Source organism: Bidens hawaiensis, unplaced genomic scaffold (assembly GCF_021521415.1).
Source record: "Bidens hawaiensis isolate Kalapana, Puna unplaced genomic scaffold, B.hawaiensis_p1.1 tig00000237_1, whole genome shotgun sequence".
NCBI classification, from domain to species: Eukaryota; Viridiplantae; Streptophyta; class Magnoliopsida; order Asterales; family Asteraceae; genus Bidens; species Bidens hawaiensis.
Genome location: NW_027491021.1, coordinates 6,907,273 through 6,979,361, shown reverse-complemented (window position 1 = coordinate 6,979,361; position 72,089 = coordinate 6,907,273). Strand labels below are relative to the sequence as shown.

The 72,089-nt window shown below is 34.9% G+C and overlaps 3 protein-coding genes and 1 pseudogene across 5 annotated transcripts; 3 read left to right on the top strand and 1 right to left on the bottom strand.

The window, feature by feature from the left end:
- Positions 1-138: 138 nt before the first annotated feature.
- LOC143599067 (uncharacterized) lies at positions 139-615 on the top strand. The gene has a single exon (XM_077077142.1). It carries the CDS (start codon positions 139-141, stop codon positions 613-615), a length of 477 nt encoding a protein of 158 aa, XP_076933257.1.
- A 12,184-nt stretch (positions 616-12,799) lies between these two features.
- On the bottom strand, positions 12,800-21,910 carry LOC143616441 (cyclin-T1-3-like). Its single transcript, XM_077089288.1, has 7 exons — positions 21,838-21,910; positions 19,906-20,196; positions 18,791-18,872; positions 14,587-14,721; positions 14,327-14,502; positions 13,694-13,845; positions 12,800-13,611 (listed from the first exon to the last, which is right to left on the bottom strand). Exons 2-7 carry the CDS (start codon positions 20,133-20,135, stop codon positions 12,992-12,994), a joined length of 1,395 nt encoding a protein of 464 aa, XP_076945403.1. The 5' UTR covers positions 20,136-20,196; positions 21,838-21,910; the 3' UTR covers positions 12,800-12,991.
- Positions 21,911-36,719: 14,809 nt separating this feature from the next.
- On the top strand, positions 36,720-42,806 carry LOC143616358 (bZIP transcription factor 16-like; annotated as a pseudogene). Its single transcript, XR_013150653.1, has 12 exons — positions 36,720-36,794; positions 37,094-37,150; positions 37,243-37,317; positions 38,092-38,181; positions 38,271-38,330; positions 38,420-38,586; positions 38,674-38,728; positions 40,454-40,496; positions 40,574-40,782; positions 41,256-41,333; positions 41,511-41,637; positions 42,388-42,806. The product of XR_013150653.1 is annotated as a bZIP transcription factor 16-like (transcript).
- Positions 42,807-46,880: 4,074 nt separating this feature from the next.
- Positions 46,881-53,162, top strand: LOC143616198 (kinesin-like protein KIN-13A). Of its 2 annotated transcripts, XM_077089120.1 has the most exons (13): positions 46,881-46,979; positions 47,590-47,854; positions 47,950-48,171; positions 48,378-48,569; positions 50,637-50,738; positions 50,835-50,912; positions 50,992-51,073; positions 51,148-51,310; positions 51,384-51,710; positions 51,782-52,000; positions 52,104-52,653; positions 52,729-52,794; positions 52,879-53,162. In XM_077089120.1, exons 2-13 carry the CDS (start codon positions 47,651-47,653, stop codon positions 53,059-53,061), a joined length of 2,388 nt encoding a protein of 795 aa, XP_076945235.1. In that variant the 5' UTR covers positions 46,881-46,979; positions 47,590-47,650; the 3' UTR covers positions 53,062-53,162. The 2 variants fall into 2 exon arrangements, with proteins under 2 accessions (XP_076945235.1, XP_076945280.1); XM_077089165.1 differs by lacking the exon at positions 46,881-46,979 and having other exon boundaries at positions 46,986-47,854.
- Positions 53,163-72,089: the final 18,927 nt, after the last annotated feature.

Genomic DNA, 72,089 nt, shown 5'->3' with positions numbered 1-72,089 from the left:
CTAGAATTGAATTAGATTCATCTAAATTGTCCAACGCCAATATTATAGAATTAGCCGACGGTAAAACCATGGAAGCCCCCTGAAATAATCAATATTTGTACCTTGTAATTAGATGACCATCCTTTTCCCATAAACTTAATGCCCCTACAATTAGGAGGTTTTGACGCCGTTGTGGGTATGGATTGGTTAGCTCAAAATAGAGCCGAGATCGTATGTGATAAGAAGTTATTAAGGATTCCATTGCCCGATGAGAAGGTGCTTACCATCCATGGTGAAAGATCAAAAGAAACCTCGAACATCATATCATGCATGAAAGCCAACAAATTTGTGCGAAAGGGATGTACAACATACCTAGCGTATGTCTTGCACGCGGAAGTGGAAGAAAGGCGAGTTGAAGATGTACCGACCGTAGCAGATTTTCATGATGTATTTCCTGACGAACTACCTGGGCTACCACCACCTAGACAAGTCGAATTTCGAATTGACTTGGTACCGGGAGCAGCACCTGTTGCAAAGTCGCCCTATCGACTTGCACCATCAGAAATGCAAGAACTAATGACACAATTACAGGAACTTATGGACAAAGGATTCATTAGGCCAAGCTTTTCTCCATAGGGAGCACCCGTTTTGTTTGTCAAGAAAAAGGACGGCACATTAAGAATGTGCATTGACTACCGAGATCTGAACAAAGTTACGGTGAAAAACCGGTATCCTTTATCTAGGATTGACGATTTGTTCGACCAATTGCAAGGATCGAGCTATTTTTCAAAGATAGACCTAAGATCGGGATACCATCAATTGAGAATTAAAGATGAAGATGTGCCTAAAACCGCTTTTAGGACTAGGTATGGGCACTACAAGTTCCTAGTAATGCCCTTTGGTTTAACAAACGCACCAGCCATTTTCATGGATCTCATGAACAGAGTTTGTAAACCATACCTAGATAAATTTGTGATTGTTTTCATTGATGACATCTTAATCTATTCACGAAGCAAAGAAGAACATGAGCAACATTTAAGGTTAATTTTGGAGCTGCTTAGGAGTGAACAACTTTATGCTAAGTTTTCAAAATGCAAGTTTTGGATGCGTGAAGTACAATTCCTTGGACACGTCGTGAGTGAAAAAGGAATTCAGGTTGACCCAACAAAGATTGAAGCAGTCAAGCAGTGGGAAGCTCCAAAAACACCCACTGAGATTAGACAGTTCGTGGGATTAGCCGGATACTATCGACGTTTCATTGAGAACTTTTCCAAGATTGCTCAATCGCTAACATCCTTAACCCAGAAAAAGGCCAAGTTTGAATGGGGGGTAAAGCAGCAAGAAGCTTTTGAAACCTTGAAGCACAAGTTGTGTACCGCACCTATTATGTCCTCACCCGAAGGGATGGACGATTTCCTAGTCTGTTGTGACACTTCACGACAAGGACTTGGGTGTGTTTTGATGCAGAAAAATAAAGTAATCGCCTACGCGTCACGCCAACTTAAGCTTCATGAAAAGAACTACACAACCCATGATCTGGAATTATGAGCCGTTATATTCGCACTTAAAATCTGGAGGCATTATCTATATGGAACAAAGTGTATCATTTACACCGACCATAAGAGCCTTCAACACATCTTTGACCAAAAGTGAGGCAAAGAAGATGGGTGGAATTAACGAATGACTATGATTGCGAAATAAAATATCATCCGGGTAAAGCTAATGTTGTTGCAGACGCTTTGAGTAGAAAAGAACGAGATAAGCACTTAGAGTCCGAGCCCTGAGAATGACTGTGCAAACAAACTTGGTACCTCAAATTCAAAGTGCACAAAGAGAAGCTATCAAAGAAGCCAATCTCAAGAGAGAAGAATTGAATGGTATGGGAAAGAGGTTAGTTTCCAACAAATAGGGTATATTGAGTTTTAATAACCGAGTATGGATTCCTGTACATGGCAACCTACGTATGGTAATCATGGATGAAGCCCACAAATCTAGGTACTCAATTCACCCGGGAAACGATAAGATTGTACATGAGTCTTAAGGAAAAATATTGGTGGCCTAAAATGAAGAAGGACATTGCCACCTATATTGGAAATTGCTTGACTTGTTCAAGAGTGAAAGCCAAGCACCAAACGCCCTCCGGTCTACTTCAACAACCCGAGATTCCCGAATGGAAATGGAAGGAATCGCCATGGATTTCATCACAAAGTTACCAAGAACGTCAAAAGGGCATGATGCCATTTGGGTAATAGTAGATCGCTTGACAAATTCTGCTCACTTCTTAGCTATTCGAGAGGATTACACCATGGAACGATTAGCTAAGCTTTATGTGGATGAAATTGTGACGAGACATGGAGTACCCATGTCAATAATATCGGATAGTGATAGTCGATTTACATCACGATTTTGGCAAACATTCCAGCAAGCTTTAGGAACCCGATTAGATCTAAGTACTGCATATCACCCTCAGACCGACGGTCAAAGTGAACGAATGATTTACACATTGGAAGATATGTTGAGAGCATGCGTATTGGACTTTGGTGGAAGCTGGGATACCCACCTTCTTTTAGCTGAGTTTTCCTATAACAATAGCTATCACACAAGTATCAAAGCCGCCCCATTTGAGGCTTTGTATGGAAGAAAATGTAGATCTCCCGTGTGTTGGGAAGAGGTTGGTGATAATCAGCTAACAGGCCCGGAATGAATCCAAGAAACAACCGATAAAATCATGAAAATAAAAGATAGGCTCTTAGCTGCTAGGGATCGTCAAAAGAGTTACGCCGACACTAGACGGAAACCATTAGAATTTGAATTTAGAGTTAAAGTAATACTAAAATTTCGCCCTGGAAAGGCATTGGAAAGAAGGGTAAATTATGCCCTAGGTTTATAGGGCCATTCAAAATCGTAGAGCGAATTGGTCCGGTGGCCTACCGACTTGAGTTACCTAAAGAACTTAGTGGTATCCATGACACTTTTCATGTATCAAACTTGAAAAAATGTTTGGTGGATGATTCCCTTATAAAACCTCATGAAGAGGTACGTGTAGATGAAAAGCTTCACTTCTTCGAAGAATCCCTGTAAATAATGGATCGTCAAGAAAAGAAGCTTCGTTGAAGTCGTATTCTGATTGTCAAGGTTAAGTGGAACTCAAGACGAGCGCCTAACTATCCTTGTACTAAATAGTTCCTTGAGTGATGATGTTTGTGTTTCCTTATTGAATACTAATTGCTAGAGCACGGAACGTTGTTGGCCAAGGAGTTCATGTAACAACCCCAATTTTAGGGCTAATTTTTTGTATAGTTAGAACAACATTCGTAAGATGGATTCATAATAGGTCTAACAAGCATAACCTTAATAAAGATCATTAAGCTGGAACAAACATGCCAAATCCCATCAAAAATAATATCCCAGTCCATACTTAAATCATAACAATTCAACTCAAAAAATAATCTATAAATCCGTAACCTTAAACGAATCCATACTTTAACATATGAAGTAATATGATGGTAGTAAATATTTTATGAAGATTATCATAGTTAGTTTTAAACTACACTAATATGTATACATATATAATACATATTAAATGAGAGAAGTCATCTAATATGAATTAACTAAATCTAATATTCCAAGATTTGAATTCCTAGTGCAAATCCTCGAGCAACCATCGACATATTTATTTTTCCTATTTTAACTAATTACATAAAAATATATTAAATAACTTAATTAAATGTATCTTCTCAAGATCTCTGGAAACAAAATAAAATCTCCTAATTCTCTAGAAAACTCAGCAAATCACGTAATATCCCTTCTCCTCACTCCTGGTCGTTGCCTCCTTCCCCACGCATAACAATCTTCATTCGACCTTCATTCTACCCAATCAATGTTTATCTGATTTCCCTATAAATGAAGGACTTCACCAGAATTGAATTCTCAGAAGCCTTCTAAATCATAAGCTTCCTCACAATTCTCTCTACAATCTGTTGGCAATTCACAGAATCAATCTCCTCACCCTCAGAACCATCGTTTCTAACTTCTCCCATTCAAGAATCAATTATCAACATTACTAGTTCCAGAAACCAAGCTATAATAATCCACGTAAGTTATGATAGTTATTGTCTATTCAATTTCTGACAACCCTCCTATTTCCCTAATTCTGTTTGTAAAGTTCCAGCCTTAATATTATCTTGCATACTCACAGTTTCATCTCCTGGTGTTGAAGATCATTCCCTAGCAACTGATTCTATTGACACACCACTCAATTAAGGTTAGTTATCCATTGTTATTTCTAAAATATTCCAGCAATATGTTCTATGGTGACATGAACAATGGTGGAAGTATATATCTACGAATTATTAAACCACCACTTTTCCTTGATCATGCTTAAAACATTGTTATTTGAACTATAATCAGGGAGGGAACTAAAACCCTAAGTTCAAAAACAAGTAAACCAGCCTTTGAGATCAAACCTAACCACTTTATTACCTAACAGAATAATAAACAGATTGATCTCTCAAAGGATGAATCAAGGGTAACCCATGGACAGTCCGAACCTAAAGGGTATGTTCATCAGGGTTATGATCATGCACCTACCATCTAAAAACCGTTATTCTCTAGGCATGAGCACATAAAATCGATCACAAAATCGCAAACCTTCATAATAATAATTTCCTGTAACTCAAAAGATTTTTATAATTTTAACTCCAGATTCTGCAAGATGTTCAATAATGAAAATATACACTTCTATTCAGTACATGAACTTGAAACCGAGTCCTACGGTTAATACCCCATCGGTAATGTTTTTACATAAATGGTTCTTTTATTAAAACTCCATAAACTAAAAAGTGTCCTGGAAAAGAGAAAAAAACAACAAAAGGGGGGTATTAGAATATGAATAACTTAAAAAAAGTAATCACTTTCCAAGAACCGAACACCCACTACTAACCTAAACAAAACATTTTTTTTTCAAACATAATAATAACTCATATTAAGATGAGTTATTAACAGGTCTCAAGATATTCTAAAAGTGTTTGTGTCTTAAAATGTATTTTGGTAATTGAAACTTACATAACGTGAAAATAAGAGTAAGATTTTAAACCAAAACTAAATACTTTTAGAAGTTATATCATATTATTTTCCAGAATAATAAAGATCAAAAATATATTATATGAATTAAAACTTTAAATTAAGAGATAACCACATGAACCTTCTGGGATATTATCAAAAGAACAATAAATATACATAAAAATTCATAAGGTGATTGTTTCCTACTTTTATAACAATTACAATATGCTATGAAGAACTTTTGAAGTATTCTTAGACTTCTAAATGAGTTATTATAAGTAAATAAACGTAGGTCGGGAGAAAACCGACATAACGTAAAAATTATTATTTTCATATGAATTCAAATTAGATGTTGTGGGATTGATATAACTAAAAACCCACAGCTCTCGAGACTCTATAAATCTGGTCATCACTACATTACACTTAGTTTAATCAGCATGCATTATGGTCTTAGACCGATCCAAGTAGAATAGAGTGTTTACCCTTTTAATGTTTACCCTAGGAGCTAGCGTTCAAAGAAATACATTCACAAGTAACCGACGTTTGGAATCAGGTGAGTTCATGTGATCCCCTTTTCAACTATATACTTAAAAACTTTTGGGACATGGAATACATACTCCTAAATATTTTCATAAATCATTTTGGTGTATTATTAATCAAGACCATTTAGCTGCCTTAAACAATCCCCGAATTTTTAGCACAATCATTAACTCCGAAAGGATCCACGGGATATATGGGTAGTACTATCTGGGAGACCCCCGCACACAGTGGGCCTACATCATGGGACGACCACCCGCTGAACGATAAAATATCTTGTGACATATATCCGCGCCATTTGTAACTTATGTTGGGCAGACATAAGTGTTAATTGACCCATAACAATAAGGCGTATGGGTAAGGGGTATTTATTTTAGATGTTCACGGGTCGTGGACACAGGTTTGATTGTGAACTTGTTTAATATGCACCATATTTAATTGGGTCATGTGTCTTAAACTCATGTTCTCACCAACATATTGTTGACGTATTTTTAGTATGTATTTTCAGTTATAACTGAGGAATGGTGCACTTAGGCACGATGCAAAATGAAGTTACAACTAGAAATGAAGCTAGAAGAATAAATAGACTAGATTTGTGAATAATTCGTTTCGTTGTAAACTTTATATTTTGTTCTGTTTGTTGTATTTGGGACCAAGACGCTTAATATTGTAATAATTTTATTATTTTCCGCTGCGTTTGGTTGATACCGGTCGTCACAACTAACCCCCTAGTCGGGTTGTGACAGTTCCGCGCATTAACCCGATACCTTCTGAGGAACTAGTTACTAACACAAGAGAGGAAGGGAGTGCGACTACACGAGGTCAAAGCAACAATAAAAGGTATCAATTGGATCTTTTTGTTCAATACACCATTGCGCAAGCTGTAGTTACTGCAGTGAAGAACCTGAAAAGTCTGCTTGAAGCCATGTGAGAACCACTGAGATGGTAAGGGATGACGGTAAGAAAGCTGATGATTGGGAAGGTGATTCGAGTGAAGTTCAATCTGTGAAAGTTGATGAGAGAAAGAGAGGCCGAGGTGGGTGTAACTACAAATCGTTCAAAGATTACGACCCACCGAAGCTGACTGGTTTAGGGGATGCAATCGCTACTCTCCAATGGAGAACGGCCATGGACAAGGTTATCCGAATTAGCGAGTATCGTCCTGATCAAGCAGTGGGTTATGTTACCCAGTCGTTCGGAGATGAAGCTATGTGCTGGTGGGAGTCTGTAGAGCAGAGGAAGACCCGTGAAGAGATCAAGGCTATGAGATGGGATGACCTGAAAGAGTTGGTGATGAAGAGATTTTGTGCTAATGCTAAGGTCGAGAGGGCTGAGATGAAGTTTCTGAACTTGAAGGCGGATAAAATGACACACCACGAGTATACTACTGAATTCAACCGCATGTATAGGTTGGTACCTGACTTGGTGAATACCGAAGCCAAGAGAATCAAGTGTTACATAAGAGGACTTCCACATAACGTCCGTATATTAGTCAGGACTAATAAACCTGCTACTTTTGACTCTGCTGTTGAACTCGTAGAGATGATTTATGATGATCTGGCGGTGGACGATGCGGTGGTGGTGGAAGAGAAGAAAGAAAATAAATGGGTCCCTCCTGCTAAGCAATATGGTACCCAGTCATGGAACCCTAGAGATAAGTGACAGAAGTTGTGGGAGTTCGTTTAAGACTTGTGGTAAGATGCACGGTGGTGAGTGCAAATGGGGTAAGGGTACGGATGTATGTAATAAGTGTGGTAAAATTCATAGAGGCGAGGGCAGGCTTGGGTCGAATGCCTGCTATAAATGTGGGAAAGTGGGGCATTACGCTCCAGATTGCACTGCAAACCCCACGTGTTACAAATGCGGTAAAACGGGTCATATGGCAAGGGAATGTACTGATGGTGAAGCTGGAGGAAATGGAAAGAAAGATGCTGATCAAGCAAGGCCAAGGACTAGGGCCTTCATGCTGACTCAAAAGCAGGCTAGGCAGATTCCTGATGTTGTGACAGGTACTTTTCTAGTAAATGGTGTTTCTAGCTTCAATATTGTTTGATTCATGTGTGAATAGAAGTTTTGTAGCTTCGGCATTTAGTAAGTTAGCAAAAATGAAATGTTGTCGTCCGCCTAAAACTTTTAAAGTAGAAACCGCGAGTGAGACTTCGGTTAGGATAGTGAGGATGGTTAAGGATTGTAAGATAGAGTTAGAGGGACGTGAGTTCCCTGTTACCCTATATGTTATGACCTTAGGAGGGTTTGATGTGGTTTTGGGAATGGATTGGCTATATGAGTTTGAGGCTCAGATAGTGTGTAAGAGTATATTAACAAGGTTAAAGTCCTTGGATGGTGGTACAGTGACGGTTTATGGTGATAAAGAAAGTTCATGGCTTAATGTCATTTCGATGATAAAAGCCGAAGGATTGTTAAGGAGAGGGTGCGGTGCCTACCTAGCGTATGTTGTTAAAGCTACGGCCGAGACGAAATAAGTGAAAGATGTTCCTGTTGTGCACGAATATCCAGAAGTGTTCCCTGTGGACCTTCCAGGGTTGCCACCGGATCTTGAGATATAATTTCAGATAGACTTAATACCATGATCACAGCCCGTCGCGAAAGCACCTTACCGCTTGGCGTCATCCGAGATCAAAGAATTGAGGTCCCAACTGCAAGAACTCCTCAACAAAGGTTTTATAAGGCCGAGTGTTTCCTCGTGGGACGCACGGTGTTGTTCGTTAAGAAGAAGCATGGAAGTATGAGAATGTGTATAGACTGTCGTCAGTTTAACAAGCTTACGGTAAAGAACAGATATCTATTGCCACAGATTGATGATTTATTTGATCAACTAAAAGGTTCGAGTTGGTTCTCACGAATAGACCTTAGATCAGGCTATCATAAGCTGAAAGTGAAAGAGGAAGACATCCCTAAGACAGTGTTTCGGACGTGGTATGGACACTACGAGTTCCTCGTGATATCGTTCGGTCTAACGAATACTCTCGCAGCATTTGTGGACATGATGAATAGGGTATTGATGACCATCGTTCAAGTCAATTAAAAACCAAATTTAAACTAAATAGTTAGAGAAAGTAGGGTATCGTATCACAAGGAGTATGTGGTCATTGTAATTCGTGTACAGATTTAATATTATGAAGTAACTAGTGTTTAGTGCAGATCATACAAGCAATTGAAATGAATTTAGAGAACTAAGCAACAAGCAAGTAAACGAGTTTTAAGCAGTTAACAAAGAAAATCACACCCGGGAATTCAGATAAGCAACCTACAGTCATCTCATGCAACCTAACAGATTAATTATTAATGATTAACTAAAGACTGATCAATCAGACAAAACCTTATACATCAACAATCACTTTACACACGGCACTGGTTATCAAACAGTCCTTGCCAGTGTGACTCAGTTAAGGGTAATTGTATGTTTTATTATATTCAATCTAACCAAACAGTCATACGATCAATTATCTAGCAACTGGTAACAGATCGTTCAGACTAACGTAAACCTAAACCGACCGAACACTCAGAAATACCAAACGTCAATAATCATATATCAATCATCAATAATAATACAATAATATTCTTAGTCACATGAGAAAAACTGTAAAGATTACATACTATACATCCCAGGTGCGATTCTAGGTGATTAGCCGAGCCTTGACATCATTGGATCTTCAATACAGATGATATGAATCATATGTAGGATCTTGGCACAAGCTATGGTGGTGAAAATCGCCTCTTGTAGCTGCTGGAATCGCCTCTTGGTCGTCAAAACGGAGTTCCTGTTCTTGTTTATGAAGAATGAGATTATAACCTAAATTTCCCGTCTGCACACCCCATCGCGATACGCGATGGGGTCTTCAATGGTCCATCGCATATCGCGATGGACAAAAAAGTCAACTCTTTTTCAAACCACATCGCGATACGCGATAGGTCCTCAAGCAAGCCCATCGCGTATCGCGATGGGCCGTGTCATCAGCATACTTAATTACGCATCCTCGTTTTGCGTGCTGGACATCCCGGGTCTTAAAACCATGTCACAACATGTCCAAATTATGCACTTTAACATCTGTGACCTGAAATCTAATAATACACGTATGAAGTATCGAAAGTTCTAGAATAAACTATTAAAACTAAATAATAAACGAACTAAAACATATACAAAATAACCGACCATCAGGTATGTCGGTCGATGTTGGATAAATAATATTATATATCCATAGTGTTTTACCCGGCACGTTGCACCGGGGCAGGTCCGTAAAACTCGAATTATGGTAAAACCCAAGCGTTGTCTATCCTAAGCATTGAGGTGGTAAGTCGACGAGAATTCGGTCGATTTAGTTACATGCGTTGTTGCACTAGAACTATAACAAAAAAATTATAAAATTAAGGTGCACCAATAGGGTGGCCTTGGTCGCTAAAATTCAAGCGTTGGTAAAACTTGGCCGATGTTGTTCCCTGACGTTGAGACGATGAGCTTGTACAAATTCGGCCGATTTCCGTCATGTTCGTTATGGTACTAGAACTAAAACAAAAATAGAAAAAATCGAAAATCGATCGTTTTTTGTTACGGTACTGTAAGTAAAACAAAAACGTGTCTAGTCTACACGAATTCGGTCGGTTTCCGTCAACTTCGTTGCAGTACTGGAACTAAACCAAAACAAAATTAGCATTTGGTTGGATTTCCTTACATTCGTTGTGGACGTAAAACCTTGACGTTGATAAAACCCAAGCGTTGTCGGTCATGGACGTTGCGGCACTGAGCTGACACTAATTCAGTCGGTTTCTGTTATGATTGTTACGGTACCGGAACTAAAACAAAAAAGTTGCTAAAATCCGATCGTTGGTAAAACCCAAGCATTGACAGTCCAAGAGTTATGAAGACAATTCGACACGAATAACCGTTTAAAAATCAAAATTAAAACAACACAAAAAAGTAGCCAATTAGGTGCCGCCAAGTGGACAAATGAGGTCACTTGCGGCACCAAATTTCTAATTTATAGTAATAATAATATGTGTTATACTGTTATATATATATATATATATATATATATATATATATTTGATTTTTTTCTAGAACCACTTTGAGTTTTAAGAACTCGAAAGAACTCAACGTAACAAAAAAAATTACATATATGTAATATGTAAGTTACATTTATGTAAACAAATTACAAATTTTTTCACACACCGAATCGATTTTTACATATGTGTAACTAATGTTTACACTAGTGTAATCATCACACATATATATTTTCTCTCATGATTAATTTTTTAATCAGATTTAATCTTAGGCACATATTCAATACTCATTTAATTGATTGTGTGGTCCATATTTAGTTCTTAAAGTTCTTAAAACTTATCAAGTTCTCAAAAGATCTTTCTCATATATATATATATAGGTATTTGATCATTTCAGAAGTTTTTTTACAGCTAGAAGTGAATGTGTAACTCCATTAATCCATAATTTCGCTCTCTTTCTTATGTGTAGGTGCGTTGTGTATGTGCATATGTATGTGTGTAGGTACGTATGTTTGTATATGTGTACGTGTGTTTGTATATGTGTATGTATGTTTGTATGTGTGTAGGTACATAGGTTTGAATGTGGCTCGGTACATTTATATGTTTGTAGGTAGGTTTAAATGTGTAATTAAGACATAAATACAACAAACCTACATATATGTATGTAACATCATATGAAAGGGAGTGAAATTAGGGATTAATGGAGTTATACCTTCACTTCTCGCACTTCTCGCAAGATCCATCCCCTATATATATATATATATATATGCGAAGGTTCATGTATATTTTAATCTTAACATGAGAACGTAGGAAATAATATTAATGTATAAAAAAATGAGAACGTAAGAAACAATACCAACATTAACAATGTTTGTAATAGCAAAGAAAAAAAACCTAAAAATTACAAAGAATTAAAATCAAGAACAAAATAATACCAGCAAATACTTATAACAGCAAAAGAAAAAAATCTAATAATAACAACAAAATATATAACAGCAAATACTTATAACGTCTCATAATCGAAAATTAACAAATACGAACAAAAAATAACAGCTAACACCTATAAAAATAAACCTAATGATAACAGCAAATTGGTTCTCATTATTTTTATGTTAAAAATAAAAGGTATTTGATCATGTTTCCCTCTCTTTTTGTGTGTGTGTGTGTGTAATGAGGCAACATTGGGCTACAAACCACTACATCCTAAAATGAAAATCGTTCCCTTGCTAACATGTCGTCATGTGTCAAAAATCGCCCCCGAATGTAGTCTCTCCCCTGCACGTATCTTTAAGTAAATATAACAATTGGCACATGATATTTTCCTTTCTTTTTTATTACTTTATAAATTTTATTATTTCACTAAGATTTATAATTAGATATATTATTTTATTCTATCAAAATTTGTAATATTAATATATTATTATATGTCAGAATTTTTTTATTTTTTTCTTTTACATATCTATTGGAAAAAAAAACTCAAATCAAATATTGAGAATTTCTCAAATTCATTAATGACATAGACAAGACGTGTTGGAAGTTTTTTTTTTCCGCGATTAACTTTATCAATACTTACGCATCAAGGTGTGTGATATCTTTCTTGCAGATTGAATGGTGTGTGGTTCAAAAAACACAGTGCTTTTAAATGAAGCAATTTTATATTAGTATCAACCCTCCAATTAAAAAAGAAAAAAAACCAATGTACACTAGCGAATTACGAATGCACCAACAACTCTATTACGATCCCATAATTAAAAATTTCTGGTTCGGCCACTGTTAAGCAGCCAACATATCAACCATTATGAGTAAACAGATCATAAATATATACAAAAAACTGGCTTGTTATGCAGATCTCTGTGGCACATTCGGAAAGGAAAGCAAAAAAAAACTAAACTCTGAAATCAGCTTGTTTGTAAAAAAGCCAAGCTTGAGCCAACGTAGGCTCATGTGTTGACTCGCCTGTTCTCGTTTAATTAAAAGTCCAAACTTTAATACATCAAAATTCTGCTTTTGTAGTTTATATTCTGCACAAAGTATATGTTAAAAGTGTTCTTTTTTCTTTTTTAGTTTTTGTATATCAATTTGTAAAATTAAAGGATTTATAAATAAACAAGCCACAAACTTTTCATTTTAGGTCGTAATCGAGCCGAGCTTGTTGGTTTAACTTCAAACCTAAGCCCAGCCTGCCTCAACTCGTTTGCAGTCCTGGAAAGAAATGATCCTAGAAAAAGAAAAAACAAATCATTTTGATAAATAAATGGTGCCATTTCATGACCAGAAAGCATACACAACCAAAATTTAGTTCCAGCATGATCAAGTACATGAACAAGTATGAACAACCCGTGCATCCATGGCTTCCAATGAACAATACCATCAAAAGACAAACGCCAACACCCTTCTAGCTCCTCCTTCGTTTTTCGGGTGGTGGGGTCCCACCACCTTTCCTTTTCCCGTCCTGTCTCACATCACCATCATCCAACACCGCCACCTCACCTTCTTCCACCACCTTGACCTCATTATTATTATTCTTCCTTTCTTTGTTTTTCTCAGACTCTGCAGCCAACTCAATACCATCCTCCAACACATGTTCAATCAACTCATCATCATTCATAAAATCCGTTTTTCGTGCCACGTCACAACCGCGTTCCTTTCTTCTTTTCTCAAGAGCCGCACGAACCTTATCTTTATCAATCTTGTTCATAGCGTCTTTTGGTGTTTGGCTTCTTTGACCACCACCCTTTTCTTGGTTCTGATCATCATTGTTCTCAACATCGGAAATAACATCCTTATTTCGATCTGTACTTCCATCATCATTACTTTGATGATCTTGAGATGTTTTTACATGATCAGAAACTGGTCTTGAAGTTGCAGCACCAACATGAGAATCACCGTCATTTGTGTCATGCTCTTGTGCTTTTTGAGCAGCCATGCCACCTGTACTTCCATCAAGAACCTCACTGGTTTGTGAAGGTGGCATTCTGTTTTGTTCATATAGTTCCAACATTTGGTTACTCACCTCTGCAATAAAACAGAAACGGGTCAAATGAGTCGACCCGGATCAAAAAGTTTGCCATAATAGCAAAAGATATTATAAACCAACCCTCCAACTGGCGTGGGGTCACATTGAACTCCTGCCACCAAACCTTTTCACCATCTGATGGCAGTTTTACTTTAAGAAACTTTGCAGCAAGAAAAATGGCACCAGCTGCTATGTGGTGGGGTTTAAATTGCAAACAAAGGGATGTCCGAAGCCTGCAAATGTTGTTTCCGCGGGCCAAAATCAGACCAAGAAATGTTGACCACAGGCGAATGTTACATATTATTTAAAAAACATTACCAAAATCGTTGAGTTGGCTATAAAAATTTCCAAAATACACTAAATAAGGGCTTAACTGGTAGCTAAGCTTTTTTTAGTGCTTAGCTGGCGACTACAAGACTTAGCTGGCACTCTTTAGGGCTTAGCCGCCGGCTAAAATATTTTTTTGTCAAATGACTACTTTGGGTTTTTGGTAGAAAGGTTAGTCAATTTGACTATTTCGATAAATTTCCCTGTTATTTATCAAGTTCCCTATTCTACCCTTAAACACTAAACTAGAACTGATTTTACACATTGTCTAAAACTGTATGGAAGTTACAGGGGTAAAATTGGCATTTAGCCATCATAAAATGCAATAGCACTTTTGGCTAGGGCACACTTATTGCGGGAGAGGGGTATTAAAGAAATTGATCTTACCCATCGTTCACAAAATTCCAAGCAACCTGAGCAAGTGCATTTTGAGCAACTTTGAACTTCTTTATAGCCTCAACAAGTGGTTTATATGGATGATGCACATTAAAATCAAAAGCAAGAGTTGCCAGAACAACACGTTCTCCAATTAAAATTAATTCTTTTTGTTGTTCGTACACTTCCTGTGACAAAGTGAAAACAGAAAGATTCAGAACTGGTTTACACTATTCACGAATAACAAAGACTTTTGAGTTTACAAAATATACCTTCTGTTTAATTCTCTGGGCTGCACTGGGGTCCTTTTTGTGATGAATTTCGTAAGAAACGAGGATAACATCTTTCAAAGGACGGGGAGTTTCTTCAACCTTGCCCGCAAGAAACATGCAGACTGTTGCAATCGTCTGCAATCCAAGAATGTTAATTAATAAATTGTCTTTATAATTTATGTCATTAATAATCATGCTGGTACCAAAAATGGCAACTTTCAGCCTAATTACTGATATGTAAACATAATCACGTAGATTATATAATACAGTTATTAAAAGCGCACTAGGCGCGCGCCTAGGCGCAAATTCAAGGCCCAGCGCAGGTAAAGCGCCTGATGGCGGTCGAGGCGCGCTTTTGGCAAGATTCCGGCTAAAATAAAAAATTCCGGCCAAAACCTGGACATTCCGGCCTGAAATGAAAGAGAATGTTGGGTTCGTAGGCCTTGTTGGCCCGGTTTATTATATGAAGTCAAAAGAGGAGACGGGTGTGGGCGGTCGGGCCCAAGCCCGGCCCGGTTTAGATTTCTTGCATAATAATTTACTAACCCTAGTTCAGTCTCTATATAAACAACATTATGTACTTGTAATATTTGTCACTCAATAAAGATATACCTAGTTGCCACCCGTGGACGTAGGTCAGTTTAGACCGAACCACGTTAAATCCTCGTGTTCGTTTACTGCTTTCGTGTGTGTGTTCGGTTTCGTGTGTGCGTTTAATCCTAACAAGTGGTATCAGAGCTTAGGTTCGGATCACACGAAGAACACGGGAACCAGCCGAGTCGCCGCCGAACCTTCCGCCGCCGCCACCCTACTGCGCTAGGGTTCCGCCGCCGTCGCCGCAGATCTGCGTTAAGGTTCCGCTTCGAAAGTCGTCACCGCATCAACCACGTTTGACTGCCACTAGTTTTTAGCCGTGTGCTTGTTTTCGGGCAGATTCTAGTCGACAAGATCAATGAAATAAAAAGACCAACCCCTAAACTCATCGCCATCGAAGGTTATTTTGATTTGTGTTTTTTCATTAAATCTGGCAGAAAGGGAGTCTAGGTGGTTACTTTCAATTTTTTGTTTGGTCGTGAAAACATAGGGCAGGAGAAGGCCATTGATAATTTAATATTAGTTGTGGATTTAAACTAATTTCTTTATTTGGGCCGTAGATTGGGCAGTAACCCAATTGTCATTGTGTATTTTCTTTTTGTGCTAGCAAACCAAAATTGAGCAGTAGCACAATTAGAGTTTTTTTAGGTTGAGGTCATTGAATAAATTAAAGAGCTTTGGTGCAAGAATGAGCCAAGAACAATAAATCAAGATCCTATTTTTTGTTGAAGAACTGTGTCAATCAGAAGAAGCGTTAAAGAAATCAAAACCAGTGCCAACCGTGTTTGTCAGGTTTTATCGTTTCAGTATTTAAAGTTTCAGTTTTCTGATTTACAGTTCGTATTCCGCTGCGGTTTAAAATAGGTTGATTATCTAACAGAGTTCAGTTGAACAGTCGTTAAGTTCAGGCTCGTGTTGCTGTGTCTGTCTCTGTTTTTATCCAGTTTTTCGTTTTAGTCATTGTTATGGCAGAAGACGGAAAGGTTTCGATACAGAAATTTGATGGACAGAAGTTCGGTTGGTGGAAGATGCAGATTGAGGCACTACTTTGTCAGAAAGACTTGGATGTAGTGTTCGAGGATGAAAAACCAGAAAAGTTATCAGAAGCAGATTGGAAGAAGTTAGACAAGAAAGCTAGGGCTTGTATTACATTGTCGTTGTCGGAAGATGTGGCGTTTAACGTCATGAAAGAAACCACAGCCCGTGGTATGATGGGCGCACTATCCAACATGTATGAGAAGCCTTCGGCAGCGAATAAGGTCTATCTTATCAGAGAGCTAGTGACAACTCGAATGAAAGAGGGTGGGTCAGTTACAACTCATATCAATAATCTTAATTCGATCTTGTCCCGCTTAGTGTCAGTTGACATTAAGTTTGATGATGAAGTTCAAGGCCTCTTGTTATTATCCTCTTTGCCCGACAGTTGGTCGCAAACAGTGACTGCAGTTTGTAGTTCGTCTACAAATATTACTTTCGATGGGATTCGAGATCTGATTCTGGGAGAAGATTCAAGACGCAGAAGTTCAGGTGAATCATCAGGCAATATGCTAGTCACAGAAGGTAGAGGTAGGGGAAAACAGCGAGGCAGTGGGAGCAGGAAGAGGAGTCAGTCTAAGACTCGTAAGGATATTGAATGTTGGGGTTGTAAAGAGAAAGGACACTTCAGGAATCAGTGTCCGAATGGTAAGAAAGAGGTGAACGTTACAGAAGACGACACAGATGACGGGGTCAGTAGTGATGAGGCTTTGGTTTGTAGTGTTGAGAGTAGCGTTGATGCTTGGGTGATGGATTCTAGTGCATCGTTTCATGCCACTCACTGTAGTGAAACGATGAAGAATCTTAAATTTGGGGATTTTGGAAAGGTTCGACTAGCGAATGATGATATTTTAGAGGTTACGGGTATGGGAGACGTTGATTTGATAACTTCAGCCGGTACTTCTTGGACTTTGAAAGACGTGAGGGTTATTCCAAGTTTGAAGAAACGTTTGATTTCAGTTGAGCAGTTGGATGACCAGGGGCACGATGTTAAGTTCGGGAATGGGCAGTGGAAAGTAGTCAAAGGGAATCTCGTGGTTGCTCGTGGCAAGAAAATGGGTTCGTTGTATATGGTCGATATGTCACCGAAAGGAGTGGATCCAGTTTTGGTGAAAGACAAAGTCCGGTTCACAGAATCTCGTGGGCATAAGAAGGTTCGTTTTGCAAGTAACAAACCCAGAGCCAAAGTGAAGATTCAGGATGAACGAGCTAGAAGGTTAAATCAGTTGGGGGACATCGTGACAGTGGGAGCACAGGTCGTGTTTCAGTTACAGTTCCAGGTCGACAGTGAATTAAGAAAACCAGTATTCCAGCTGTAAAAGTCTCTCCAATGAATTACTTGCTGAATATGGAGAGTGTTTGTTCTCAGGTTATCTCAGGATCCGGTAGTTCGTTACAGTGGGAGCCGGTAGGGACAGAGAACGGGTCAGGGGCAGTTTCAGCCATGACTGACGTGTTGGAGCTCCGGGGAGCTTCAACGGGCCTTCAGGTTAATTGATGAGAAGGCGGTGGCAACTAGAAGAAGTTTAATGTTCAGATTACAGAAGTACAATCAGGAGTGCAGATGAGAATACTCAAGGCCTCCGAGTGGGAGATTGTTGGGTTCGTAGGCCTTGTTGGCCCGGTTTATTATATGAAGTCAAAAGAGGAGACGGGTGTGGGCGGTCGGGCCCAAGCCCGGCCCGGTTTAGATTTCTTGCATAATAATTTACTAACCCTAGTTCAGTCTCTATATAAACATCATTATGTACTTGTAATATTTGTCACTCAATAAAGATATACCTAGTTGCCACCCGTGGACGTAGGTTAGTTTAGACCGAACCACGTTAAATCCTCGTGTTCGTTTACTGCTTTCGTGTGTGTGTTCGGTTTCGTGTGTGCGTTTAATCCTAACAGAGAATTACCTGGAAGGAAGCAGAGGAGACCCTTTTCTGTGTTATCGTTTCATGTGCATGGATTTAAAGTAAAAGCAACAAGTTTATTATGTTTTATATTTTAAAGTAAAGTATATTGTAGCTGGGCACTTTTTGCAGCTCTGCTGCTAGTTTGCTTGCTACAGTAACCATATGTTAAGATTTCTTTTTTATAAATGATATGTTATATAAAATAATTTTTTTATTTTAAAACCATTTGTTATTGGACTATTAAAATGATATTTGAAGTTTTAATGAACCTTTTTAGCTTTCTAATCTCTATATTTTAAAATTTTAAACTTATTGTTTAATTTTTAATTTTTACACGTATTACATAATAGCTTTTGCTTTTTATAATTGAATAATAGCATTATTTTTCTAATACATAAGATATTTTTTATTTTTTTCATTTAAGTGCGCTTTTTTTCTCAGGCCCTCGCCTTTTTTGCGCCTTGCGCCTAAGCCCTAGGAGAGACTTATGCGCCTTGAGTGCGCCTAGCGCTATTAATAACTATGGAGAACCCCTCGTCGTGATATATATACTTAAAAAACCTTACAGAATTACTTACATACTTTTTCAAGATAAAGAAGAAACATATCAATGCAAGTTCAAATCATAACTTTAATTAAAATATATGCAAGTGAAATGGGGCGTAACTCACCCTTCTGTCGTTCCTTGCAAGTGACTGGCGAACGAAGAAACGATGACAAAAGATGATAGCAGTAGCAATAGTTACCTGAGGCCTGTAAATATCAACAAGCAAAATGCATTTAAGACATCTTATTATTCAAAACAGTACTCACAATTTCCATCGAGGGTTTAATTATTATATCTATGAAGTGATGGTTATAGACTTTCAATAGACACAATAATTAAGTACGAAAATTGATTGAAATTCTAATAGTGAGACTTGGATAAGTAACAAACGTTTAGTCAATAGGGTTGTTATAATCACACTTTCAAAACAAAACTAGATTTATGAAATTATATGGCATAGTTACATTGTTGCATTAGAAGATTGTGTGTACTTAATAAAGCTCATACTTAGTCAGCTTCAAAACTGTACTAGTGACATAAACTTCTAAGATCAAAGAAAACTGTGCACCACTTATGACCAACAAAGGAAATTTGTACAGCCATAAAATGTATATAAGTCCCTTGAAAAGTCCAACCACTCAACACATGTAACTTTAGAAAAGAAAAGACCAATTAACTGTGCTTCACCCAAAAGACTGAAAAAACAAAGTTCTAGTGCAACCTCATTTCCCTCACCTTTATCTTACATGTTAGCTTTGGTAAATCCCACAACAAATTTCAGGCAAAAAAATCAAAATTTATGGTTTTTAGGTAAATAATCACTGATATAAAATGCTAGAGTAAAGTATTGTAGCAAAACTCATAAGCTTACTGAAGTCCATTTCACCCAGAATAACCTCAAAAGTTATAAACAATTTATAAGAAACAATAGTTCAAAATAAAAGAGAAACAAGAAAAATCAAGCCGTTTAGACGCATATTATGGCTGCAGACTTTAAAGCATCATAATGAAGTATAAATGGCAATGTAATAAATAAGTGATGTTTTAAAAAAGTAAATGTGTCGAGTATCCTTATGAAAGTCTCAGGCCCTCTATAGGTGCAGACAACCCTTATATTATTAATATCAAATAACAAATTTAGTAATACATATGCAATAAGAAAGTTTTTTTGTCATCTTACAAAATAACATTTATTGAGACATTCAAATAATGAAAAACCACGTGAATAACGAAACTTACACTTTAAGTCTCATACCCAAGTCCTGCAGAAATGTGCAATAAGATTTGCGCAAGTAAGTCTCCTGTTTCAAATCAATACCGTCTGCTCTAGATGGTGAGTTTTCTTCTATTTCTTTCCTAGAAAAATACCATTGTACGCTATTTTCCTCATGCTTATTATCAGACTGTTTATATGGACCGTTTCCATGCATTCCAGATAGCGTTGGATCACTGGATAACAAAGCAGTCATTTGTGGGTCCCAAACAGTCTTACAATTTATCCTGGAATGAAGCTAAAGCACCGTCACCTGCCTGTGTAATTACAATATTTAATAAAAGAGAAGTGGATTTAAATATATATATATATATACACAATTATACATATAAGTTAATAAAGAATACATTGCAAAGAAAGTAATTAAGCATAACTGCATTCTAAGCCTACATACTATCTGAGCCTTAATTAAACTGATCTAAAATTTCCAGGCGTAAAAAATATCGAACTTCACACTAGATGTGTATACACTTTCGAATCTCGATGGCCTAAAAACCTTTAGAAAATGCATATACATGTAACAAAAATCTATAGAATCTATAATGAGAACTAACGTTATTTTGATAACAGAAACCTATAGGATCTATAATGGGAACTAACGATATCTTGATACACAATACACAATTACAAACTACTTGATTTGATACACAGGCAATGCAGCTGGTAAGCACAATTTAACATTCACTAATCCAATTGTAACATTAAACACACTATGCGCCTTAAATAGTTGTCGAGCTAAACCTGACATAATTATACTGAGAAATACAATGTCCAAGAGAAGATGATCATATTTCATAAATGCTTCGCGGACCGCTTATGTAGGATGAAGGATCAATATCACACACAACACGCTACCCGTAACAATCCATCATAATATCCAAATCAGTTATTGCAGAATAGACTTTGATTAAAGTCATGAGTCAATGAAGAATTTCAAAATATTAGCCTCTCATGTTTATGAGAAGTTATAATTATATAACTAATATATTCAAAACCGACTGCCAAACATACATGATCATTGGCATAAAAGCATAAACTGATCTGAGAAGAAAAAATATCTACCAATCATACAGTTGTATCTACATTTTAACAAACCCTAACACTGTCTAGTTGACCAGGAGCACCTACGTAGAAGTTTCTCTATCTGCCTTTCTATGTAGATGTGTACCAAGTGGTAATATAAACGCATGCAGTACGTATTATATTTACCAGTGATATCTACAAATTTGTTTCAGAATACGCATATAAACCCTATCATGCACCACTTAATGCTTGACAGTCGGTTATAACACAATACAGAACTAAGGTACCATTAATGCCATTATATATACAAAACCGAGTACAAACACAAATTCAACAAACCACTATCAAATCAACAAGACGCCCTTTGTGCATACCCGTAGATCACGCTTGAGACATTAACAAGATTCGCATTAAAACTCATAAAATCATGATAAGTAAAACACTTCCATTAGTTTCATATCATCAAGAGAACCAACAACAAGGAGACTTAATCACCAACAACATTCACTTATATCACTTCCCTTATTCTATAAAACAAGATACAACACCAACATAAATATACCCAATTAGATCTATCATAACTTCTAAACGTAACTATAAACATTCAATCTACTAACCTCAAATCAATCAAAAACTAGGGCTTCAATAAAGGAAAAACCCCTAATTCTCACCAAAACCCAGAACTATAAATCAAAATCGATTAAACCCAGAACCAAAAATCAAGATTAACAAAACCCAGAACCAAAATATCAAGATTAAGCAAACCCAGAAGTTATAAATCAAGAATAAGAAAACCCAGAAAGGAATTAACATAAAGAGAAAGAAAGAAAGAAATTAGGGCAGAAATCGAATCGCAGATGAATTGAAAGACTAACCGGATACCAACGGAGTATTATCTCAGCTAGATTCCGGCGGTGATCGGCGCTTACGACGTCGTTTTGTAGTATCCTTATTATTAGTATTATTCAGAGAGAGATGACGATATTCAGAGAAAAAGAGAGAGAGGCTGGATTCAATTTCAATCGGACGGAGAGTGAGGGAGGGTTTATGGTTAACATATGTTGACTTACCTAATTAGTCCCTAGGGTTTTTATTATTCTACAGTTTTCTTTTTTTGTTGTTATTTGGAGAGATATTTATTTAAGATGTTGGGATTTTAAGTGATACAAAACAAGAGTGTAATTTAATGTAGTGAACTAGTGATTATGTATGTAATCAAATAAATTGGAGCTTGAACTACAGACCTAATATTAAAACCCACCATGTCTCATTAAAGCCCATTATAAAATGTCAAGTCGTATTATTACTAAGCATTATGTAAGCCCATGACCTAATAAGATTGATTTCAAACTAAACATTATGATTATGATAGGGAATTTCCAAGGAAGAATTCAAATTTGTTAGATTGTCCTTGTTTCATCTAGTGTTCTTTCCAAAACCCAACCTCTTACTTCTTGAACTCAACAATAAAGATTTGTTAGATTGTCTTTGTTTGATCTAGAGTGCTCGAAAACCCAACATCAAATCGTATATGAAACGCAAAACCTTTGAATTATAAAGATAGTTAGTAATTGAAGCTATGATGAAGAAGACACGATAGTTTTTCTTCAAAAACTCAACCTCTTGCTTCTTGAACTCAACAATAATGGATATATCAAATCCAAAACCTTTGAATGACAACGAAAGCAAGCAATATAAGCTATGACGTAGGAACACCATTGATCTCAATATGATAGGTATATTAAAACCAATATCTTTTAAATACAGGAAGGCAAACGATCGGAGAGAAGGTGCCACAACTAAGCGGAAGAACCAAGTTGCTAATTCAATGAGAAAGTTATAATCCAAAGGGAAAGGGAGCTAATTTCATTTCATTCTCCATGATACTTACAAAAACTTAGCTCCCTTCTATCGGAGAACTCTAGACTTCTAATACCTATAAACTTAAAAGACTCCAATCAAATGAAGTTTGAATCAACCTACTTTAAGGCCAAAAGCGCATAATGGACTTTAAACATGGTCTTTAAACTAAGATTCTCCATATTAAACTATCTTCTAACCACTTAAATGTTTATTTTATTCTAGGATATTTAAAGTGAACCTCTTGACATAACCACCATGTTATAGCATATCTTGGTCGGATTGATTATCGGACCAAGATTATCTCTAATAGGTAATAATATGAATGATTTATGAGAGTAGTATAAGGATGGGATTAAGAACACATAGTGAATGTGTAAATATGGTGATATTGATATATGTTAAGCATTGTTACAAACATATGAGACATATATATAGAGGACAAAATGGCATCTACTGTCGTATTATTGTCTCTAATGGTCGAGCACGATAGAGCTGTCCTTTTCTAGCTCATGTCTGTTGTACGACTCTCTTTGTCTTTAGTAAACGCAGATGCTTCTCTACCCATTTCGTAACAATGCTCCAATCATAATCGTAGATGCTCTTTTTGGGGTGTTAACCCTGCACACCATATAATCCAACTTCAAATATTCAGGCCAACAACATATGATGATTTTTCCTTCGGGTATGTTGTTGTGAACTTCTTTTATTTATCTCGATCTGCTCTCGAATCTTTGAATATCTTGATCAAGTGACTAACCTTTGAATAATATGAATGGATGCTTATCATAAAGATTGTCACAAAGCTTTCCATGTATTTATTAATTTTGTTCCTCATGTTCAAATCATTCCCTCCATCTTCAGAAAGATTCGTCCTTAAATCGTGAATGCAAACAGTTACGATATGGCAACATCCAAACATGCTTTTTCAAACTTTATGCTACCTTTATAATCAAACAAGGAGCCTAAAATATTTTATGGGTCAATTGTGTAACTTAATAAAACTTGAAGGCTACCATATTAAATAGTTATGGGGTATCATATGTGAAAAGGAAACTTGTAATGTTGTTTGCGTAACTTAATGAAACTTGAGGGTTATAATATTAGAATCATGTGGAGTTATTTGTAATACTTAATGAAACTGTAGTCGACTAGCTTAACCTAATAGTCCTTAGTGTTTGTGAACGTTGTGATTTGCCTTGCCTATCTTTGCAACTTTTTTTTCTAGAGATCTGGACTTGTTCTTAGGTAATAATAGTTAGCGACTCTATCAATTTCATTTCAAAAGATATTTTTAAATTAAAGTGGATGTAGGCTTTTGTATGTTGGAATTTGGATAATTAAGCATTATATTACCAATTTCGCAAAAGTCATATCTCTTGCCAAAAATATGTGTTTTTATTTTCTACAAACTATATCTTTGTTTCATATTTTCTTGTATTTCAAACTCAGAATCATTTTATATATTGATTATTTTATTTTACTTAACTTTATTAATGTGATTATATTATGAATCTCTTTAACATCACAACATTATCTAATGTTGTATTTCCATATCGTGAAGCACTTGTTATCTTTATATGAGCATTTGATGTACAATCGTCATTCTTAATTTTCATGTGAATACCATGCTTGATTATTTTCCATTTAATGTATGTTCACTTTGATGTTATGATTTAATTAAGATGATCATTAAGTGTTTAGGAACATGTACATGACATATCATATAATTATCAATAATGAATAAGTAATATTATAAGTCACTCTAATCTAAACCTTTATCAAAACAAATGATCAGTTTAAAGCTTAGTCGTTGTTCTCCCAACAACGTTTTTTGATCATTAAAACCAAATTTAAAAAGCCACATGTCATCATACTGTCACACTATAACCACACCCAAATATAGTAAGGCAGTTGCTATGTGGTGCTAAACTTTGCCAATTGCTAAACCCTCACATACTTATGAGTTGAGACATCAACATACCTTGTATTATAGCAAATTGTCTGTTGAGCTCCTTGTGTAATTTTCTAAATTAGGTGAGTAGAACTATGTATCCACGGTTTTAGAAAGCTGATTTTAAATGTGCATTTGGGTTTGGATGCATGATTTTGGTGTTTAACTTTGTTGTTTTCACCAAGGAAAAAAACATTCATCAAAAAATATTATATTATCTTCTATTTTGCTCAATGCTTATCTAGGTTACTAAATTGTCTTTACTAATTCCATTCACGTGACTTGGTGTTGATTCAAGAGAATGTCACTTTTTGATGAAAGAATCACACATTTTATCCTAGCTTTGCATATACACCATCTTTAAAGTCTTGTTTATGTATTCTCTCCCAATTTCAAAAGATGTAACATTGGTTACATTCGAGAACTATGATAGTGGTTCAAGGTGTTGTTATAATTGTTTTAATATGTTAAGATGAAAATTGATGGGGATATAGGATCACAACTCTATGTAAAGATCCACATCAGCGGTGGTTGTTGTCACAACTCTATGTAAAGATCTACATCAGCGATGGTTATCAACAAGGATCACAATGCAATGGTAGAAACATGAATCAACAAAAAGGAATAAAAAGATTGAGAGATGAAATACTTACCTCATTGCATAACCTAAAATATATACTTTAAGTAGATTAAATACAAGTTACTCTGATAAACTACCCAAAAATCACCTTGCCCATTGACCTCCTCAAATGGTTACGCCAATCAACTGTCTCTAGCTCATAGTAAATAAAGGCTAGTAAAAATGACAATATGACAACCAAACCCACAATAATTATGATCACAACAATACTTGTCCTTTTAAAGTCATCTTTGGCCACAAGGATGAAAAATCAGGTTCTTTGGTTTTTGTTCCCTTCCACTTACATAACCATGAGTTACTGTGGCTTGCATCAATGCCTAGGTACATATCTCACCATACACCAAAAGCATTCTCTTTTTGATCGTTTATCATTGTATTCCTTACTTGATAATTGCTGATGGTTAGGGTATGACTGCAAGCATAACTATTAACTTTTGTTGCAAAGAGGGGTAACTTGGTAGCATTCATGGGGATGTGTACCTCCCAAAATACTTGAATTTGGGTATCATAGGGTGTAATAGTTGTCGGAGTGTATTTTGGACCCAACAGAGTGCTCACAATAGCATCATGTAGTCAAGCTAATGCATAGGCATCCCATGGCGTTTGGGACTTGTACATATTTTCCCGTCAACTTCTTGATTTAGATCACATAGAAAGATGCTAATGGTGTAGTTCTCTATGATGGTAATTGTCACACCCTTAAAATTTGACTAATAGAGTTTTACCACGAGGCGTACAACATACCAGGATCTAACTCATTTGTTATACCAAACATCCAATTTAAAATGTTCAAAACCTTATTTAAGTCTCAATCAAACATGGAAACAAAAAAGAGTAAACCAAACAGTTTAAAGTTTTTCGGAAGCGTAAAAGTAAACGATTTAAAACAATAAACCACGTGCTCAAACATGCACAACCCATCAAATGTAAACAATGTGAAATAAAAGTTCATGCGACAAGTTTGACTCCGACATATGCAATGCAACCCGCTCCTTAGCACATCTAGCAACCTGGACAAGTATATATACTCAAGGGTCGGTTGATGAGCTCATAAGTTGTAGTAAAAAGTAGTATATACAGTATATATAGTATACGTATTATAAGTAGTATATATATAAGTAGATTGAGCACTTTTCACATATACCAGGGTAGCTAATCCATTTACAAGCTACTAGACGTTTGAACCAAAGCTGACTGTATGTCGGCCTCCTTATTAGGTCCATCACAAAACAATGGCACATGTATGCTAGGACAATTTACATCCGTCCGACCTCTAGTTAAGTTTTAGCAGATGGGGTTTGTCAAGCCTAGTAGTACTACTTATATTTCTTCACGATCCCATCCTAACGGTTCAAGGTATGTAAGAACTTTTAGTGATACAAGGGCATCTAGTATACACTTGTGATATATAAGAAACTACATAAATCCAAAACAAGTCGCTGTATTTTCCTCCAGAAAACCAACTGAATGCATTTGACTCGTTAGTTGTTACGTGTATCTATTAATGGGTGATAACTATAAACCCCCTTCCAATTGTCCAAGAACTCTAAAGGCACCCACAGTGAGTGTTTGTTTGAGAGAAAACGATTGGAGTTGGTTATGGGGGGCTCTAGGGTTATAACATTTTTTTTCTTTTTTTATATTATAATAACCAAATGTAATAAACAAATATAATAACAAATCATGTAATACATAATCATAAAAGTACAACAATTAAATCCGAATTATGTAACGTGTCCGGGTTTGACATAATCACCAACGCGTACTGGCGGACTCATGTGTGTGACTCGTGTTAAAGATACGCATGACTTGTAAAATAACAAAGTTTTGGTTAACTGGGTTAACGTGAAAATGCAGGTGTCACAGTAACCTTGTTTAGATGTCGAAAGCTTGACAATAGTCCTTGAGTGGCCTAGTTTGGAACTACAAGGCCAGCTCTTCCTTAGGATCATAACAACCTCGTACATAGAAGTTTTGGAGCACCCGATAATGGACTGCACATAACCAAACCATGTCAAGTCTTGGATTAAAATTCCAATTGTTATCATATATGGTTAATCCCAATATATGGCGTCTCCCTCGAGATGAATGACTACATACTTCAGCTTCACATTCTTCGAAGCCTCACCCACCACAAAAAAAGTGCTCACAACAATAAAACCACACCTCCAACGAAGTTAGTATGTTAAACTAACTCGATAAGAAACTTAAATCAATAAGTGTCCTAGTTCAAACTATAAAAAGAATAATTATTATTCTAAAACACTTACGAGAAATGTTTTTACTTTCTAATAAACAATCAGGCTAGTTACTCAACACCTTTCATTCCCACTTTGATGAAAAGATAAAATAGTTAAGGTGTGAAATATAAGGTTAAAGGTTTAAATCATGTGCTAACAATTTATCGTAAAAAAGTAAAAAGGAGTAAAGTGCCAAAATCATCCTTGAGTTTTAATCGTTTTTGCGACTTTCATCCAATTATTTTTTTTTGGTATCTGGTCCTTTGAGGTTTCTGAATCGTTGCTAATGTAGTCAAAATCGCTAACTCTGTTAATTTTAACCGTTAAATCAAGGACAATAGTGTCGTTTTACCTAGTTGTTATTTAAACACAATAAAAGACAAAAAAAAAACCTAAACAAAATTGTCATTATTATTATTGTTGTTATTTTAATAGCATTTCCATAAATCACACGTTCTCCGGCCGCCGCCGCCACCTTCTCCGGCCACCAACATCAACACCACCTTCTCCGGTTAACTTGGGATGCACTGTAACATCTATGGATTTTTTTTGTTAATAAACGCTAGTTTCTTTTACTCATTTAATAAAGTTCTCGTATTCATTTCATCATCTACATTTATTAATTTTGAATTACATGTTATTTATTGAATAACATTAACTTTGTATGCGTAATTATATGATCCTATACTTATTTCATCATAAACATGTTTAATCGTTAATATGACACGTTGAACCGGAATGCCTAGATTAATATTTTATAACATGTAACAAAATATTTTGTTATTATTATTATTAATAGTATTTTTATCCTAAGTATTTAAATAAAATAAAATAAATGAAACATTCTAGAAACTTCCAAGTAAAATCTTGTTTCTCAAGTTAGTTTCTTTAATCTTTTAAATTTGAAAAAAAAATAATAAGAAAATAAAAACTAAAAGTGCCGTGCACTTTATATTATGCACACACACAACTTTATTATTATTATTATTATTATTATTATTATTATTGTTTTTAATATTATTATCATTATCATTAGTTTATCTCTTAATCTTTAAACAAGTTTTATCTCTATCTCAATATTATTCAAACCTCCAACTTTTATTGTATAAATAGAGCCTCTCATTCTCATTATTTTTCACATCAAATTCCATTCTCTCTTTTCTCTCTAAGCATAAACAAGTAAGTTTTTATAATTATTTTGCTTTGCATTGTTGTTTTTATACATTTTTGCTTTCTATTATGATTTTCTTCTTGTTTGTTATTATGTTCTTGAGTTTTCCTTTGAATATTCATAGTTGCTCCATATACTCTCACCATGATCATCATAAATTGGTTAATAAAACCCTTATTTTTTGCTTTAAAGATTATGATGATCATGTTATTCCAAGAAATCACAATTATTTTCTCATGATCTTGGATCAAAAGTATAATTTTTTTATGAACAACTATGAATATTTTATGATCTTCAAAAACTCATAAAGTTATCATAATTATCCTAAACTATAATATTTACACTTTAAACCCTATACTTTCATAAATGTCAATAAACATCCTAAACTATAATATTTACACTTTGAACCCTATACTTTCCTAAATGATAATAAATACACAAAACTATATGATAGTACACTTTTAACCTCGTACTTTCTTACTTATCAAAATCATTCTAAAATATTTTGAGTTAGTATACAAATAGAGTATAAACCGGGTATGTATGTATCTGACGAGCAAACGGTTATGCCTAAGGCAAGAGTGGCGTAAATAATCCCATTGGACCCGTGACTCTTACATGGGAATCAACTTGCTGGAGGTCATGCTCTTGGTTTAGGACATTCTAGTATGTGACACTCTAACTAATTTAAAAATTGAAACTTAATCTAGGGCATCCCGTGACCGGTTCAACTAACTCTTGCTCGTGTTCGTGTTTATCCCTCAAGCAAGGTGAGTTCATAGCCCCTTTTACATGCTTTTAAATGTTTTATATTATGGGGTGGAAACATGCAACTTATTTATTCTATGTTTTATAAATGCTATTTGATTCAAGCTTTATTTATAATATTCATTGTGTGTGATCATTACGAGTATATACTTAATCGCATGTACAACCATTAACTTGTTAAGCCCGTAGTAGTATGATGATAGATCTATTGGCCCGACCTGACCACTCAGGCCTTGGGTAGAGGCCTGTGTGTTCAGAATCCAATGATCATTAAACATTAAACATAATAGTCTAATCGTGGATTTGACGACTCGCTAATCGTGTCAGAGCTTTGGTTGTAATCAATAAAGTATATAAAGTAACCAACACATATGAAATGTTTTCAACATAATACATATTTTTCTATTTAAAAACCTATGTTCTCACCAACTATTTTTAGTTGACACTCTCGCATGTTTTTCAAGTAATGGAAATTAAGGAAGATTCTTGAAGTTTCATATATGGGATGAGTCAGACTTAGAAGTTTAATGAATAAATTGCTATGTCATGTTTACTATTTTGGATTATGTTTGGTTTTAACAACTTGTTGGTTTATCTTAAGAAGAGTTTTTACATTTAATGCCATGTGTATGATTTCAATCTATGCACGCCCCGGCGTTTCCGCCTTCGGCCGGGGGTGTGACATGCACCAAGATTAAAAAAAAAACCAGTGATAAAAGGGTTCATCTTCTTCATTCTAGTTGAACCCTAGAATCACCGTCCACACTTTCAATTTTAAATTTCGAGTACAAAAGTAACAGAGGATAGTCAAGATCATAAGGCTTTGAATCGGTAAATGGAAACGAGGAAATCGACAGTAAACTTACTCTGAAATGGTGCTGAACTCGATTACCGACGAGCTTGGCCGGAAAGCTTTTGGCGGCAGGCAAAATTGGATAACGAGGTACAAATTAGTTGTGTTCCGAAATGGCTAGAAAGCTTGTGGAGCGTTGGTATTTACAGGCTTGAACACGATTTTCGAGTATCCATTACTTCTGCTTGATTAATTGTGGCAATAATAATACGTTTGAGGGTTCAAATTTCATCTAATTCAGTTTCAGGTTTTGAGTCAAAAGATGTAGTTAGTTGATCGATATCGGTCTTTATTCGAGAGTTTAAGACTTGCCGGAGTTGCGGGACAGTGGCTGGAGATGGTGTCGGAAAGACAAGGTCTGGGAGATAGGAAAGTGACACACATTTCATCTTTAATCCCCTTAGGTTTGTTAATAATTTCATTTTAACCCGTTAACTTTGTAAAGCATAGAAATGTTCCATAATATAAAATAGAGTAAAAAGATAATGTTACCCCCTAGTTAACAGTAAAAATTAACTTAGTTAGCGATTTGGACTACATTAAGATGATTGGGAAACTTCAAAGATCTAGATGCACAAAGAAAATGTTATTTTTGAACGAAAGTTATGAAAATGAGATTTTAGTGTTATGAATACCAATTTTACAAGATCAAGATTTACCATCTATGTCTACCAAGCAAGTGGATGAGCTCTTTGTCAAACTTATTGATAATGTACCATACTCCATGACCATCAAATAGTTAATCTTGTCTAGAGAAAAAGTTATCTTTTATAGTATAAATACAAGCTCAATGTAAAGGAGAAAATGCACCTCATACATACATATTCATAAGTGATACATTTCACTACTTTCTCTTTTTGTCAAATCCTCTGAAGTTCTCAAGTCTTAGCACTAATCTTGTGTTAATTCTTGTTAAATTATAACACGTTATCAGCACGAGCCGCTTATATTCTAATCAAGAAAGGTAATAAGCACAAAGGTATCCACATAAGCATCATAAACACTTCTTTAATTATCTACACTAGAAAAATACATATGCATATACTAAGTAATAACAATAATGTGTATAAACAATGTTATTAAAATTTGATAACTATTCTAACTTTTCATTATGCATCTAATTTTTATTTTCATCGCAACTAACTTCTATTTATATATGCACACTAATTTTTCATTTAGAAGTTAGATTTATTTATACTAACGATTCTATTCTTATTATTGTACATACTAATTATATTTTTTATAAAATAAACTTTATTTATTATCTTACTTTATAAAATAAATATTATCTATACATATATTTATCTATACATATATAGCCGTTATGTAACGGCTATAATGGTAATATAACCGTTATTAAACGGGTATAAATTTACCCTATAAATTACAATTTTTAATCTCATTTCTTTCACCATAAATACTCTTTACCTCAAGATTACTCAAGATAATTTTCAAGAAATGATCCATCCGGTTTTGGTGTTAACCACCATAATGCTAATAATCTTATTGTTCTTAATTTGTAATCTCCCCCCTAAGGAGTTTGATTTTTTCATTTTCTTATATTTAGTTATGGCTCTACCTTTGTCTTTTCTTTCAATTTTAATAAGTATGTAATCATAATGTTTATCTTATTTGTGTTTAGTAATATAATGGCAAACATCGCAAAACTTGAATTTCCGGCTCTTAATATCACCGGAGATAATTATATGTCGTGGACGGCACATGTTAAACGACGTCTCAAATCAATGGGTGTTTTGAATACGATAACGAAGGGAAATAATTGCGAGGAACAAGATAAGGCAAAGCCGATGTCTTCCTCCACAAACACATTGACAAGATATTACAATTTGAGTATTCATATTGTGAGGATCCCTACATTTTGTGGGAAGATTTAAAAAGTATATTTGATCATCAAAAGGAATTTCTACTTCCTTCTGCTAGAGATGAATGGAACAATTTCAGGTTCCAAGATTTCAAAAAAGTAAATGAGTACACCTCTGCTTCGTTCATAATATGCTCAACGCTCCGATTTTGTGGGCAAAGTGTTACCGAGGAAGATACGTTGGAGAAAACATTCTCTACATTTTTATGCATCAAGTATGAATTTGCAACACCAATATAGGTTGCTAAAATTTAAAAGATATTCTGATCTAAATTCATTTCTCCTCGTAGCAGAAAGAATAACGAACTTTTAATGAAAAATCATCAATCTCGTCCCACCGGATCGCTAGCAATCCCAGAAGAAAATATTGCTATTAATAATGACACTAAAGAAAAAAAGTGGGTGTGAGGCCGTGGTCGTGGCCATTTTGATAAAAAGTTACTCTAATGGTCAAAATCGTCAATTCAAAGGTAATAATAATTACCGAGGTAATTTTCATGGTCGTGGCCAAGGTCGTGGTCGAAATCAATGAACCACCAATTACCACGCTCCACAAATTAACAATTCCAACCAACTCAATAAATTGAATGAATCTGGTAGGTCCGAAAACAATGGCACTTCCTGTCTTAGATGTGGAAGTACAAACCACTGGTCAAAGGCTTGTTGCATAGCTCCACATCTATGTGAACTATATCAAGCCTCTCTTAAAAGAAAAGAGAAAGAAGTGAACCATGTGGATAACTTTGATGTTCTCAATACTGAGCTGTCGCACACTTTGATGTGGAACTCTGAAACAAATGTTGCTTGACGACAATAATTATATGCAACAATTAAGTGTGTTTCTTATTATCTTAATTATGTGTTTTCTTTCATTAACTGTTTGTTTTTCAATTAAATAAAGTTCTTATTAAAATATATCATAATGTCTTCGTTATACACTATTATTTTTCTTAAATATTTTCAAGATTTAAATTGAAAATCACTGGAGCAAAAAGATCAAAAAAATGAAGAAGATATATGTATAGCGGATAGTGGAGCCACACATACTATACTTAGATCTAAAAAATATTTTTATGAGCTGAAACCAACAAAAGGGATTATTAATACAATATCAGGTCCTACAAACTTGAAAGAAGGAATGGGAAAACTAATTTAGCATTACCAAAGGGTACAAAGCTCAAAATAGAAAATGCTTTATTATCCCCAAAATCAACAGGAAATTCGTTGAGTTTCAAAAACATATATCATAATGGATATGATACTCAGTCAAGGATTGTTAGTAATGAAAAATATTTGCATATCATAAGCAAAGATAAGATATTGGAAAAACTGTCAATGCTCCATTCTGGTTTACATTATACATATATAAATGTGCCTCAAACACATATGGTGGTCAAAGAAAATTGTTGTGATTCTGGTATCATAAACTTATGGCATGACAGATTAGGCCATCCAGGATCCACAATGATGAAAAGGATCATTGAAAATACCTATGGGGCTCCATTGAAAGATCAAAAGATCCATAAAATAGATAAAATGCCTCAATGTACATATTGTTCTCTTGGCAAATTAATTAGAAGGCCTCCGCCATTAAAAGTTGATAAAAAATCACCAATGTTTCTTGAAAGAATTCAAGGTGACATATGTGGACCAATTCATCCACCATGTGGACCATTTAGATATTTCATGGTCTTAATAGACGCATCCAGCAGATGGTCTTATGTCTCTTTATTATCGTCTCGTAATGTCGCTTTTGCAAATTTTTTTGCTCAGATTATCAAATTACGTGCACATTTTCCCGACTATACCATTAAAAGAGTAAGACTTGATAATGTGGGAGAATTTATATTACATGCTTTTGATGATTATTGCATGTCTGTGGGGATTGTTGTTGAACACCCTGTTGCTCACGTACACACACAAAATGGTTTAGCCGAGTCGTTGATCAAACGCCTACAGCTAATAGCTAGACCATTAATAATGAGGAAAAAACTCCTTGTTTCTATTTGGGTCATGCAATTATGCATGCTGGAACGTTAATTCGTGTGAGACCAAGTGCAAATCATAAATTCTCTCCCCTAAAACTTGCCTCTGGCCAACAACCAGATATATCCCATATTAGAATTTTTGGATGTGCAGTGTATGTTCCTATTGCACCACCGCAACGCACAAAAATGGGTCCTTAAAGAAGGCTGGGAATATATGTTGGATACGAATCCACTTCCATCATAAGATATCTTGAACCTTTAATGGGTGATGTATTTACAACACGTTTTGCTGATTGCCACTTTAACGAGGCATTTTTCCCGGCATCAGGGGAGAAAAGAAAAAACAAGAAAATGATGTCTCATGGTGTGTACCTTCATTGTTACATCTTGATCCAAGGACTAAACAATGTGAGACAGAGGTTCAAAAAATAATACACCTACAAGAAATTGCAAATCAAATGACTGATGCATTTATTGATACAAACAGAGTCACTAAATCTCATATACCAGCTGCTAATGCTCAGGCTCGAGTTGAGATTCCAAGAAAGCAAAACCATAATAATGCACCTCATGAATCCCAAAAACGTTTAAAACGTGGAAGGCCAATCAGTTCAAATGATAAAAATCATCGAAAAAGAAAGAGCTATGAAAAGGATACTGACCGTAAGGAAAGAATGATTGATAAAACCTTCCCTCAGGAAGGAATAAATGATATAACATTCCCTCAGGAAAAAATAAATGATTCCAATAAAGAGTTGTCAATAAACTATGGTCAATCACATATAATGTGGGATCGATATTATATGGAAAATATTGATGATATATTTTCTTATTTTGTAGCAAGTGATATCATGGAAGAAAATGATGATCATGAACCAAAATCTGTAGATGATTGTAAAAATCGACAAGATTGGAACAAATGGCATGCAGATGCATTTTTCCATAAAATGGGATTAAACACATTTTTTGATACCTTCGAGGTACTGTTGATCTAGGCTTGTTTTATCCTAACGATTCAAATAAGGGTTGGTTGGTTATGCAGATGTAGGTTATTTATCCGATCCCCGTAAAGCAAAATCTCAAACTGAATACGTATTTAAGAATAGAGGAACTGCGATTTCATGGCGATTTCAGAAACAAACACTCGTTGCAACATCTTCAAATCACGCCGAAGTCATTGCACTGCATGAAGCTTCAAGAGAATGCGTATGATTAAGATCTATGTCACGACACATATTGACTTATTGTGGACTAGAGAAAGATCAAAGTCCAACTCCTCTTTATGAAGATAATGCAACTTGTGTCTCTCAGATGTACGAATGGTATATCAAAAGTGACAGAACAAAGCACATACCACAAAGATACTTTGAGTATACTCAGAACCTTATTAAAGACAATCAGATCGAGATGAGATATGTCCAATCCAGCAACAACTAAGCTGATCTTTTCACAAAAGCACTTCCTGCAACAATATTCAGGAAACACGTTCATGACATTGGCATGCGCCATGTACAGAGAATGTAACACCTTATATATTGCAACTTGAGTGTTTCACGAGACAGTATTTCAAGACCCCAAAGTTTGCAAAGTGTCATCCAAGGGGAGTGTTATGAATATCTATTTTACAAAATCAAGATTTACCATCTATGTCTGCCAAGCAAGTGGATGAGCTCTTTGTCAAAATTATTGATAATGTACCATACTCAATGACCATCAAATAGTTAATCTTGTCTAGAGAAAAGTTAACTTTTTTGTAGTATAAATACTAGAGGAGAAAATACACCTCATACATATTCACAAAAGATACATTTCACTATTTTCTCTTTTTGTCAAATTCTTAGCAGTAATCTTGAGCTAATTCTTCTTAAATTATGACATTTAGCACTTAAAAAAAAACATTCCATGGAAAACTACATGCGTCCGTACAAACGTAGAATCCACCGTTGAAACAATACAAACTAAAGAACCAACCAAACCACATTACAGTCACAATCACAATCACAATCACAATCACAATCACAATCACTTGAAAGCTCGCTCGCTCGTGACAATTTACCACCGAATCAAATCTCTCTACAAACCCCTTTTTTCAAAATCCCCCTTTTATATTATTATTAGGGTTTCAAATCTCCTTGTTGATTAATCCTTTCACCTGGTAATTTCTTACATTTCATTTATTGTTGTATTTTGCAGCTTATCATTTGTTAAAACTGCTGGAATATTATATGTGAATTTGGGGAAATCCCCAATTTATGTGATTTAGGTCTTCTTTGTGGTTTCATAATAATATTATTTTGTTGTTGCTGCTATTCTCTCTAGTTTATAATTAATTTGTTTTTTGTTTTTTAATATGTTATTAATAGGATGATTGTAGGTAGGATACTTATAGTGGTGGTCGTTAATGGGTAGCAGTGACATGGAGGATAAATCCGCCAACGAGGAGGCCAAAGACACTACAAAGGTACCCAATAACCAAGTGCGTTTCTTTCTCTTTAGAGGCCTTGTTATATACATACATGTTCTCCTTTTGTGTATGTGTATGCATATACACTCACACTCATACCCCCCATATATATATGTATGTGTGCCGGTGCGTATAGGGTTAGGTTCACTAAAAAAACAAATCTTTATCATTTAGTTTTTTGATCAGTGGCTGTGGTTCATATGTTTTAAAATTTTGTATACAAGCATGTATGTTATGTACACAAACAATCAAACACAATTTCTTCACTTTTTTTATATCTTTTTTCTTTTCATTATAATTACTTTCTTCAGGAGCAGACATCAGCTGCTGCCAAGGGTACAGTCAATCCAGATTGGGCTGGTTTTCAGGTTTTGTCTCTAAAAAATCGATATTTAACAAATTGGTCTTTTTAAGATTTGAGATATTTTACTAATCCTGTGTTTTATGTAACCTTGAACAGCCTTATCCTCATATGCCTCCACCTGGGTTCATGGCATCAAGCCCTCAACCTCATCCCTACATGTGGGGATTTCAGGTACTATTTTGCATATATTTTTAGGTTGTCTTTTTTTAAATTAGGCTCGTGACTCGTTGGCTTGATTAGAATAAAACCCAAATTGTGTGAGTGTGTGTATACATATATATATATGTGTGTGTGTGTGTGTGTGTGTTCATAACTTAAACCATGTGACAATTTTGATGAAAAATAATTGAATATTCTCATTTGGTTTGTTTAAAAGTAAAAGCGCCGAATTTTAATATATATAAATTATGATTGCTGTAGTTTATAAATTCTGTATTATTTTTAGGTTGCAAATATTATGATTAGTTTTTATATATCAATGTAAAAAATATAAAAAAAATTAAAAATATTTAAAAGTAATTGAGCTGGGCTTGATGCGCCATGAGCTGTCTCGAGCTTTTGACAAGCTGAGCTCGGGCTCAACATTTTAGCTCATTAAGATACCTAAGCTGAGCCAGCTTGGCTCGGCTTGGTTTATAAACGATCTGAGCTTGAGCCCATCCTTGGTCGACTTGGCTCGTTTACAGCCCTAACCCAGACTGATGCAACTAGAAAATGGGTCAAAATTTCCACATCTAGCTTGAGAGTTGAGACACCAAATATCTCCACTACATGAATGTCACATTTTTCTTGATGTTCCAAATATGATGTTATCACTGTCTTTACCATTGGTCTATAATTCTCGTAGCTTGAAGTTAATAATATCATTATATACACACATCTGGAAAATGTTGGTCATCATCATTTCCCCTTGAATTTATTTCCGTTTTCTGATATTTATTGCAGCATCTTATGCCTCCTTACGGTACTCCACCTCATCCATATGTTGCCATGTATCCCCCTGGTGGCATTTATGCTCATCCATCAATGCCTCCGGTATCTTCTTCTCATTCATTATATTAATATGCTACCTTCTTTACTCCCTAGACAACACTTACTATAAAATCTGGTTTGTATTTACTCAGGGGTCATATCCATTCAGCCCATACGCAATACCTTCTCCAAACGGTGTTGCTGAAGCTTCTGTAAGTTGCCTGAGTTAATATCATATATGGGTCTTTTAAATTTAGAATGTAATATAAGTTTGTGAGAATAAAATTATTATTTTATATAGGTGAATACTCCTGGTGATACAGAAGCTGACCGCAAGTCACCTGACGGGAAGGAAAAACTTCCTATTAAAAGGTCAAAGGGAAGCCTTGGCAGTTTAAATATGATTACTGGCAAAAATAATGAATCAAACAAACCGGGTGCTAAAGCTAACGGAGCTTATCCCAAAAGGTGTGATTAGTAAATTGTTTTAAGTTTAATTATTTTTATTACTTTTTCTTGATGTTTGCAAATTGTAATTGGATTTTCGTTTTTCAGTGGTGAAAGTGGAAGTGAAGGTTCAAGTGAAGGTAGTGAAGGGCATTCTGAAAATGTAAGTATTGCTGCAAATATTTGTTTATTTAGAAACCAGAGATGGAGAAGTGATTTTAGTATACTCTGATAATTAAGAAGATTACATGGCCTTCAGTATATAACCGAGCTTGTCTAACAACCACACCTTTATTATTGAAAAAAGATTTCATTGGGAACTATCCTGAGTCTTGGCAAACTCACCATACTAATCTAAACAATACAAATAAGCGGTTAAAGTTACTTATCCAGATTAGATAAGAATAAGAATGATTTGAATATTACAAATATGAGGTCAAAATTACACCTTCAAATAATTGTTGTGATAGAACCCTCGTGAGCATGTGTCACACCTCACTTTGAAAGCCTTTACTTGCATATATTTTATTTAGCCCAAAAATACTGAAAAAGGGCAGTAGTCATAGACACTCACATGTTTGACGTCATTGGGCATAATCCTACGCCTCCACTTCATAATTTCTAATTTTTTTTTATTACAATGGGTCGAGCCTATAACATATAAGATCATCTTATGTTATAAAATATCCTAGCTCGACGAACCTGTTACAGCGTGTCAACATCTCATTAATCACCCCCTCATTAATGAGTCTTGTTGTGGTGCTCTTGGACCTGCACATCCATTTCTAGAACCATTATATTAGCAAACTATGAATTATGTGATAGTATCTTCCAGATCAGTTTCCTTGTATTAATTAGAAAAGATGGTGCCAGTGTGCCACCTTACTTTTCATGACCCTTTATTTTAATTTGGTTATTCTTCCAGATCAGTTTCCTTGTATGATTGTGCACCAACTTGGCAATAGAAAAAAGAGAATGAATTAGAGGGATATTGCAGTAGAAACAGACGGAACAGAGATTTAGTTAGTGGAATTCATGTCATATTCGTACTTGCCTTTCGAGGAAATAGTTTTTAACTTATACTACCACTAACGCACCAATGACACGCCCTAATAATATTAAAACATAACAGGAAGGAATACTACTAATAATTAAGAACCGATCCATGCCTCCCACTGCCCATGATGTGCATGATTGCATGGATCTAAACAATACAAATAAAGTAGATATGTTTATTATTATATGTTTATTATTATATGTTCAATTTTGTCTTTCTTCATACTGTAACATCATCATCATCATCATCATCATCATCATCATCATCGTACTCAGTATATCCCACCAATAGCAAAGCTATGTTAGGGTCTGAGGAGGGTAAGATGTAGACAGCCTTACCTCTACCCCATAGGGATAGAGAGGCTGCTTCCGGTGAGACCCCCGGCTCGATAGTAGTTTTGCATCAAGCCTTGGACATAAAGCACATAGCACTCAATCATCGGGATACCGGCTGATTGGTGCATGTACCCTCGTCTTTCGGCTATCAACGCCACCACATGATGCCTGATTAACCTTCCGCCACTTTTAACGTTATTTTCACGAGATTAGTAAAATAACGTCAAAATTAGTGCAATTTCACTTTTGCCCACCCGAGGGTTTACACATATATACATAATATGCGCGCACCTCAAGCAGGGCGTAACATGTCTATGTTAAAGAAAGTAGATATGGGACGTGAACTTTTCAGTAGTATTATATTTTGGTACTAGTAGCATTAATATTGGTACTAGGAGCATTAATTTTACATATCCTATTGACACTTTATTTGTTCTTTCGAATAACTATTACTATTATATTCAATATAAATTCGTTTTACATAAAAATATTGCAGGATTCACAAATGAAATCAGGATCCAGGCAAGATTCTATTGAAGGTTGGTTTCTACGAGCCATGAGTTATTATTTTTGTTTTGTTTCATGTTACTGAATCATCTGCTATGCATGATACTAGCTACAGGTGAAAATGGAAACTCTGCAAATGGGCCCGTTTCTGTGGTCAACCAAATGGTGCCTGGGCCCACCAACTTAAATATTGGCATGGAATACTGGAATGGTGCAAATCCGACTGCAATGGGTGTAAAAGTAATAGCCCCTCCAGTTGCAGGGGGGTTGGTTACTGCTGGCTCGAGGGATAACATGCAACCGCAACTCTGGCTACAGGTGCACCTTAATTATCAAAATAATATATTAATATCACTAATTCTTGCATAGTTGAATATTGAGTTTAGTATTGTTATATTTTCCCTGATTATTTGATCTTTATCAAGTTAAGCTATAAAATCCTGTTTTGGAGTTTTTCTTTTGTTGACTTGTAGATGAGTTTTTGTATGACTAAAAGTATTCTTATTAATGTTTTTTTGTTTTATTTATTTTTTTATGAATAAAAATATATCAACGATGACTGGTGGTGAATTGCATATAAAAAGTTAATTTGTTATCTACTTTATTTGAGTTTTAAGATTATTCATTGCGGTTCTCATTTTATTATTTACTAACCTCATAAACGATTTCACAATTTGATATCAGTTTTAAAAGTCAACTGACTCTGAAAAGTCAAACTTAAGGAGAATAGGAAGCAAGTTTTCAATGTTTGATGGTTTTCTGTAATCTCATTGGTTGATGGATTAATTTAGGATGAAAGGGAGCTAAAAAGGCAGAAAAGGAAGCAATCCAATAGGGAATCGGCTCGTAGGTCCAGGCTACGCAAGCAGGTAAACAATTGGTTAGAGGTGACAAAATGGGCAGGTCAATCGGGTCAAATTGTCGGGTCAAGTTAACCTGACACACTTTTTTTCACTTGACATACTTGATGTGATTATAAAAATCTTTCTATAGTTTCTACTCATGTGAAGTATTTATTACATTTTTTATTTTTCATCTGGGGTCAGGCAGAATGTGATGAGCTGGCGCAAAGGGCTGAAGCTTTTGAGGGAAGAAAATTCTTCTCTCAGTACCGAAGTGGGCCGCCTTAGGAGTGAGTATGATCAGCTTCTTGTTCAAAATGCAACCCTCAAGGTAATACTCCAATCTTTGCTTGTTTTTTCGGTTTGTTCTCTATAGTATGTTTCTTTCTATATAATATTTACTTTGTGCATGATCTGATTCAAGTGCTTTCACTATTAGTCAAATATACAAAAAAAAAAGCTCTTCAAATATGACAAATGAAAAGTTACCGGGGACCAACATAATTTTATCTGTAGTTAGGGGGTGTAAACGAGTCGAGCTCGGTTCGTGATAAAGGTTATACTCTCGATCTTGGTTTGGGCTAGGCTTGTTTGTTATTTATTAATTACTTTATTATTTATATTATATATATTATTTATTTCGCATTTATATATATATTTACAATTATAATGTATACGTGTAATATAATATTTATTATTTAGTAACACTTATCATAGTTAAATATATAGTAACATTTATTATGTATTATATATAAATTTAATGTTAAGTAAAAATTGCTATAAATAGTAGACTGGCTCGATATATGAAGCACGGGCCTAAACGAGCTTAATATATTTTTTTGTTATGTATTATATATTTCGCTTATATTAAGTGCGAGCGTAAATCAGCTTGGTATATGAAGCTCTTGTCGATTCGAGCTTTTAGCGAATCAATCTCGAGTTGCTCTCAAGCAACTCGGCTCTTGGACACCCCTATTTGCGATTCATAATTACTAACGTGCGAGATCGTTTGGGATTAAATTTTTTATCAATAACGGAAATATTGCATGTCTCCAATAAATGGGACTTTTTTTTTTGGCAGCAACGACTAGAGGAAATTCCTGGGCGAGAAGAACTGACATCTGGTGCGAATGAACAACAAACGGGCAACAAAGATCATGAGGGTGGGCAGATATAACTTATGGCAGAATCATCAATGGTGTTCTGGGTTCCCTGAGAGCATTATCTAACGGCGATTAGGTAACAAGAAAATGTGTTTTTACATAGCTAGATTACCGTCTAGTAAAGCATTTATCGAACACTGACCCTTGTCTTTTCTTTAGATTAGTTGAATAACTAGAAGATTAATTATTCTTGTCATCCATTGTTCTCGATCGGCCGATCTTTTAAGGCCCGAGGAACCCGGATGCAATGTAGACTGTAGTGTGAGATTAATGCTATGCCCTTGTAGGTATTCTGATTTTTTCATGATTGTATGTACTAAATATGATTAATATGGTTGTGGTTCACGGTTTAGGCATAAAGCCAGGCAAATCATGGGATTTTGAGCTTTATATAACTTACTATATTGTATGTAGAGCTGCACAAATCGGGTACACCTTGAAAACCCGAACCGGTTCGGAACCGGTTTTTTTCAACCCGGGTAGAGAATGACACCGGTTCCAGTCAGGAACCGGTTCGGTTCCCGACCCGAACCGGTGCCCAGATATGCGAACTTTTAAGAACCGGTAGGGTATGAACCGGAACCGGTTTTTACGTAAAAACCGGTTCCACCGGTTTTTTTTGAAATTTAAAAATTAGAGCCGTTAGGAACCGGTTCCAACGGCTATATAGCCGTTTTTGACCGTTGGAACCGGTTTTTTAACTATAAATAGGGTATTTTCTTACTAATAATAGCAAGTTTCAAAACTATCAAACACACTCCAATTCCAAAACCATAAAACACACTACAAACCAAAATTAACCTTAAACCGACCACAAATGGCATCCAATGATGACGTTGTTATGGTGATCGAAACAACAAGATGCCCCGATGTTTGGGTCCATTACGATTTGTGTCTCATGACCGACTCACATGAGTTGGCACGTTGCAAATATTGCTCGAAGTTTCTTAAAGCAGGGTCCAACTCGACATTACGAAAACATACGAATAAGTATTGTCGAGAGAAAAAAAGATTGGAAGATAAAAAAAAGGAAGTGGGAGAGTCGTCCGGCTCTACAACCCAAAAATAAGTATTCCCGGATTAAAACGACGGACTTTGTTTTTTATGTTTTAGTTGTTATGTTTAGTATCGTTTATGTGTTAATAATGTTTGTAATAGTTAGTTTTTAAATAAATAAAATGTTCGTCGTTATTAAAAAAGTAACAAAAATTAATCGAACAAATTATAATAAAACATATAGTACAATTCTTCTTCGTCGAAACAAATAATTTTACCAAAACAAATAATTAGTTGAACAAGTTACAAATAATTTTACCAAAACAAATAATTACAAGTAATGGAAACAAGTAATGGTGAAACAAGTAATGGAAACAAGTTATATATAGGTTTGGCCCAAAAACCGGTTCCAACGGCTATATTACCGTTGGAACCGGTTCCAACGGATATATTGCCTCAAAAACCGGTTCCAACGGCTATATTACCGTTGGAACCGGTTCCAACGGCTATTTGGTGTCTAAAAAACCGGTTTCAACGGCTATATTACCGTTGGAACCGGTTCCAACGGCTAGTTTGACTTTTTGTTTGACCCTTGAAAAAAAACCCGTCGGAACCGGTTTTTCCGGGTACGACCCGAACCGGTTCCAAATAATAACCGGGTAGGAACCGGGTTGGAACCGGTACTGAAATATATATAGTAGAACCGGTCCCGATTTTCGGGTACAAAAATACCCAAACCGGGTATTGTTCCAACCGGGTTGGAACTGGAACCGGTTCCGGTTCGGTTCCACCGGTTAGGTTCCGGAACCGGTTTTTTTGTGCACGTCTAATTGTATGTGTGCTTTATTTATTCTATACATGGAGCTGGTCTCGTCACCTTTAACTATCGGTAGTTATTGTTTATAATTAATTGTAGAGTCTCAGTAAACACTGACAGTTTGGTTTTAATGGTCTAAAATATTTGCTAACAATCTACTCATAGTTTAACTTAAAAATCGTCAAAATCGGTCTCCAAATGTAAACACCTCTAGTATTGAACACATTGAATTCATGTACATATATTTGAAGGGTTGGTAACATGATAGCTATGAGGTGAGGTCACTCCTACGCATTATATGATGCTGGCCTTTCGGTTATCAAGTCACATTACCACCAATCATTTTAGTTAATTCAAAGCCATCCTTGAAAAACTAAAAAAAAAACAAAGGTTGCTTAGGTTTATACATTATTAGAGTTTGGTATTTTATGTCCTGACTCACTCATGTGTTGCATTCATGGGAGATTTTTTGATATCATGTCACATGTTACTTTCTAACCGACTTTAAGAAAAGGATTGTCTATAATATCATAAGAAATCATCACATGAAACTAATGATACAGATTATGATTTGACACGGATTATTTACAAGTTTTGTATTATATAAATAAGGGTTAGGCTAACGACACCTCAAACTATGTGTGTGTGGCGGGCATGGATTGTTAATGAATGTACACCCTTTCTCTATCACATCAGTTAGTTCATTTGGTATACGAGCATATAGATAAGGTGTAGATGCATATAAATATGGTAAACAAGCATGTAGCCTCGGTATATGAGCACTGGATCGTAACAAATGTGATATCGAGGCCCTAAGATAACTTAAGAAGGCTAACCACTGGACCGTAGCGCATGTGACATCGAGGCCCTAAGATAATTTAAGATCATCAATGTTGTCACTGGTGCCTGATTAGCTTAATTTTCTATGTTTATTGTGTCAATATGACAATATTAATGAACTTGAATCGATTGCTATATCATAGGTAGGTAAGAAACCCAATTAATATATTTAAGGCTTGAAAATCATTTTGATTCCCTGTGTATTAATAACGAACAACATACGTATAAACATGTAAATGACCTTGACATCATCTCAAAAGTTGAAAATTTAAGTTAGCATAACTCACTAAAACAAAAGATCCCCGATGTAAAGGATAAGAAGTTACGAAATTTTTCTACCAACCCTATAGATATTTGTTGGCTCTTAAATGAAGATTGATAATCAAAATCAAAGATATTCATGGCAACGAAAGAACACAATGTAAAAATGTCGTTGGCAGACGTTACAAATGTATCCAAAAAGAAGTAATAAATGTATAACTATTTACAAACCCCCCCCCCCCACCCCCACCACACACACACACACACCAACCCTAATAATTAGTTAAGAGTAACCATATGGGCACAAAGCTGTATATAAACTAAGTTTTTTGACAATTGATCAAATATGGATAGAATTCAAAATATTATAAAGAGATTCAAGTTAACCAAGAACGAACACATCTGTTAGTTGTTATATATGGCACATGTATGAAAGGCGAAGCTATCATGCACAATCTTCTTGGTGGTGTATATGAACGGAAACAATCAAAAGTTTCCTATTACATTACGTTTAGATCTAACTTATAACGAAATTAAGCAAGAAGTTAAGTGAATATCCGAATTTTTCCATCATATCAGACAGGGCTATCCATATTCACTTGGTAATATAACTATATTTTCACATGCCTATAATTAACAATTCATAACTTTTCATAAAAGGTTTGTATCATGATGCACCCACAAAATTCATAACATTGTCAATAAGAACAATGCTTTAGCATGTCCATAATTCGCATAACAATGTTCATCATTAAACTTCCAAACAAGTTTAAAGTTTAAATGCAATAAGTAGAATAGTAATTATATCATAGAGTAATTACATAATTATTCTACTTGTATATATAATTATCCTACTTGATTATCATAATTAGCATGTTGATTTCATTTGTATTTGATCGAAACTCATATTTTATATATATATATATATATATATATATATATATACAACTGAATCAATGCATATCAACACTAAATAAAAACGTAAACTTAGATCTGACTAAATCATTCTAATTATATTTGGTATTATCTAGCTTATTAAATAGTCATGCCGTCTATAACAAAAACACTTAAATTTATAATTTTGTCTTACAACCCCATCCAAAGATATGCACATTACTAACATTAGAATGTCAATGACATCTAGTCCAATCAGTCAGAGATTAGAATGTTTACCCACTTATATGGGTTGAGACTATTCTTGCTCTGGAGATCCCAAGTTGAAATCCTAACTCATGTACACATTTCATCACTATAAGAGAAACCCGAACTTTAATAATATGAGTTGTACACGGGTGGTAAAGAGAGCCCCGACAACCGAAAACATGAGTAACATTAGAAGTTAGGCAGGCGTATTATATAACTTTTAATTCACTCCTTTATACTAACTGTCACATTCCACGCATAATATTATACATACATACATACATACAACCGACGATAGATACATACCGAAAGCAATCATCTTTATCTTTATCTATCTATATCTGCCTGCATATTATTATTATTATGATTAACAATAACAACCAACAAAACCCATTAAAGCTTTACAATCTGTTCTAGGGTTTTATGTTCTAGATCTGTTTTCTCTAATTGGAGGTACGCCTCTCAGTTTCTGTTCTAATCTTTTTAATTTCGTTAATTGATTGAAAACCCATCATTAAATTCTTGAGATTTACTTGATCTGAATCCAATTTGATGCTTGTTTGTTTGTGGGTATGGCTCTTTTTTGGTTATTATATGTAATTTGATTCGGTTTTCGCCTTTTCGGTATAATGGGTTTGAAATTTAATATAAAGGCAATGAATAAGGGTATATTGGTAATTAATTTGGGGAATTTGATTCGATTTGATGCTCGTTTGTTTGCGGGTATGGATCATTTCTGGTGATAATGTGTAATTCGGTTTGGTTTTCGCCTTTTCGGTTTAACTGGTTTGAAATTTTATATAAAGGTCATGAATTTGAATCGGGAAGGGTATTTTGGTAATTAATGTGGGGATATGATTCGATTTGATACTCGTTTGTTTGTGGGTATGGATCTTTTCTGGTGATAATATGTAATGCGGTTTGGTTTTTGCATTTTTGGTTTAATTGATTTGAAATTTAATATAAAGGCAATGAATTTGAATCGGAAAGGGTATTTTGGTAAATAATGTGAGGATTTGGGATGATATCTTATTATTTTTGTGTGTTTGTTATATGGTTGAAGTGTTTTTGGTGAATAATTATCGGAAGAAAAGTTGGCTCCTCAACGCCGATCGCAGCGCCACATGGGCGGCCAGATGCAGCAGAGAAATGCTTCTGCAACTTCTCTGTATGATCAACCTGCGGACGGTGGGCCCCAACACAATGCTGGTGATGCTGGAGACGCTGTCATGGCAAGGTGGCTCCAGTCGGCAGGTTTACAACATCTGGCCTCACCAGTCGCGTCTAATGGAGTTGATCAACGTTTACTGCCCAATCTTCTCATGCAGGTATGTTTTGATTAACTCATATTATTGAATCAAACCAATGCCCGTTTGAATCTGTAATTCACTTTTTTAAGATTGACCGTTTTATATGTTTGCAGGGATATGGAGCACAGTCTGCTGAAGAAAAGCAAAGGCTTTTCAAGTTAATGAGGAGCCTTAATTTCAATGGTGAATCTGGTTCCGAGTCATTTTCTCCAACAACTCAAGGTTCGGGAGGAATTGGTGCATCGGATGGTTTCTATTCTTCTGAGTTTAGGGGAGATTTTGGAGCAGGGTTATTGGATTTACATGCTATGGATGATACCGAGCTTCTTACAGAGGTACGAATTTCATTGTTCAAAATATGTGGCTTTATGTAAAATATAAGTTATTAGTGAAAAGACTTAAATTTGAAAGTATTTGTTTGTTTCATCTTGATTGATTCATAGATAACCTGGTGTTTATGTATGGTATAAACTATAAAGTGAATGTGAATACTTTTTGCATTTGGTGACTCATATCAAAATTGACTTGATTTCTTTACCAGAATGTAATGTCAGAACCATTTGAGCAATCACCTTTTGTTCCTGCTACTACTAGAGAAGTAGACAACGACTATGATGTCCTGCCCAGTTGGCAGCAACGAGGACAAACCGATGCAGATACGTCTCATGGATTTCCCACGATTGAAAAAGAAATTAATTCAAGGGAAAACAATGTTGCTAAAATTAAAGTTGTGGTATGTAGCCTCTCTCTAGTGGTCATTAGTAGTATACACATCTGATTTAGTTAAACATATAGTTAATCATAGAAGCCTCATTTATCTTAAAGTTACACATTGTCATGACTAGATGTTAAAAGTGTCTGAATGTTATTGAAAATTGCCACTTTTGTTATTTGACTGATCTTAGCATCCTTTTCTTGTGAACTAAATATATGATACATCCATTTGTATCAATACTATTTACAAGTCATTGTTAATTTATTAAAATAGTGTAATCAAATTTGGTAAAGTATATAACGTTTTGACTTCTCTTATATAATACCTCTGTCATTTTGAGTTAATAGGTCATTTTCTTGGGTATAAATGAGCTGCATTTGTTTAATGCTTAATCTGATTGAATCTTCATGCTTGATGTGATTCAAGCTTCAGGTTATATGAATTTATGTTGAACTGATTACTGTAAAGCTTGTATAATATGAATAATAAAATACCACACCCCTCATAAGAAGTAACTGATATAATTTTTTTCTTTTATAACAATCATTAATTTTTTATTTATTATTATTATTATTATTTTTTTTTGCGTAAGGGACAGTAGGGGTAACATATGATGAAAGATAAGCACTAAGACATGATTTCCATTATAACACTCCCCTTTTATTCAGATATATGTAAATGACGCCTGACCGTATATTATGACTCTCTTGGGTGGGATTATAACACTTCTCAAATAGCCGGTCCTGATGGTTCCTACGTATGCCATGATGATTGCCGGCGACACAAGCGTAATTGCTATAACTCATAAGTAGCACATCGTAGGCGCTCTCAATGCCTTCAAGGAGCCAACTTGATCTCGGGCCTTCATGAAGCACTATAGAGGCTTGCATATAGAAACTTATTATGAAGGTGATGAAAGATAGCATCACAATCCCGCTGATCACACCCGACATGTTAGGCGGAAGTGATCAGCGGGATTGCGATGCTCTCTTTCATCATGTTCATAATGAGTTTCTCTTAGTGCTTCGTGAAGGCCTGTGTCGATGTTGGCTCCTTCAGGCCATTGAGACCACGTACTGTGTGCTACTTATGGCAATTTCCCTTGTGTTGTCGGCAATCATCATGGCATACAGAGCCATCAGGACCGGCTATTTGAGGAGTGTTATAATCCCACCCAAGTAGAGTAATAATAAATGGCTGAGGGTCTATGACATATATTTGAATACAAGAGGAGAGTTATAACGGAAATCATGTCTCAGTGCTTGTCTTTCATCATATGTTACCTTTACCGTCCGTTATGCAAAAAATATATTAATGATTGTTATATAAGAATCAAATTATATGGATTACTTTTTATGAGGGGTACTTTGTTAAGAGCTTAAAATCATCACCATTTTAATATTAAGTTAAATGGTGGACAAAATGGATTTTAATAAGTGAAGTAAATCATCACCATTTTGAATTTGTCAATTCGTATATATGCTCAATCAGTCCCACTTAAGAACCTGACAGGCACTTCAATCCTCTGCGAAATTTGTTCAACAAAAGTTAAAAAAATTAATATGAAGTAAGATTTATAAAGCCAGTCACTACAAACATATATGTGGGAAATACGTCAGATCAAGTCATAATGGATCGGAATAGTTCGGACTTCGGGAGGACAAAACGAACCCCTTTCAGATCAGGTTAACTAGTTTAAACACTTTTGGAATTGAATTGCATAACCAAATCATACATATAATATAGTGATATAAAGTGTTATTAATACAACGGGTGGCTCTCTTTAAAGTCAATTCAGGAGCTAGTAAAGTGACAATGAATGTGGAGATATGATAGGAAACAGTAGAAAAGTGTTGAGCACAGCCTATTGCTAATAGACATTTTACTTGATTAAAGCGCGCATGGATATCAGTAAATTTGGTGTCAATATGTAATGACAATTCTGAATCTTGATGACAAATTTTAGAACCATGTTAATATTTCTATAGTAAGAAAAAAAAAAGAAAAGAAAAACAGAATCATCCATAAGGGTAATATGGCTAGTAGGAGTTGAACGAGTTTATCAAGTTGATGGGTTTATATCAGGTGCGTAAAAGACCACTGAATAAGAAGGAACTTGCTCGCAAGGAGGATGATGTTGTGAGTGTATGTGACAATGGTCTAACCGTCCACGAACCCAAGCTCAAGGTTTGGACACAAATTATCTTGAAAGTTTTAATTAGTCAATTATATTAATCTTCAACATTTGACAGGAAAAAAAACTGATTTTTAATTCTATTAAAGGTTGACCTGACAGCTTATGTGGAGAAACATGAATTCTGTTTTGATGCTGTTCTTGACCAACAAGTAACCAACGACGAGGTAATGCGTCCACATATTATCTTTTACTCAAATTTATATTTTCTACTAGACATTTAATTTACTGGTTTGTTTGAAACAGGTTTATCGAGAAACTGTACAGCCAATAATACCTATAATATTTCAGAGGACCAAAGCAACTTGTTTTGCTTATGGTCAGACAGGTATCTTAGAGTAGTTCATTTTTTTAATATTATTAATTTCTGTTTGCGCCTTTGATTTTAAGACTATTATTCAGGAAGTGGTAAAACATATACAATGCAACCGTTGCCTCTTAGAGCCGCAGAAGACCTTGTTCGATTATTACATCATCCAAGTTACCGTAACCAAAAGTTCAAGTTATGGCTTAGTTACTTTGAGATTTATGGTGGGAAGCTTTATGATCTTCTAAGTGATAGAAAGTAAGTCCTCTATTTGAAACAAAATTGCGTTTTGAGTTGACCTTTTGAGTTGACTTTTTCCTGTTTTGTGTAGGAAACTTTGCATGAGAGAAGATGGAAGACAACAGGTTTGCATTGTTGGATTGCAAGAATTTGAAGTTTTAGATGTACAACTCGTTAAAGAATATATTGAAAAAGGGAGCAATGCTAGAAGTACCGGATCTACTGGTGCTAACGAGGAATCTTCAAGGTCACATGCAATACTGCAGTTGGTTGTGAAAAAACATGAGGTAAAAGAGACCAGAAGGAATAATGATGCAAATGAATCAAAAGGTGGGAAAGTTGTCGGGAAAATCTCGTTCATTGATCTTGCTGGCAGTGAAAGAGGTGCTGATACAACTGATAATGACAGACAAACACGGTAACGTGCATATTAACGTTCTATTTTTCTTTATTAAGTGCATTTGATATTCACTGTATGTATTTATCCAGGATTGAAGGTGCTGAAATTAATAAGAGTCTTTTGGCTCTTAAAGAGTGCATTCGTGCACTTGATAATGACCAGCTTCATATCCCGTTTCGTGGGAGTAAACTAACTGAAGTGCTTCGTGACTCATTTGTTGGGAATTCCAGGACGGTTATGATATCTTGCATTTCACCAAATGCTGGTTCTTGTGAACACACACTCAATACCTTGAGATATGCTGATAGGTATGCTTAGTAATTATTATTATTATTATTATTATTATTATTATTATTATTATTATTATTATTATTCTTGTATACCTTACATTTAATACACTGAAATAAACAGAGTTAAAAGTCTTTCAAAAACCGGGAATTCAAAAAAAGATCAAGTTGGAAGTTCACAAACAAATAATAAAGATTCTTCAACAGCAAATATGTTAACTTCTTCTGATGGAGAGGATATATATGATAGCCATCAAGAGGCAAAAGTTATGGATACAGCTAAAAGGGGCCCGCAAAGAGACAATTTATCTTACAACGCCAAATCAGACTTTGAGAAACAACCTCCTCCAAGCTCTTCAAATTATTCTTTCAAAAGTCGGGATGACAGCGGCGTTGAAAAGGAGAATACTGATGCAAAAAACACTTTTAGTGGCCCATATAATCAGAAAATGTACTCGAGACCAAGTTCGGTTGATACAGAAGAAACAGTGCAGAAGGTATCACCGCCACGAAGAAAAGGTTACAGAGAAGAGAAATCTGAAAAAACTGGGTGGTTTAAAAGAGACGGTAATAATACTACTGGTAATTCAAATACTCCCAATGCCAGTGTTACGACATCAAAACAGTTGGAATCTGAGCAGCTTCCTGATGAGAATGTGATTGAAATACTTGAGGTAGGTAACTAATGCGTGATAAATGATTTTTATAAAGTTGACCAAGTTTGACCATACATGTATGCTCTTTACTAGGAAGAAGAAGCTCTAATTGCAGCACACCGGAAAGAGATTGAAAATACAATGGAGATAGTGCGTGAAGTAAGTGATACTTTGCATTGAACTGTTTTTATGCTTCTACTGTGTAAAAAGGTGTAACTAATGGTACTATAATTTTCTAAACAGGAAATGAAATTGTTGGCGGAAGTTGATAAGCCGGGTAGCCTTATTGACAACTACGTGACACAATTGAGTTTTGTGTTGTCACGCAAAGCGGCAAGTCTTGTGAGCCTTCAAGCTCGGCTTGCTAGATTCCAGCACCGACTTAAAGAGCAGGAGATTCTCAGCCGTAAGAGAGTACCTCGTTGATACATATAAAAACACATGTTGATAAGTAAAAGGGTTAAAATTGCCACTCTTAGTAATAAACATGTGTTGATTGGTTTGGTGGCTATGGATATTGATTGATACACTTGTTTTGAGGGTGGGTAGAGAGATGTGTGTTTTGGTTTGTAAACAAGAAGATAATGAAGTGGTAAACAAGTTTACCATAAAAAAGTACTACTTACTACTGTGATGTTTTTAAATGTAATGGTGAATTATAGCTTCCAACATAAAGCTCAATCAATTACACTCCCAACACAAAATTTTTGTCGTCGTCATTGTATATAGTCATTCATTATTATCCTAGAGAGAGTTTTACATAAGTTAGAATATCTTTTATAGTATTGCCATACTATCAAAAAGGTAATAAAGTTGAAAAATTATTAGTAATAACGGGGGATGTATGAAAAAATGTATTTTTTAAATTACACATATTAATATTTTTAATAATTTTTTTAATATTAAACGTTTAAAATTTTGTATTTTCTAATATAAAAAAATATTTTTTATTTTCTAATATAAAAAAATATTTCTTAATATTAAACTTTTTATTTGTTTTTTAGGGAAATGATAAATAAGTAAAAGAAAATGTAGTGGTGCTGTCAAATCAGTCAGTCAAGTACACTATTTACATCCTGTCATTTGAAAATGGAAGATGTCAAGATGACACTTCCATTTCAAATGACGGATGTCTGAAAAAATACATTTGACATATACGAGTATCCTAGGTTGGGAGTTGTGACCTGCCAGTCAAACTGACGGCTCACATGAATTGGCATCCGTCATTTCAAATGGAGGAACATAAATATAATAATCCAACCATTTGAAATGACGGAACACCTGGTAGTCGTACAACTCACAAGACAAAATCAGACAGGGTCTACGTTTTGCGTGTCATCCGCCATTTAAAATGACGGATCTTCTAGTTACCATTAACATCTTTTCTCTCTCCTATAAACCATTTAACACTTAAAAAAGTTGCCAACTGAATATGAAGACATAATGAAATGGTCAAAAAGTAGCTTGCAATGGATATGAAGCCTACTCCACTATTTGCAAAGGATTCTTAATTAATTGATGAGGGGGACAGAGTAAATTTGATAAGAATGATTCTTTACCTTAATTATTGTAGGCATATTTTAATAGTATGTACTTGTTATTTGGAGCCTAAACACATCTTTGTTATTATTTGATAATGGTTCTCTCTTAACAAAAATGAAAAGAAATGTCATATGCTATCAGCAAGAGCGGCTTGCATGGAGGGTCGGATGTACACACATTTGATATCTTTACACGAATCAAGGTTCTTTTATATCTTCCTACTAGTTTTCTTGTAAAAGAATTTATATCTTTTGAAATATGTGCACCATGCACGAATTAAGAATTATCAACCTAGCTATTAGGAATTCCATCATTTTAGCTACGGAGCATGGGCTAATTTTGCAGCAAGCTATGAATATACGACCCGGATGTTTATCTCCGAAGTTTATGTTCCCGTTTACAAAGTAGATATATGTATGTGTGTGAAACTACAAGCATGCGTCCTGTGAAATACATAACATGATCAGTAATGAATAATTAATGCACATTAGATATGATGTACAAAATTGTAGGTCTACAGATTGTTTTGAAGACATACAATGAAACTGATATACTTAATCCCAATTCGCTAAAGATAAAATCAAGAGGTGACTAGGTCGATCTCAAGGGAAGGATAAGAAGGAGATCAAATCAAATATATCATTATTTAAGTTTTATATATTTGAATTATTAAGTTTGTCTTTGTTTTAAAGTCGGTTTAAAATTCTAGTCGGTTAATAATTGTTGAGGATATAAATATGGCTTCTTTATTTTAGTCTGTAAGTTGAAGTTAATAATAACCGGTTTCTTCCTTCCAAATCATCTCAATATATTAATATTGTTTTGATAAAAACCCCACATCATGTTTTATAGCCAATCAACGACCCATTGTCGTCTTCGACATATTTCCGTTTGTGTATAGAACTCAATACAGAGTTCTAAATCTAATTTGGTTTTCAAACAACTGGTATCAAGAGCATAGGCGATCTACGATTTATAGGAAGTTCAAGAGCTGTGTAGGACGACTAACCACATCAAATCAGAAACTCGAAGACCATGTATTATGGCGAATGAAAGACCGGTTGTGCAAGCAAGGGAACCAAGTTCAACTTCGTTGCAGTGACCGAAGTTAACAGAAACAAACTACAACACGTGGGTTGTAATTTTTGGAGTCGATCCTTGATGCTCAAGGATTATGGGAGGTGGCGTCTAGAGAAGCCCAAGACGAGAGAAAGAACAAGATGGCTAGGGCTATTATTTTTCAAGCCTTACCGGAAAACATGTTGATGCAAGTTGCAAGAACCCGTGATGCTCAAGAGATTTGGGAATCAATACGGGTTAGATTTCTCGATGCTGATCGAGTGCAACAAGGTCGCTTACGATCGTTAAAGCGAGATTTTAATCAATTGAAGATGGGAGAAAAAGAATCAGTTGAAGACTTTGCTGGGAAGGTAACGGAATACGCCTCGTAATTTAAAGATTGGAGAAAAAGAATCAGTTTTACTAAAGACCCTTAAAAACGTCTAGAAAGAAAGATATAGCACGATTTATTTTCTAAGTACCTTAATGATTTATTACTTGGTCCGTATCAAAATCACAAACTCCTCTAAGGCTCGTAATCCTAACAAACCTAGGGAATAATGGGTAATTCAATATTAAAGATTAAATAACTCGACTTACAAAGTAACCTAATCAACGGCTAGAATACCGATCGAGGTCTCGCAAAGGCTAACTAAATCGACTAGTCGAAAGAGATAAACCAACTCCTAATGTCTTGGTCCGACTAAAAGAAGATGAACTACTGAGATAAACAACTCTAACCAATCAAACCCTGTGGTGACGTCTACCATAAACAACCGAAAACACCAAATAACCAGTCTAACATGCAATCCTAAACCAAACACAAAACTAATTCATTTAAAGATAAAATCACACGAGGTTTAATTAATATAATATTGAACAAACTCAATAGCAATCATAGAATAAAATCATAATAATATGAACTTTTGATGTACTCTAATTTATAACTATTTTTAAATTAATATTTCCCGCACTTTTGCTAGTTTCTATATAATTCTACTCGTAATTGATTCGTATTTAGATTATATAAGTTTCATGATCAAACGAGCTAAAACGGATTATTTGTATGAAACTTGAGACCAACAAGTGAATGTTTAAATAAGAATTCTCTATTATGATAATTGGCCATTTTTATTAACTGCATAATATAATATGAGTACTTATTTGATTCTAATGAAAGTTCTGAAAAAATAATTATTTCTTGCATGTCAACTTACAAATACATATGATAATATTTTCGTTTGTTTTGGCAGTAGACGAAAGAGAGTTATTTGGGCTGTAATTATTATTATTTGGATTCAGGCCTTAAAAATAAAGATGGAAGAGGCCCAACATGAGTCATTTACATTCGTTGTTGGACCGACAATTAACGAAGGAGAGGCGGTGGAGTTCACTTATTTTAGTTTAGGGGATTATAAAAAGAAGATATAAAACCTAAAATAAGGGGGGGGGGGGGGGGGGGGGGGGTGGGGAGTTGGACGACCTAAAAAAATGAAAAAAAAAGAAAAGAAAAACCAAGTACGCTCCCTAGTTGGTCTAAAAGTCCACATCCCTAGCAAGATGGCTATTAGGTGAATTAATTTAAACTCACAGGCTAACAGCTCAACTATTTTTATTTATTTTATGATGAACCGCACTATATTTTTATCTTTGTATTATCGATTATTATGCTTGGCTAAACTGTTATACTGCATGGGTTTGAATTAATACTTTTTAGACTTGTTTTATTTTCGGTTATGGTTTATTTATTGATTGGTTCATGCTTTGGTAAAGTTTTTATTGTATTTGGTTGTGATACATATGCGTATTTGGTATTAATTTAAAATCAATTTGCTTTTCCTTATGCGTCTTTGTGAATGTCTTTCATGTATGGATGCGTATTAGGTTACTTACTGTGTGTTTGTAACTAGTTTATGGTTTATAGTTAACGTATTTCCTAGGAACGGTAATTGAGAGTTTAGAGATACCTTATATTCTGTCACTTAAGAGTCCGAGAGGTAATTAAGTGTCGTCTGTTGTGGTCTTTTGCGGGTTTGGGTAGTGATTGCACGAGAGTGAGTTACCCTAGACTTCTTTAGATAATTACAGATCCGAATTATAATCGAATTCAATAATAATACCCCTTTAAGCCTTAGGGTTTTTTTGATTAGAGAGACCGGGAGGTAATCTAGTCTTTGGGTACCTTAACATAGTTAGGTTAGGCGAGACCAGAGGTGAACCGAACCATTAAACCGTTGAGCTTTACATGATATTTAAGGTCTTAGGTACTGTTGGTGAGACCGGGAGGTGATCTAGTATATTTTAGTTATTCCTTAAGTTTCATGTTTTTAGAATCCGGTTACCGATCATAAATCCAATTCCGAGAGTTTACGAGTTGACTAGTATGATTCCTTGCCTAGGTAGTTGTTTCCCCTATTTGAGCTCCTACCAGAGCTGTTCGTGTCTAGTTTATGTTTTAGTCTTAGTATAATTATAGTTAATAATTAAAAACACAAAAATCAATTAAATATATTTACTTAAGTTATTAGTTAAAGTCTAGTTTAGGTGTCGCTAGTGTCCTGTGGGTCGATATCCGGACTTCATTTGGCTTCACTACAGTCGATATGTACACTTGCATGTCTAGTGGTCTAGCATTAGGAGAGTCTAGGTTTATAAATTTAAAACCAGAGTGTCTAGGTTAGGTTTAGTTTTTATAGACTGCGTTTTTCACATCAAGTTTTTGGCGCCGTCGCCGGGGATATTTAGGCGATAGCGAAACTAGCTTTGATTGAACTTAATTGATTAACTGGTCTTTTTATGTCTTGAGTTGTGGTGTGTCTTGTGAGTCTGTGTCTTAGATTTAGCGTGTCTAGTCGTGTTTAGGATAAGTTAGTTTTTTGTTTTACTTTATTAAGCCTAGTTAATATGTTTAATAGATCGAGTCAGTTTAGGAGTATTTTATATTAAAGATGTTGGAAAGAGATGCTGATGTTGGAAAGATCCGAATAAGAGGAACGCGAAAGACTCCAAAAATTTAAGGAAATGGAAGCTAGGCTTGATAAGTTGATCGAAATAGAAAGAATCCGTAAATTTGAGGCAATGAAAGCCATGCTTGATGAGTTGATAGAATTAGAAAGACTTCGTAAGATAGAGGCATTCAAAGCTAGGTTAGACGAGTTAATTTCTAGATATCAAATTAAGAGTTTTTCTTACAAGGAGTAGGAAGCCGTATGAGGAGGATGATGTTGTGTGTGAGGATATCACTTTGGAACTAGAAACGATAAGGACGAGCCAGTCCCACCCCCGGTTCAGCAAGAAGTTAAATCTACCGATCAGAACCTTGTGTTTTGGAGCTATGAAACAGAACCAACGGGTGATGACTTCTGGAGTGATGATGATGAGGGTGTGATAGAAGAGATGGAGTTGGAGCTACATGATTACACTGCAACCTTTAATTGAAAATGCTATTGAGGAGCCACTTGACCAGATGGAAGATGACGAGGAGGAGGAGCGGTGCACCGTCTAGGGAGGATGAGTTTGGTGATGAGCTGGTGGGTTTACCAGTTTTGAAGAACATGAAGAATTTAACCTTATTTATTTGAGGATGCTGTCTTTTGACTTTATATAATTCCATTATGGTATTTTGCCGCCAACTCCACTGACCTAACAATCTCACGGCCCAATAACATGTCATCTCTATTACGTAATGGGTTTTCAGTGTCGTAATTTGTGACATTTGTCAATTTCGGGTTTTATTTGTATTCGTTTGTATATTCGTTTATCATGTAAACCGACCCGATTTATATCCGAACATTTCAAATATAAAATATTGGATTTTATGTTACATTATTGTTCTATACTAGTCGGATCTCAAAAACACCCCTTTCGGTCCCTAAAATTGCCTTAAAACGCTTAAGATCAACTCCGGGGGCCAAAACTACCAATTTTGAAAGTTCAAAATTTCCACCAGGTGACTTTAGCGCCACGCTAAGGTCAAAGGGCAGAGACCTTAGCGCCGCGCTAAAGGCAGTCTGCACCAGCTGCACGTTTTTGCTTATTTTTAAGCAAACATGTGACCAAAACACCCCATTTTCATGCAAAACTCTTTATGCTTGACCCTTTCAACTTACCCTATATATATACCACCCTTTCCACCCATTAATCTCTGCTACAACACCAAAAACTCTCTAAAATTCAAAGATCTAAAGGTTGTTTTATTAGTTTTCTTGAAGGTTTGACTTCCAAAGTCAAACTGAGTTATTTCTTTCATTTTATTTAGCTTATGTAGTCTTATTAATACTTGTTTATGGTGGCACAACATATATATAATATACACGCCTTGTTACCTTTGGTAGTTACTTCTCCGGTTCCGATCGGTGAGGTTTTGGACCTTGTAAGGCAAGACTTCATGGAGGACCTACGTGGTCCTTGTTATATACTTTCCGCATCTAACAATCTAACTTTATTACTGCTTACTAACCACGCTTAACATCTGCTTATTTTAAGTTGTTAGTCACATTTACAAGTCTTGGGTATGTGGAGACCATCTATGAACTCATTGTGAGATGGAAACCGAACCAAACCGAACTTTTGTTAAAAAGACTTATTGTTGACTTTTTAGTTGTAGAACTTAAATATTTTCATTTGTATATTATTATACAAGATCTATGATATATGGGTATGTGGAATCCATCTATGAACTTGTTGTGAGATGGAAACCGAACCGATCCTATTTTTACTCGCTTAAGACACACAAGTGTGTTTTTAGCTATCAAGACTTGTATATTTCTTTAAAACTAGTTTACAAACTGATTTTAATTAGTTTCTTAAGTACTTGGAAATGTTGGATCCAACTTGATCTCATAACAAAGTTTGGACCGACAAAACCGAACACTCACTTAACGTACGTTGTTAGTTCTAAAACAATAGATCTACATACTTGGTTAAGTCTTATTAAGTTTTATTGAGTTATCTAATAACATTTATTATTTTGGAAAGTTGACTTTGGGTTTGACCAATTACCAAGACCTGAACAAACAACCCAAAACACTCGTTGAAACCCGTTTTAGTATCTTTGTCCCAAAGTAACTTGCATTCTTGCATTTTACCCACCTTATTACTTAACATAGGTTAAGTAAATAATAAGGTTAGATACTTTTACTCGGTTTTGAGCAAACTTACATTTTAAAAGGTTATTATTATAAATTCTTTAATAGTTAAATTTTAAACCCTTACTTTAATTATTTACACTTCTTGCCTTTTATTTTAAAGAATTTCCAAAACAACCTTTCTAATTCAAGACTTTTATTTTATTTAGGCCTTGCTCGTTAAACTCCATCCACTCGAGTATTCATCTTTTGCCGATCAAGTTTTATACTTGAACGTGAGTACTTTCATACCCCGTTTTCCATCTTCTGTTTTGGGGGTGACATGTCATACTTATCAAACTAAATGCTTTATTTACTTGAATTTTAAACCACAAACGTTATTGTATACTTTACTTGAATAATTGCTCGATTTGGTGTTCTATGATTCTATGCCTATGTGTTTATAGCTTTTGGTTGGTTGATCTATAAATCCTCGACTACTTGGCATTCCTTTGTAGCAAGGTGTCGTTAACGTAATGCAATTAACGGTAACTATAAAATACTAGACTATCCGGCATCCCCTTATAGCTAGGTGTCGCTAACGTAATTCTATTAGCGATATCTATTTATCCAAGTTATTGCTTTTATTTATTGTTTTGTATACAAGTTTGTGGCTTTTTATCACTATGTACTTATATGCTCAAACTTATGAATTGCTCACCAACCTTTGTGTTGACAAACTTTATTTTATGAAATGTTACAGGTTTGACTTTTGTTGACTCGAGGACTTGATGAAAAACGTTATCAAGACTATTAGGATATTAGTAAAACGAACAATATATTTGTTTACTTGTATTCAATTTTGTTTGTATGAACGAGATGTGTTTTTTATTGATTTATGAAATAAAATGAGTTGATTAAATATTGTCACTTTAAATAGTGTCTTGTGTATTTGTCCAATCACGTTGCACCCCGGCATGTTCCGCCGCCTTTGCTCGGGGTGTGACAGATTGGTATCAGAGCCACAAGACTATAAGATAGATGGTTAGACGTAACGACCTAGTATAGTTTTTAGTTTAGGGTCCTTGTACGTGTTTACCCTACTTGATTGTTCAATACACTTGTTTATTTATATACTTATTAATTTCATCAAATCATATATTTACACGAACACTTGAAACATACTAAGGTATCCTTAACTTCCTTTTGATAAATTTTATATATACACATACATGCATTATCATAATAATCTAAGGTATCCTTACCTTACCGCAAAAAACATTAGTTTTTATTGTGTTTTATGGATCACGAGCTTAACTTGGATCCCGTTGTTTCAAATCTCCTTAAAGATTGTCTCTTATGAGATGACCACTTTAAGTTGTCGAATGCGAGCGTTCCGGTCGCCACCCTAATTTTCGGTGTTAAAACAATAGAACCATGGTGGTTCGTGGACTAGTGTTTTGACATGACGTTGTATTCCGATTTATTATATTTGTTACAATCGTTATTTGAGTCGAAAACATAAAAAAGACGCGGTGGTACGTGCACATGTTTAGACTCCAACAAGGTATTTTTGTAAAAAGGTTTTAGTGTCGGAATATCAAGTCATGGTGGTTCATGCACGGTTTTTCCGCCTTTAAATCTTAAGGCATAATTTACAAATTTCAAAGGTTTAAACAATTTTTCCTTTTTTACTTTGTCATATAAATTCTCATCACAAAATTCTCATTTATAAAATTCTACTTGACAGTTATGAATCATCCTAATATGTTTTGATTTCACATGGTAAAATTATTATACAAATTTTCTCATATTGATTTCACATCGCGATTTTATTACAGATTTTGTTTATTGTCATCTATTCAATATAAGTCAAAAATTATATATATTTTGAACTATTTATAATGATTTTTATTATATATGTCAACCTTGTTCATTAAGACTATTTATAAACCCAATTTTTATCATATGAATTTCATCATATAAAAAAAAGTTTTATAATAAAAATTTTACCTTAAATTTTCAAGTAAATACTCATTTTATATATTTTAAATTGTCATTAAAGTTTTTTATACAAGATTTCATAAGAATTTTATTTTTGTAATAATCCCGCCTATTTTGAACTAACATTACACAATACCATTTAATTAAATTCTCACGACGTTTAATTTCACTATTTTATATAATACACATGGTATAATTTTGATTACCCAAATCTATTTTCATAACAACTTTCATTATGCAATTTTTGGTTCATTATAAATTTTCACAAGTAAAATTTACATCATACGATTTTCATCGTTTTGAATTTCTTATGGTAGTTTCGCGTTGATTTTTCAAGAAATTCACCAACTTAAAGCTTGTAAATTCCTTGAAGTCGTCATGCAAAACTTCATAGAAATTCTATTTAAAATACAAAATAAAAAATCGTTTATATCGATTTCTCGATTAACAATGCCAATCATTTTAACTTACCATGATATTTTCATTACACGATATTAAATAACGGATGTGGTAAAAATTTTCTTTACGCAAATTCGTGTTCCCAAAACGACATTCATCATTCACATTGATACCTCATAGCAAATTTTGACATTCAATTCACTTATCTTAAATTCATCATAAGCAAAATTATATTTTTAATCTTTATATATATATATATATATATATATATATATATATATATATTGCTTCCTCATGACAATCAGTTTTTATTTTTACAATAAACCTTAAAATGCAAACTTTATTATCTTAGTTTCTCGTAATATTTTCCACTACTTGGTTTTAAACATTTCAAGAACGATTTACGTTACGTGAGTTGGTTTATTTCAAAATTTGCTCATAAATTATGTTACAACTTAAACCGACCCGACGTATCGTAACAACTCTCATTTTAGAGGAAAACCTTTAGCAAAAAAATTGTGTGATTCACAATCTTGAATCCCAATATTTATTTATAAATTATATATATTTATATATATAGTAAACTTGCAGTTTTAATTATCAAAAGATTCATGAAGGTTTTAAACATTATTTATAATTTACGAATTTCAATTTAATACTTATTATTAGTCAAAATCTCCCCTAAACGTAACCCCAAGCTTCTAAACACTCGTATCCCATCTCAAACTACCACCTTAAATCGAACCACCCTTCCACTTCAAAAGTTTCCTGAGCACTTAATTTTTTCCTCGATATGAACGAAACCTAGCATACCAAAGTTATACCCTCACCAACTCAAACCCCAAACAAATCCAAGAGGTACAAAATCAACCCGACAAAAAGCCCTAAATACCGACACTCTACGCCATGAAAACCTATCCAACTCACTATCCAAATACTTCAAAGACACCGACAAACACACACAAATTCCTTGAACGTATACAAACCTAAGCTTACCCAACTATGACCCAACCTTTCAACCTATACTATGTCAAATCACAGACCGTGTTGCCACACCGTTTCCATCCAACCATAGGGTTTGATATCAAAAGTAGCAACCCCGAACACTCCTTACAAAATACATGTATAAACCGAATCTCAACCCAAACTAGTCAAGGTCAAATTATCCAACCCAACAACTTAACCCGAGCTCAAATAAGCAAAACCTCACCTAAAGAGCCCAACCACTACTCACACAGATCATCTAAGCCTAACCCACTCGAACGACCTAAACTCCACAAACCTCATCAATCCAACTCAAGAAAGCCCAACTACGCAAGACAACCAAAACACACTCACTCTTCACCAAATTTCCAAACCATTCACCATTCGAAGCCTAAAACCCCTCCCTACGGGCGCGAGTTTCATTTTTTCCTTAAATTATTTTTTATATATACAACTAGTATATTCATAACAACCTCATGTGTTCAAATAATCACTTATAGATTATAAACTCTTTCAAGATTAACGATTTACATATTATATCCAAATCATATAAATCATCTTTGAAAAAAAAAACATCTAAGATTGTCATGACAACAAAATTCTATTATGTGGATTTGTTTTCAAAGAGATTATTAAACGATTATATGCATGTTTTCAAGGTTTTAAATATTGTCACCTAAGGTGATAAATGTGTCTTCTTCTTCTGCTTGCCCTTTTTGCATGCAACGCAGTGATCGGATAACTTAAAATTCTTTAATGAGACACCCTCAACTAAGTCATTTGCCATTAAATAATTCATCTTTCTGACATGTATGTGACCCATTCTACGATGCCATAGAATCGAGTCTTTCTCGGTTTCTTTCGAGACAAAACATGTTTCGATCGATGTGGATACCTTAGAACTCATATTTAAGACATAAATATCATTTGATCGTGGTGATCGCATGACAACCATGTCCTCGGGAATAACATAACCCGGTTTCAAGATAAGACATTCATTGTCAGTAAATATCGTAGTGTACTTTTTATCATAAATCTGCGATACACTCAATAAGTTATGATCAACTTTGTCGCAATAATTCACTTTCTCAAACGTAATGTGACCATTTGAAACTTCATCCTCTTGTGTGATCATGCCCCCAGAATTCCCAGCAAACGCTACATAACCCCCTTCAATATTTCTTACGTTGGTTAATAGGTCGAGATTCCCAGTGATATGACGAGAACATCCGCTATCCATGATCCAGTTTTCACCAGAGATTGTCTTGGATGAACCCTACACACAAATGAAAGTGATTAGTTCAAAAAGGCAGCCCAAGCCTCGGTCTTGGGCACCTTTTGGTTTTCTCTTTGATCATTAACTTGAACAGATTTCAACTGTTGTTCAGCCACTTGTGAATAAGTTACCGGCTTCCTAGACTTTCGTCTTAAGTAAGCTGCCTGAACAATGTTTGAATTCTTGTTCTGACATATGGGTTCAGTTGGAACGAATTTTGGTTTCACTTGACCATGTGTCTCATTGACATGAAGAACCTTCCGAGGATTCACATTAGAGAACAAAATATGAGTATCATCAGCATACGACACAGGTCGTTTCAGGATCTCCTTGACCAATGGAATTGGCTTAGATTTGTCCTTGATAAAAGGATGAAGATTCTGATAGTTCTGCTGACTACAATTCCTCACAACATGACCCTGTTGACCGCATAAGAAACAACTTCGCATGTCTACACGATGTTGTTGCGAGGTATTTGGAATAAATGACCCAGAAGTTTGATGATGACTCACATTTTTAGTCATGCTCTTAGCAAACTCATCAGATAATTCAGATTTCTTCTTTAAGTAAAAATCTAAATTAGAACAGTTCGAAAAACTTTTTAGTGTATCTGTCCCAGTTGACTTCACAAAGTTAATTTTCTTAGCTTGTTTTAAAAGTTGTTTTGCCTTAGTCAATTGGTCATATTGAACTGATGTTTTTGTTTGAGCATACACACGTTCAAGTTCTTGAATTTTTGAAGTTTCATTGACAAAAACACTCTCAATAAGTTCAGGTTTGATGATACTTATTGGAATATCTTTTTCTGTGAACATCGTGTCCATTCCTTTTAACTTAAAAACTCTAGCCGATGAAGACTTAGAACTCGGAGGATTAATGAAACGCATTAAGTCCTCGTCAGAAATCTTTGGTTTAACTGACTTCTTTGCCCTCACTGGTTTGGTTTTCATAGTTTTTTCCTTGTTCACTTGAGATTTGAATGAACCATACACAGCTTCCTCAAACTCTTGAGGTTCGCAAAGAATATGATTAGAACTAGGAATGTTCTTATTCTTGTGTATTATCTCAGGTTCAAACACATCTTCAATAATCACTTTGTCAACATTTTCAACAAAGACCTTTTTACTTTCCTCATGAGGTTTTTGAGGAGCAACTTAGGGTTTGACAATTTCAGGTTTAACCAATTTAGGTTTTTCAGAAATCACAGAATCTTTTTGAATCAAATCCTCTTCTTTTCTTGCAAAAGGATTAATTTTATAATCATTATGGAAAGGTGGTGGAATTTCAACAAAACCAATACCTTTCTTGGAATCCTTTTGTTTTCCAGATACCTCAATGATTTCATTCAACAGAAAAGATGAATTTCTAAATTTCTCTAATTTGTTCTTCAACTCAAGAACCTCATTCTCAAGCTCAGTTATCTTTGAACGATGTTTTAAAATATCTTGAAATTTTTGTTCATTAATTGTCATCTTCACAGATAACTCAGCTTTGAGATCGTGGTTACTTGTCGACAATGCTTCAATCTTTTCTCGAGATCTCATTTGAGACTCAAGAGATTGTCGATAAGTATCCTTAAGAGAAGCAATTTCTCTTATTAGACTATCATTTTGATTTTTCAATGCTTCTAACTTAGATTTGTTAGATTCACAGTCAACACATAATGCTTTAACAGATGAAGTAGCAGAAATAGAATTACTAACCTCGTTAATCTTGGCCATGAAAGCAAACATTGATTCGGAAGGCTTGTCGCAAGATTCGTCAGAATCAGATCCAGAATCATTATCGGAAGACATCTCACTACCAGTTGCATCTTGACAATCTTTATGTAACCCAAACATAGCCAAATTTGCTTGAACATCACTGCATAGTAACCGTTGTGACCAATCAGTTCCATCTGCTAACATTGCTTGTGTTGTAGAAGAAGATGATTTCTTTTCAGCATCACTTCCTCGTGAAGAAGAAACATTTTGATTTTGATCACGAGAACCAGTGTATTCTTTCCTTGGTTTGTCACATTCCTTTGCGAAATGCCCAAATTCTTGACAATTATAACACTTTACTTTTAATTTGTCAAAACCCAACTTCTTGTTTAAAGCTGGAAGATCTTTTCCAGTTCTCTGCATGAATCTTTTAACTTTACGGACGATCATAGCCATGTTCCATTTTAAATCCATGATTTCTAGATCATCTGGATCTATCTGATCATAGTCCTCATCTGTTAAATCACTTGTGGCAATCTTACTACTCACTAAGTTTTCATATGAAGACATAAAAGCCGTCAGAAAAGCAAAGTTTTGCTCAGCTTCCTTCATATTAACACTAGGTGGTGTAGCAAATGGATTTGTATTAGTTGAACTTCCAGAACCACCCGAATTACCAGCAGAGTAGAAACAAACTTTTGGATCATTAAACATAGTTGATTCTTTTTCACTTGCAGCATGAGTAAGAAAAGCAGTGATTGGAGAGATCGTTGAACTAAGAGGCATACTTCCACCATAGAAAGATGGATCTTGATTTTCTTTGGAGGATTTTTGACACTTAAGATCGTATTCTCTAGCTTCGATCTTTTGTAGAAATTCAAGTTCCGTCAAGTCTTCATTCACAAAATAGTCATTCTCTTTCAAAACCATTAGAAATGTTGAGTAAGAACTTGGAAGCACACTTTTAATAGTGTCAATTTTATCCCTTTCAGAAATTTCCATTTTCATCTTGTCCATTTTAGCAATTAAATGACTAAATCTTGTAGTCATCTCGTCAACTGTTTCTCCCTTCAATAGATTAAAGTTTCGAAACTGAAACTTGAGCATCACTTTCTTACTCTCAGTTGTGTTTCCCATGCTTCTCATACGCAGATGTTGAAATAAAGACGCACATCTCTTGATACTACCAACTTGATGAAAGATATTTTCTGGTAATGCCATAGTCAGAGTAGAATAGGCTTTTATCTCTATTTCTAAAGTTTTCTTCTCTTCTTGTGAGTATTGAGAAACAACTTTAGGAGTATACCCAATAGTATCATTGGTGCCACATAAACTTCATCAAGACAATATGAGCAGTCCGGATGAACAGATCCCTTAACGAAGTTAAGATTGATCAGTGGCGAAGTAACTTAACGAATGAGAAACTTGTTTAGCGAATCACAAGTCAAGTTAACGAATTGACCAAAAGAATCACACAGGATTAGTCTAACGAATAAGAAGATAATCAGTGGCGAATCACTAAGGAATACTTAGCGAATTAAGATAACGAATCAGCTACAGTTGATTAGCGAATCACACTATAGCGAATCAGGTTGTTACAACCGTTTGTAACAAACTCTGACACCTTATGCGACGTGGAAAAGGTTGTTAGGACACAAATTCCAAGAAGAACACGTGTCACACGAATCAGTTAATCTAGTTAACGAACTAGATAACACGAACCAATAACTCACATGAACTAGTTAACGAACAAGATAGCCAAGTAACAAAATTGATAACGAATCACAGATAAACATATAGCGAATCACTATACAGATGATAGCGAATTAAGTTCATCTTCAAATCTTCAAACATTCAAAGTAATTTTCCAGAAATTTATGAAGATCAACCCAAAAACCCAGAAATACCAAATCTGTAATACTACCTCGTTTCTTAACCAAATTGCACAAATTAACTATCAAACTCCTCGCAAAATAATTACGAAACCAGTACACACAACCTCATGATCGATTAACATCATTAGTCAAACCAATTTGGCCAAAAACACAACCTCTGTTTCGGACTTAAACCGAAATCAATACCAAACCACTCAAATCCAAATCAAACCTCAATTCCTCTAATCTGAACCTATCCAATACCTTAACCAACACAAATTCAATCCAATCCGTCCATAATTCAACCAATTCAAAACCAAAATCGATTCAAAAACTCTAAAACAGAAAAACTTAATAACAATAACAATTGAAACACCAACTCAAGTGTAAATCGAGCACCAACAGCTCTGATACCACTTGTTTGAACCCGATGACTCGTATCAATAACAATAACCACTAACAGATCTCAGATCTGTGTTTATACTATTAATACGATTAAGGATCTAGCTCATAATTAACATTGATTCAGTGTTGTATATGTATATATGTTATCTGTATAATATTAGGTGAAGCTTGAGAGAGAGTTTGGACAATAATTCGTTAATTAACACTCAAAACTCTTATTAAATTGTGAACAGGAGTTCACTATATATAGAAGGTGATCTGGTTCGCTAACATCCCCTAGCGAACCAGCCTCTCCTTCGTTACATACATTAACATAGCGAAACACCCCCTGATTCGTTAACATCCCCTAACGAATCAGGGGGGAATACATTATAATGTCTTAGTTCGCTAACATCCCTAGCGAACTAGACTTAACCTTAACGAACTAGATAATAATAAACATTAATTATTACATTAATTAATAAACAAAAACGTTAACGATAAATACAAAGACTCTAGACGCAAAACCATGCACTAACACAATCTAACTTTATTATTGCTTACTAACTATGCTTAACTTCTGCTCATTTTAGTTTGTTAGTCACATTTACAAGTCTTGGGTATGTGGAGACCATCTATGAACTCATTGTGAGATGGAAACCGAACCAAACTGAACTTTTGTTAAAAAGACTTATTGTTGACTTTTTAGTTGTAGAACTTAAATATTTTCATTTGTACATTATTATACAAGATCTATGATATATGGGTATGCGGAATCCATCTATGAACTTGTTGTGAGATGGAAACCGAACCGTCCGATTTTTACCCGCTTAAGACACACAAGTGTGTTTCTAGTTATCAAGACTTGTATATTTCTTTAAATATAGTTTACAAACTGATTTTAATTATTTTCTTAAGTACATGAAAATGTTGGATCCAACTTGATCTCATAACAAAGTTTGGACTGACAAAACCGAACACTCACTTAACGTACGTTGTTATTTCTAAAACAATAGATCTACATACTTGGTTAAGTCTTATTAAGTTTTATTGAGTTATCTCATAACATTTGTTATTTTGGAAAGTTGACTTTGGGTTTGACCAATTACCAAGACCCGAACCAACCACCTGAAACACTCATTGAAACCCGTTTTAGTATATTTGTCCCAAAGTAACTTGCATTCTTGCATTTTACCCACCTTATTACTTAACATAGGTTAAGTAAATAATAAGGTTAGATACTTTAACCCGGTTTCGAGCAAACTTACATTTTAAAAGGTTATTATTATAAATTCTTTAATAGTTACATTTTAAAGTCTTACTTTAATTATTTACACTTTTTGCCTTTTATTTTAAAGAATTTCCAAAACAACCTTTCTAATTCAAGGCTTTTATTTTTATTTAGGCCTTGCTCATTAAACTCCATCCGCTCGGTTATTCATCTTTTTCCGATCAAGTTTTATACTTGAACGTGAGTACTTTCATACCCCGTTTTCCATCTTTTGTTTTGGGGGTGACATTTCATACTTATCAAACTAAATGCTTTATTTACTTGAATTTTAAACCACAAATGTTATTGTATACTTTACTTGAATAATTGCTCGATTTGGTGTTCTATGATTCTATGCCTATGTGTTTATCGCTTTTGGTTGGTTGATCTATAAATCCTAGACTACTTGGCATCCCTTGTAGCAAGGTGTCGTTAACGTAATGCAATTAACGATAACTATAAAATCCTAGACTATCTGGCATCCCCTTATAGCTAGGTGTCGCTAACGTAATTCTATTAGCAATATCTATTTATCCAAGTTATTGCCTTTATTTATTGTTTCGTATACAAGTTTTGTGGCTTTTTATCACTATGTACTTATATGCTCAAACTTATGAATTGCTCACCAACCTTTGTGTTAACAAACTTTATTTTATGACATGTTACAGGTTTGACTTTTGTTGACTCGAGGACTTGACGAAAAACGCTACCAAGACTAATAGGATATTAGTAAAACGAACAATATATTTGTTTACTTGTATTCAATTTTGTTTGTATGAACGAGATGTGTATTGATTTATGAAATAAAATGAGTTGATTAAATATTGTCACTTTAAATAGTGTCTTGTGTATTTGTCTAATCACGTTGCACCCCGGCATGTTCCGCCGCCTTTGGTCGGGGTGTGACATAATTGCTCAAAACCAAACTTGTTTCTTTGTTGTGGGCCCTTGTTATTCAAGTCTTCACATGGGTCTTTTAACTCCTGTAGCTCTTTTTCTTCCGTGTGAGCTGTTCTCATGTAACATTTTTTCTACAAAAATGTGACATGCATTTTGAGTTAAGCTCCAACAAGCTTGCATATTTCTTTTTATTCGGCCTACATCACACATTATTTAATATATTAATTATCATTTAAATCAAATAAATGCATTTAAATGTTATGCTTAGTTATATAAATCCTCAATTTTAAAAATACTAGCTCAACAGTATCAAAAAGAATAGGAAATATTAATTTAAAAATATGTATACTTCAGACCACATCAAATATTCCCACACTTAAACTTTTTTCGTCCCCAGAAAAGAAATTTGCGCAGAATCATAACCAAGTAAAAACAACAACTCTTGGCTTATTTATTATTATTATTTTAAAAGTTGCATAACAAATAACCATGAATCAAGACATTTCTGTCCACTTATCAGCTTTCACCTAATAAGTCAGATAAGGCCGATTGTCGGTATTGCGATTCACTTTAACCCATGCCCCTATTACTTATCGCGATAAATAAGGCATGACAACTATATTAGTTTGTATGACCAAATAGGACCCACACTTAAAAGCCAGGTTGCCACTTCACCACACTTCATTATGGCTTTACCGAACCGAGCCACCCAACTTGACTTAAACCTATTGCCACATGAGCAAAATGTTTTTGACTCAAAACAACCTACGAACTCTAATTTGGTCCTTGAGTCCCCTCATAGTGGCGATTCATCTTTTTCAAGTGCACGCATTTACTCAGATATCAAGATTGACTGACTATTGTTTCCTTCATGGTGGTTTTGTTTGACACTTGACACAATATATATATATATATATATATATATATATATTCATTTTAAATTTCCACAATGTTGGGCAATATTACAGACTGCATCTAGGCTCAGGTTGGCGC

Bases quoted from the DNA above. Each gene is read 5' to 3' on its own strand.
- LOC143599067 (XM_077077142.1), top strand. From the start codon at position 139: ATGCCCCTACAATTAGGAGGTTTTGACGCCGTTGTGGGTATGGATTGG.
- LOC143616198 (XM_077089120.1), top strand. From the start codon at position 47,651: ATGGGCGGCCAGATGCAGCAGAGAAATGCTTCTGCAACTTCTCTGTAT. The intron at 52,001-52,103 runs GTATGCTTAGTA...TGAAATAAACAG, and splicing joins ACCTTGAGATATGCTGATAG to AGTTAAAAGTCTTTCAAAAA. The intron at 52,795-52,878 runs GTAAGTGATACT...TTTTCTAAACAG, and splicing joins CAATGGAGATAGTGCGTGAA to GAAATGAAATTGTTGGCGGA.
- LOC143616441 (XM_077089288.1), bottom strand. From the start codon at position 20,135: ATGACTGCTTTGTTATCCAGTGATCCAACGCTATCTGGAATGCATGGA. The intron at 14,722-18,790 runs GTGAGTTACGCC...CTTGGATTGCAG, and splicing joins TTGCAAGGAACGACAGAAGG to ACGATTGCAACAGTCTGCAT. The intron at 13,612-13,693 runs GTTGGTTTATAA...GTTTTATTGCAG, and splicing joins GACCCCACGCCAGTTGGAGG to AGGTGAGTAACCAAATGTTG.